Raw genomic sequence first — 57,679 nt, forward strand, 5'->3', positions numbered from 1 at the left:
GAATGCTTTCTAAGTATTAAAATAGAGAACACTTAGTATTTGCTATTTAATACCAAGTTATCTTTCAATAGCAATCATTTTTGCCAGCGGTTCAAAGCTGCTCTATATATGAGAAGAAACATGACAGGCATATGTGGAGAGTTGACACTACCTGATAGTGGCTTTTTTTTTTTTTTTTTAAAGTTTCAACACATCAATCTCCTCTAGCTGTAAAAAACTGTAAAACACAATTTATCTGCAGAATGCTGATACACTTATTAATCAACTCTTTCCCCCCCCTCATCCTTTTCCATTTCCCTATAAATACAAACTTTTATGCAGCTGGACTGTTGCCCACATACAGCATTTAGTAAACAAAACAAAAGCCAATACAAAGGTCAATAAAACTATTTAGAAAAGGAAACTAGGGAAAACCCTATTATTGATCACCATTTTGAGAGCTGAGCAGCATTGTTTTTGTACCATAGTAACTGAGTTTAAAAACAGATACAGTACGATCCCTTCAGCTGCGAATTTAGTTAACCGTCTTCTTTTTCTGAATTAATTTCTGTAAACTTCGTGGTTTTCTAACCCCTTGGCTAGTTTCAGTCAAATTTGACAAGGAAGACGACTGTACTAGAGACACTAAGCTTGTGTACTTATCTTAACATGAAAAGCTGCACTAGGTAAAAGAAATGAAGAGTATCTAAATGCCTTCCTCTACTGTGGGAAAAGTAGGGAGAAAACAATGTTCAAACAAACCGATTGGGACAAGGTCCAGGCCACGCAGCAGGTACACACCAGCCAGTCAAGTCAACACATGTGTATCTCCCAGCCCAGCCACAGCACATGACATCTCTTTCTGTCACGCAGGCCAAAAAAACCATACAAAATGGGGATGGTAGGAAGAGGAGGAGAGCAAACAATAGCATTATGATCTTGGGGAGAAGAAAGGAGTGGCAAAGATACCGTATTGCAGAGACTTAAGAAAAATATAGGATATGGAGTGTGAAGAATTGGGGAAGACAATAATACACACAACTGCAAAAGACAAGCTTACTGTAAACTAGGCTTCGTTTGTTTAACAGCTTACACAATTGTAGGAAATTCATCATGCCTCAGCAGACTGCCTGCATACCTGGGGAGAAAGGGAGTGAGATATATTGGCAGACATATATTCTGCCCTACAGAAGTTGTCACTGAAAAAACCGCCTGAAGAGGCTGTAAAGTACTGCAGTAAATTCCCTGCTTCAGGATTTTTGTGCCTACCAGAAGCAGCAACTCAACACAGAAAAAAAAAAAAAAAAAAAATCAATCTGCACGTCTCTGCTTCCCAAAGCATACTATAGACTCAAGAAAAATCAAAACCTGGGAGCTCCAGCAGCTCAGTACACACACCCATCGCATGTTGGAAGACCCAAGGGAAAGTCGCTGCCTACATTGCAACATCAACACATCAGCACACACGTCAGCTACCACCTTGTTCCAAGGCAGCAGATACTCTGGTTAGCTGTGACATCAGAGGTACATTCAACACAGTTCAGCAACTGCCCTGTTGTATTTAGCAGATGCACACAAGGTCTCTAGTGGGGTACGTTTCACATTTAATTTTACGAACACAGTAAGTAGAATGTCCTCTCAGTAGTTTATCCTACTTTTCCTGTTTTAGGGAGGGGGCTCAAAACAAAAACCAGATTAGTAATGTGACTTGTCATTCAGTTCCTTATCTTGCATGTAATTATTTCTTTGGCAACAGGAGTTACAGCATTTCCTTTATAAATCAGATAGGCTGGATGGACTATACATATTAACTTGCTGGCCGATATGCATTAGACTACTGACTGCCAAAGCAAGCTCTTTTATCCAGAGCTCTGGGAGGCAGATAGCCTCCAAGTTCGGTCAGCCTCCATGACAGTAAACATTAATAACAGCAGAAACAGATTCTAGCTGTGCAACACCTTCTTTGTAATGGATAGCTATGTAAATCAGGGTAATGGTGTAATAGCCCATCCCCAGCTCAACCCTTGGATGCCAAGCCTACCCACCCCCAACCCTACACAGATGTTCTAGATTAGAGGCTTGTTTTACTATAAATACTTACATAGCATTGGAAAGAGCAGTCTATGCATTCCTGAAATTGCTACATTCACAGCATGCTTATTTTTTATACAAACAATCCATTTTATCATTTTACTCCTGTTGCACAGTAAGAGTGGAAAATAGGATAAAGCATAATTTTCACAGCTTTAAGAAAAAAAATCATGCTACTGAGATATTAGATGGCTAATACAAACTTTGTTTATGGGAGTTCTAGAATATTTTCACCTATGCTGGGGTTGCTTGCTTTAAGGAAATATCACACTGCTGAATTTGTAAGCACAATAACTTACCCGATCATCATAATTTCAACATAGAGGAATTAGAAGCCTGTTTCAAAGTTTTATTAATTCAAGTCATAAAAAAGTTACAACTTCAAATATGTACAAACAGCCATAAAAACATCACATTGAGTTATAAGGAGACATTTTGTTACAACGTGGCTACAAAAATCATTATCTTCCATAAACCTCCCACAAGGCTAAAATAACCATTTAAACATGTATGCTCCAAAACCCTAGTAACAGCAGTTGACAACTCATTTAATTATCATAATAAAAACAAAATCAGGGAGCAGTATTTAAGTTTGACTTGAGTAAGATGGGGCATTTAAGATTTAACTCTCAAATAAAAGTAAAAATAGTAGCATGGTTACCAGTCTTGGCTGTTAGAGTTTTAGCAATCATCAAGTGAGCATATTTGCCTCCCTTTCAGGGGTAATCTTTAAAGAGTTAAGATCCATGCCTCCAATGTTTCTGTCGTCTCGTCTTTGAATCTTACTCTGTTGTCAGCCGATTTTATTATGCATTCAGCCCTCTATGCATTTCATTCATTTCCTTTACCTGGAGGGGAGGAGGTAGAGGGAGATCAACATTTGTGCTACTTCTCAATAGTTCACACAGAACAAGACTATCAGTATTTCCTGTGGATTGTATAGCCCTTGCTATAGATATGTAAAAATAGTACTTGCTGTCAGCACTGCCCCCCACCCCGGGAAATGCAGCAGTTCACCAGCTGCCTTTGAAACTAGTACAGAACAAACAGGGTGAACTATACAGAGATGAAAACTAGTTAACAGAATTTGAGTATTTTCATTTTCCTTAAAAGCTTGCTTTGGGTGCTTCAGATGTGTTTAAGAAGCTATAACAAGCTTACGTGGTTCTGGATTCTGGCCAACCTCCTCCCCACATATAAACCATAAACAGAAATTAGTTACCTCTGCTTTCACGTACTTCCCTTTCCTCCTCCTTGTGAGGACCTGCAGGAGAAGGACAGAATAATTGTGAAGTTTTATTTAAGTCTTGGCTTACATTGTAACTTTATCTGATTGTGACTTTAAAACTCTGAACTTTAAGCTGTCCTTTACCCATCCTTCACCTCGATGAGTTTTCCCTAACACTTTCATTTTCCACACAACAGCCTTCAGTTATGACCTGAAAGTCATAGTATGTACGTCCATCACCTCTTTCCCACCTCCCAAGTTTCAAAAAAGCAGCCAGTTTACAGAGGAAGATTGTTTCTATCAGAGTTGAATTATCCTGGTATGTCATTATTTCCCAAATTACGCTGTTACCCGTTCTGCTTGGCAGCTTTGTTAGAACTTACCAGAACAACAATTCCAGCAACTATTGCTACTATTACTACTACAATGACAGCGATGAGGCCAGGAGTCAGAGACTTCATGGAAAACTCCGGTGGTATTTCATCAACATAATAGACCGATGTCTTCTCAAAACTGAGCCTTTCATTACCAAAACTCACGTTTAGTATGTTATCATGAAAGATGGAGTCACCTTTTACCTAAGAACAGATAGGGGAAAAAAAAAAAAAAAAAAGACTTGCTAATTCCCATTGTAATGGGCATTCATCTAGGCACTGCAATAATTCATCTTGCTTTAGCCAGTATGCAGTAAGACTACTGAGCGTAATGCAATAGTCACATCTAGTCTTTGGCAGACTTCACCCATGGCACACTTACATCTTTTTCAAAGTAGTAGGCCACATCAGCTATATCCACATCTCCAGAAGATTTTTCAGAGGAGTTTTGCTTCAAGTCAATAGTAATGTAAGGTTTTTCATACTGCAAAAAAATATAGTACGGTATTAAGGAGGGGCTGGTTTAAATCCAACTATCAAATCCAACTTGTGAACTCACATCCTGAACCAAGTTTCTGGTACTTGGTCTCAAGCCAATTGTTTACAGTAGGATTCAAATTCCAGTTTTTTAGTAAAGCAAAGTAAGAATTCATCTACAGACTGAGGAGAACAATATGTAATTTCTCAGTATTTCAGTTCAGATACAGCTATTTTCTAGCTGCTCAGTAACTGCCACCACTTTAAGAGCTTCTAATAAGACTCATGCTGTATTGCATTAGTCAAAGAAGTTTTCAAAGTTATTCACAACAAAATAAAATTCTGATACTTTACTAAAACTTATGTGCCTCTTACCAGAATGCTACTTATATAGCGTCCATCCAGCATGTAACGACTGGTAATTGTTTCCTTGAAGAACCTGTAAGGATATTAAAGCCATAGCTGTTAAGAACAGTACTATTTTACACGTCGATTTTCAGAAGCAGAGAAGACTACTATAATTAGTTGGGCTTTTTCCTGCAGTCTCTGTAGTGGGCTGACCCCAGCTGGCAGCTAAACCTTCACTCAGTCTCTCACTTCCTGCTAGCAGGACTGGGAAGAGAAACAGGAAGGCAAATGCAAGGAAAAAAACCCTCATGGGTCAAGATAAAGACAGTTTAATAATGAGTGAAAGGGTTGGGCGGGGGAAATAAAAACCCCAAGTGACACAAAAAGCAATCCCTCACCACTAGCAGATCGACGCCCAGCCTATCCCCAAGCAATGGCTACTTGGGGAAAAACGTCCCCCAGATTTACTGCTCAGCATGACATTATACAATAACGTTCATCAATTTGGGTCAGCGGTCTCTGCTGTGTCCCCCCTTTTCCAGCTTCTTGCCTACCCCCAACCTACTCACTGGGGCAGCAGAGTGAGGGTCTGAGAAGGCCTCGACACTACATAAACACTGTTCAGCAACAGCTAAAACACTGGTGACTATCAACACTGTTTTGGTCACCAGTCTAAAACACAGCACCATACTGACTGCTACCAAGAAAATTAACACTATCCCAACCAAACACAGTGCACTCTCATTACTGAATTATACTAGAGCTCTGTTAATTCCCAACAGCAAAGATGCACTTACTGAAAAATAAACACATACGTTACTGCAGTGGTAGAGAGAAGAGTCTGAACAGTTTTGAGATTTCAGAAGAGAAGCTAGAGAGCAGCAGCTTTTGTTCGAGTGGGGGGGATCTAACAGCTACAAGAACATTTTTCTTGCTATATGACCTCTGACAAAGAGAAGTAGAATTTTGTTTTAGCCAAAAAATAGCTAAACTCTTGTTTTTCTCCTGCTGCTTCTATGCAGTCCCTCTGCCATCTTTGTCAGTTTACTTTTTGGGCAGTTTCACTTTCCATTTCCTTCAGTATATTGAGTTGATAAAAAAAAGCAGCAATCAAATTTTAAAATGGAAGTGAATTTCATTAGCAGTCAATTTATTTCCAATAAAAATTAAAACAGTTAAAACAGTTCTGTGAAGGATCTGTAGGTCACTTCTAAGACATCTTCTTACAAATTAATTCAGAGGTCTAACAATACTTTTTAACAATTGTTTAGAAATACACTAGATATCTGTCACGCATAGAGACATTGCCATAACATCTTACTATCATTGCTTACCTCTTTAAAGATTCAGTGTCCAGTGGAGCATTTCTCTCAGCATGTTTCATTTCAATGATGATCCACCTGAAATAATAGGCAAGTACAATGAATATTCTTAGAGCACATGCATATAACAACACATACTAGCAATCTAACCTCGGGGGAAAAAAAACAGAGCAGCAAGAGAAAAAAAAAAAGCCTCCTCCAAAGTCTACTGCTTTCTGAAGAAAAAAAAAAAGCGGCAGTTATCAAGTGTTTATTGCTTTGTCTTCATTCATCCCCAGCACACCACTCATACAGGTAAATCCTCTACAATGCAGAGCTCAATACAGGAATGTTTTAACATCACAGCACACCCTGTTGAAAGACTTACATTGTTCTGACTAACTGATCGCACTTCAAGTCTGCATCATGTTTGTCAGTTCTTCTAACACCAGCTGTATTCACACACCAACAGGTGGTTCCATTGCACTGCTTTGCCTTGAAAACGCCAGTATTTTCACACTCGGGATCATAAAGCCCATCAGTATCTTCAAACGCATCTTTTGGTTTCTCACGACGACCTGATTTTGAGCCTTTCATTTCCGCTTTCATCAACAGGCATTTTGAAGTCACTAAAAACAACCAGAAAGTCACGTTATGCAGCAACCATAGTGTTCAAAACAGAGCTCTTAAGTCTGTAAAAGCACACGTTTACATCAGAAGGAAACAAGATCTGAAACCATTACAAGGGGGAGAAGGTGTCTAACATGTAGGTAGTGCATAAAGCCAACACAACTACGGTACATCAGCTTCTCAAGGCAAACGCCTAAGAAGCCCAGCCACTTTCCTTTTCTTACAGCGAGAGGATCATTTACAGCTTAGCCGAGTCTGAACCATGAGTCAGGTGTCTTGAGACAAGAACTCTTTCACCTTTACATTGGCAGGAAAAATCATGATACATGCTTACAAGGAAGCTAAAAATTAATCTTTGAGAAATCCTTGCCATTGGAGAGCGAATATTAAGAAGGATGGAGGAGCCTCCATCAGTATAAGCGTATGCACATCCACACAAGTCACACAGGAGGAATCCTAAACACTTATCTTCCATCACCAGTTGACCTGGAAGACCGGGAAGCAGCTTTCCTTTCTTGCTACCATCATTTACCAGGAACTCAATGGTCATTTTCACGTATTCCCCCAAATTTAACCAGCATTTTTCCTCGCCACCCCGTACCAGAGAGCGCTCCCAGCCCCACGCCTGCCCCACTCACGCTTGCTGCAGTCCACGGAGACGCCGGAGCCCACTGAATCGCACCAGCAGACGCCGTTCTCCAGCCGGCAGTTGGTCACACGCTTGTTCTTCTCGCAGATGCAGGCTGGAAAGGAAGCGGAGCCGTGGAGCGGCAGCCCCCGGGGAAGCACCCCGGGGCACCGCCGCTCCGCGGGCGGGGAGGAGAGACAAAGCCGCCCCTCACCGGACGGAGCCGGCCGGGCGTCGGGCACCCGTACCCCACCCACCCTTCCCTTGAGAAGGGCAAGAACACCCTTCGCGACGCTCAGGCTCCCCCAGGGCTCTTCCCGCGGGCTACCGGGCCCCTACGGCTGGGGACAAAGGGACGCCGGGCTGCCCCCTCCTCACCTTCCCGCCCGCGGGGCGGCCCCTCCCATACCCGCCATGGACCCCGACGGAGAGGGGGCGCCATTTTGTGGCGTCGCGCGAAGTGGGTCGCCCAGCGGGGCGGCTCCGCGGGCGACGGAGGGCGAGAGGGGCAACAAGAAAGGGCGGCGGGGCGGGAACCCGGTTGGGAGAGGGGGTGCAGGGGGGAAAGAGGGGTGCGGACGCTCACGGTTATTCTGGGCGCAAGCGGCGGTGCAAAGCAGCAGTAGGAGCGCAGCTCCGCAGAGCAGCTTCATGGCTGGGGTCGGCAGAGGGGCCGGGGAAGAGTCCTCCGAGGGCGCGGGCGGAGGAGAGGGAGCGGTGCCTGCGCGACGGCCGAGCCGATGTGAGCCACCCGACAGGTTCCGCAGGTGGTGGTGGCTGCGCCGCGCCCTCCCGGCTCCGGTTACACCTGAGACGCGCAGGCGGCAGCTCCTCCTCCCGGGCCAGCCGGGCGCTGTTAAACCGACACCCCCCTCCCTTTCCTCTCACCGCACCTGGGTGAAACTGGATGGGGCGGGGCAGGTGGCCGCTCCCCGTCCCGGCCCAAATATAGCCTCTTCCGCAAGGGCTAGGGAAGGGGGGGCGGTGGTCGCCTGGGGAGGGGGTGCTGAGGTGCGGCCGCTCTCGCTAAAGGGGCTGTGAAACCGCCCCGCCCGCGGTGGAGGGGCAGTGGGACGGGGAGGTGGGGAATGGTCGCCCCTGCCGTCGAGGAGAAACTTAGTCATGGGGGGAAGCTCCCAGGCGTGTTTGTTTTGTGACACACAGGCTGGGGGAGCCAAGCCGCCTCCTCTCCCGGCTCAGGGCTTCCCGTTGCTGCCGGTGGCCTTCTGCGGGCCGGGGCCGTGGGAGGGCCTGCCCCGGCGGCCGCCGGCCCCGAGGCCTCTCACCCGGCCGTGTGGCCGCCGGGCCCTGGGCCTCCTTCCCCTCGGGAGAGGGGCGGGGGGTTGTTGTGTTTTATCTCCCCTCGGCTGGTCATCAATATTCCCACTTTATTGTTAGTTTTGTTCACGTCCCGTGGTGCCCTTTGTACTACTTCGTGAGGACTTAGCGTTTACAGTAAATCCTGATAATCCCTCAGTTAACTTAAGAAAAAAACAGAACACCTATCTGTATAGAATAAAGTATTTCTTAAAGATTTTTCTGCCTTTTTTTTTTTCTTTTCTAAAATACACACCAGGTTCATTCTCCCTCAGGACTGCCCTGAAGAGAGACGTCCTGTGCTGCAGTGCCCGCACTTCCTTGTGCAGAAAAAAAGCTGTTCTCTGTGCTTTGTCTCTGAGCAGCAGAGTTTTGTGGGGACCTACAAAAATGGTAGGTAGCGCCAGGGCCCTGCCAGGTTGCTGAGGAGGAAACAGGAAAACCCGCTGCAGGTTTTAAAATGGCTTTCCAAAGTGTAAAAGTGATGTCAAGGTGGAAGACAAAAGATAGGTATGGTACACTATTTTCCACAGCATTTTTTCAGTTTATTAGTTCAGTTAAAAAAATATGCATAGATCTCTCTGAAAGATAACGTAAGTGTCCTGGAAAAACAAGTTATTTTAGTAGAGGAGAAAACCAGAATGACATCTCTCTAAGTCTGTTCCTGCATTTATAAGAAACCAATAGTTTCCAAAGACTTGAAACTTCCTCTTACCAGTGTTTACGTTCGCTGAACAATAAAAATATGTTGCTGCTTTTGTATATGCAGACCTCAGTTAATGAAACTGCTTGAAACCTTTGCACGATCTGAAATGTAAGTGCAGGTTAGCTGTCTTTGTGGTTTTGTCTCTGCATGCAGCTGTGTTTGTATTATATCTTTGATTTTGTATTTATCATTGTCTACAGTGCACTGTTGAAATCGGGTGGGTGCTGTCTCAGATGGGGCCAAGTTAAATGGCTGGATTTTGGGTCATCTCCTGGTACAGCTTTTTGCAGACTTTTGCAGCATTTATCTTGATTCTTGTGGTTTTGTGCGGCTTCTTCATACTCTTCTGATACACCTGTTAAAGAGTCAAAATAAGAGCAAGATCTTAGCAATGTGAAAACTTGTGAAGGCTTTGAAGTCTCAGATACGGACTTCTCACTTTGCTGCTGTCAAATGATGGCATTCTTCAGAAAGATGAGCAGGATCAATAGAATCAGAAATGCCTGCCTTATTGTAAAGCTCATTTTCTATGTAAATGTACCGGTTTGTTCAAGATGAGAAGAGTTACCCTGTCGTTATCAAACTGCCCAGCTGAACTACGTAAGCCGTGATAATAAGGAACAGTAAATTTTATGATAGGCTTTTGCCCATTTTTTTTTTTTTAATAATATGTAAATGTAGAAGAACTACACAGGCTGGGTGCATGCTAATCCTCCTTGTTCTCCTGGCCCTGGTGCTGCATAGGTAAATGTCTGTAGCTAATTTTAAAAATCCAAGCGTTAGTCTGCAGTTTTGAAAGCTCACAGTGGCTACTACTGGAAGTAGCACTGCTTCTTCAGCCAACCTTTAAATATCAGATGGGTCTTTGCTGTCAGTAAACAAAAAATAGCCATAACCTTTAGAGTCTAAGAGTTGAACGGTCTTAGGGTATTTGTGTGGACTAAAGAAGCCTGCTACAGTGTGTTTGGGGATTTTATTACAACACATGTTTTCCCTGAACTGTTAGTTATCACCTGTGGAAAGCCATATCATATTGTGGTGCAAAGATAGGTGCATCGTGTTGCTTTTTGTAGTACAGCATTTAATTTGGCTCTAGTTTGCAGGAGTAAATAAAGAGCTCATTATCTATAATTTCCCCATGTTTCCAAATATGAAGAAATTACTGTTTAAACATTCCTCAGTATTTTAGAAGCAGAGGGAGTTAACTCTACACAATGTTGTTACCCAGCAAAGCAATGGAAATGAGGAACCGTTCACAATAGCATTAATCTTACCCTCTTTCCAGGTTATTTTGAGGGAAGCTTCTCTGTAGGATCAAAGCCAGTGGAGCAGGCACGTGGTTAAAAAGATAAAAGGGCCCAAATGTCAAAGTAGCTTCATTACAGAGATACCTTGGTGTCTAGGGGGTTGGAAGGCAGTGTCTTTTTTTTTACCTTTTGTGTCGATATATAACTCTGTGCTGGAATATGTGACCTTATTCAATGGCTATTCTGTATTAACTTTCCTCAGCGTACAGCTCTAAAGGTAAGGCCTGGCTTGTTGGTTATAAACAGGATAATTGTATCAACTGTTGGAGATATCTCCTCTTATCAAATAGCTGAATGCTGATTAGGCAGTGCAGTGTAGGCTAGTTGTGGTTTACACTTACTAAAGCATAATTACAGCTCAGTCAAATTATAATTTAAATGCTACGAGCACATTGCTGGCTCTATCATATAGCAAAAAGGAAAAAAAAATGTTTTGATCGCTAGGCCCCAGAGAATAAGTAAACTTACATTTGGAAAACTGTAAGTTTGGAAAAAGTGTATTTTTCAACTTTTTCTCTGTAATTTACACTTCTTCCAGGTCTGTTTGGAGTATAAAGTTCAGTTCACTAAAGTGTTCAAGAGCCGCTGACGCCAGTGGGAGATTTTCTGTTGACTTCAGTGAACTGTGGATCAGATCCGATGAGATAAATCCAGCTCTTTCTGAAGTGTGTAAGAATTAGCGCGATACTGGGATCTGGCCGAGGTCTTTAGGAGGTCATTTCCAGGTCTTCCCTAGAAATTGGCTTTGTGATACTCGTCAGGCACAGAAAAGGGACAAATCTGCTTTCAGGGAAAGTTGCAAGGATGTATGAGTCACTCCTGAAGTATCAGGAAACGATGCAAGGTGGGGCTGTGACATGCTCTGTGGTCAGCAGATCAGAGACATGAGTAGAGAGAGCGTGATCAGGGCCATGGGAGTATTTGGCAATCTAGCTCTAATTGAGATTCTTCGGAGGCTGCAAACCTGATCGGTTTTGGGTGTACCCTTCTGAAGATAACCAAAGTCTCATCCCTATAAAATAGGCCATGTATTATACCAAATTGCAGACCATAGTCTTACTAGTGTTTTCCCAAGAAAATTTATGACTTTTGAAAATCCATGATGACTTTTAACTGGTTAAGGCTGACAAAGTTAGAAACAACCAGAAACAGCCTTATGCTCAAAAGTGCCAGCAGTTTTTTTGGACGGTAGACATTGCTATATACATTATCTATATTATAGACTTGCTGAGGAGCTTTTTATTAGTACAGTCTTAGAATGTTTGTGTTCAACTTTTTTTACAGACTTTACCATCTGCATTGAATGAAGCCTTGAAAGGACTATAGGGAAGAGAACAATATCGAAAAATTATATAGAATATCTTGTTCATGCTGTGTTTCTGAAGATTCCATACCTTCACAAACACATGTATGCTGCCACTTAAAGAAGTGTAATAAGAAGTGGTCCTTCTGCATGTTTTATTTTTCCTGCAGGTTTGAAAAACACTACATAACAGGTATTGTTGTCTTGATTTGAATAATGAGAACATTTGGAGTCATGGAGAGCTTAAACGTTTCGGCTGTATGGAACTGGTCAAATATAGAGCCAACAAGAAAATAAACGAGCAATTGTGCCTTTCCGCTAGATTGAGTGTCTAACTACCTCTGAACAATGTAAAGAAGCTAGTTTACACATTTTGTTCTAGATCACGACTTTTTATTTTCTTGAATAATAACCGTTTATAAACATAAGTGTGCTTGCGTATTTTGCTGAAATTGTGGTGCACACTGGAGATGGACATTAGTTCAGAGGCAGTGGCAACACTCATAAAGCTGTCCTCAGCATCAGAAGCCCACAGCTTGGTTCTCTGTCAAGCTGGAGACCTTTGAAAGTAAGAGTATCTACTGAGAGGTAAAGGGCTGTTGGTTCAGAGGTTCATAAAACTAGACAGGGTGTAGCCACAAGAGAGAAGTGCTCATGCAATTAATGTATGTTCTATTTGCGTCTTTGAGGATTATAGAAACCAGCCTGTCTGATATGCTGTGGCATCCTCACCTACCTGCCAGGGCTTAGTCTTAACTCCCGGGGGTGGGGTCAGTAACAGGCTTGTCATCCTTGTCTTTGCTTACCTGAAAATACATCTCCATGGCTCTTAACACTGACAGCATTTTTTAAAAACATCTATTGTCAGCATTCAAAGCTGCTTAAAATGCGCAGCATTAGATGTAAAAAACTTAATTACTCTTTGTCCAGACTACTTAGTAGCAGAGAGGCAAGCATATTCATTTCATACTGTGCCCAATCCCTCAGAACACTCACTGGTTTAGTACGGTTTGGAAAGGGCTTGTGGGAAAACATGAGATTGCAAGCTGTAGTAAGAGAAGCTCCGTTTACACTAAAATTGTTTCAATTCTGGCATCTTAAGATGCTTTTTTTTGCCCTTTTAGCCATTCTCTGTGGAAGAAGATACAGATGGAACTTTGCCAAAACACCTGTTAAGAACTGTTTGAGAGAGTCCTAAATAGTTTTTAATATGTTTTATCGCATGACAACATCTCTGTGCTGTAGGCAGAACCAACGCAGATGGTTATACAGACCGATAGTTGTCCTGTCTCTGAGGATGGTGTTATCAGAAGGCACATTAAGTCTTTTTCTCACAACCTGGAGGTGTCTGCCACTAAATTTGCTTGTATCGGACTTGTCTATACATACAGGTTGCTACAAGGCAAGCTAGGGTGTGGATTTACAGTATGTCAGGTAAACCAGAGTAATACACTATAGATGGAGCTGTACCCAGCAGTAAGCAGAAGACATTTATTCCTCAACGTAAACAGGGTCACAGCATGCAGGCAGGTGGTTTCCACGGAGCAGCTAACATGCTGTAAATCCCCACCCGCTCTTGCCTCACTCTGACTCGCGTGTGTAGCCATACCCCAAGCAAAGGTGAATAAATACACCCATGAGCTGAGCCACAGACACCATTTAGCATAACACAACAGACAGCAGAGAGTGGGGTTGAGAGCGCTAGGTGTTCCATAGCTCACAGGATGCTTTTGCTTTTGTTGTTTTTTTTTTAAATTATTTTTATTTTTTTCCTTGGTGAAATAAACTGGTTTTGCGTTGTAACCACTTTCCTAGTTCATGAGTTTCCCTTATTTTTTTCAGTTAGCAATAGTTGTTACCAAAGTTCATTTGTTTCTCTTTGCACTTTAATTTACAGCCCTTGTACTAGTCATTTTATTGCTTCAACCTCTGAGTGAGAGAACTTTTACAACTGGTGATTACTGAACTCAGAGAAACAAGAAAGCTTTTTGACCTGCAGTGGAGTAATTATAGAGCCCATTGCTTCTTGGGAGGGGCATTCAATGTTTAACAAACTGTGGCAACTCTGATTTAACTGTGTGGAGCCTGGACCATTGGATGAGAGTGAAAGAAAAATATTCTAGACTCTTTCCAGCTCACATTTTAACTTGCCTGTTTTAAGTCTCATCAAAGGGCTGTCCTTGAAATTCTGCCTTCCCACTACTGAACTTGATGCTGTTCCTTTCGTAGCAGGATGAGAGGATTGGATCAACCTATTTGCATATGAAAATAATTTTCCCTTACTGCAGAAATTATAGCTACATTACTCTTGATTAATCCTTTCATGGGGCGAGTCTTCTGAAGGCTGTGCCGTGAAAATAGGCTCTTGACAATAGAGAAATTGTCCTGTCTTAATTACTACTATTGTTTCATATTATAGGCGCTGTGGTCATGGACAAAGATTCAGTTGTGTTCAACAGTGTAAAAGCAGAGCATAAATAGATACCCTGTGTTTGAAAGAGTTTGGGATCTGAATTATGTGACCAGTAAACTGGGAGGTAAATCTAAACTTTGGGATTGAAAACAAGATGAGAAAGATTTGATGCAATTTACACATTTTCCTGAGTTACAGAATCACAAGCCATCTACCCAAGAGTTTGAGGGCTGTCTCCTATTTTCATCCACTCAAACGACTATTATTTTAAAAAATCCTGAACTTGCCTTCAGGAAAAAAAAAATTAGAACATTATTTTGAAAGCAGCAAAGTTTTTCTACTTTTGATCTTCCTGGATAAAAAGAAAGATATATTTCCTGCATAATAAGTTGCTTAGATCTTTCATGGTTTTGTGTACTGATGTGTGCGTATATATTACATCAGTGAGACTATGTGCATGTGGTATTCACTCGATGGGAATGGAATATTTTCAGCTAATGTGATTTTATGAAAACGGTTTTTTTAAGTAAAATTCTTGAAGTTTTATTTGTTCAGCTACATTGCCCTCAAGAAGATTTTTGAAGCCTGGAGTTTGCTAGCTGCTTCTGAGAGGAAAGAGGAGTAAAATACAAGCTGAACAGCTCGTTTCACATATTTTTCAGTACGAATGCGGGCACTCCATCCCCTCCGTGCAGGCGTGGTGCACCGGCAGCGCCCTGGGCAGGGCCGCCACACACCTGTGCCTTGTGCCTGCGCCTGGGGAAGCTGGTGCTCTTGGCAGCTGGGACAAATGGCTCACGGTGGTATAGAGGAGTCCTGCTTGTTAGTGCTCTTCCCACAACGCAGCATGAAGCAACAACTGGGTAATGACTAACCACGGTTATTAAGTACTCACCAACACAAAACACAATCTCCGGTGTCTTAAGAAAGTTAGAATATGGTGGGTGACGTCAGAAGGCCGAAAAAAACACTTAAAGCAATATTTTACACAGTAAAATATGCATGCAGAGTTTTGAGCTGCTGTTGTTGAGAGATACATCATTCTTCACTTGCCATTGTGGGACATGATGTTGATGACCTAATGCAGTCTATCTCATCTATTTACTTTGACAAAGTAATTGGAACTCTTCAGATAAGACTACTTCGTTTCACTTAGAACCAGCACAGAAGTGCCAATCCTTACATCTTAAAGGCTTCCACTGTCTGCTTTCAATTGGTTAAGTTCATACAGGATATATCAGTCTATTTACAGTAGAAATGAACAGCAAGTTCGAACTGATGTCCCCAGTACTTTATGTAGATTTTCTGCTGCAGAGTACTTGGCTGTCTGGAAGTACGCAGAAGCAGCATGTTCAAACATGCACTGTGTTTGCTGGCAGCCTTCGCATTCTTTTACCATTTGCTGTATTAGTCTAGTCAGTACGCTTTTTGTTCACTACGTAATTTCCCAATGATTTTTTTCTTCTAGTTCCTGAATTTCTCAGCACCTGAGAGTAACTACAGCTGTTCTTGGACTTATGTATTGGAAAACCCTGCTGTATGCTTAGTTCTTTTCAAGTAAACAAAGCTGAAAACAATTTTTCTGCCCATTCATCCATCAATGACGTACACTGAAGTGGCACTGGACCGTTTGTAGTTTTAATCATACTGTAACTCTTGTCAAAAGCAAGGATTTAGCTGTAAGGCGCCTTTCCAGTACCCTTACTTGCCATCTCAAGCAGCAAATAGGTAAGGCATATTCATTCTAGTATGCTCAGTCCTAGCCCTGGCACATGATGCTGTAACAATTCGTTTCACACAACTCATCTAAATCTTCACTCTCTCTTCCCACGTAAAAAACAGGTTTCTGGTGATAGATGTGGGTTCAGGTGGTTTATCTGTTCCTTTTTAATTTACTAAAACTTGTGTGACTTGCTACACTCTTTATTCTGAAAGTGGTTACTGCATGTCCAGAGTTTGCTTTTTAGATGAATGCGTTGGTTTCGTTATGGCCTTTAGGAATGGAGCGCTCAGCCTCCGTGCATTTCATCTAGAGCATATTTGATTGAGAGGCTGGGATCCCCCCGACAAGGTCAGCAGTCGTCTCTGCAGGGAGGAGAGACTTTTTTTTTTCTATTTCACACTCTGCAACAAGTAGGAAAAGTCTGTAACTGAGAAATACGTCTTTTGTTTTAAACAATGATCTGTATTTATAAGAACCAATGGTTCTTCATGCCTTTGTTTGAAAAGAAACACTAGGTGTTCTTCCTATAGTACTTTATCTTTCTTAAACGACAACAAAATTTCACTGGGAAGGATATCAGAGGCCAAAGGCATTTGTTTTCCTACCTCACAAATATGAAAAGATTTTTTTTTAAAGTGTATATACCCTAAATATGATTTATTAAAATATTAGCCCTGTGTTTTTATTCAGTGACGCTTCTTAATCTGTCTGTAAACAACTCGACCACTAAAATTTTTAAGTTATCTTTTTGTTTAAAGGAAGCAAACTGCTCTGCACCTGCCTTTTTGGACCTAGCTACTGGGTACCTGTGTAACTATGTATCTCATAGAATGGAGTTCCAGTGCATTTATGAAATATTTTTTTCTTTTTTTTCTTTTTTTTTCCCAAACTAAGATTTTGTAAGAATCCCAGGTCTTTCAAACCCAGGTCTTATCCAATATATAGATTTTTTTTTATATGTATTTATTTGTGTATAAATATATAGATATATATGAAAATCAGTTCACACTGTGATAACATATAAAGATGAAGAGTAGCTAAATTGATTTAAAAGTAGCTAGTCCGCCTATCGGAAGGACTAGGAATTAAGTACGGCATGAAATGCACTGTATTAAACCAATGCTGCATTGTCTCAGTTTAAATTGATGGTGGTGAAACAGTGCCCCCTGATGTCCAGCGAGCTACTTGGAAATCAGAAAGCTACGTTTTTCTAGATACTCTTGGATGAATGGTTCAACAACCTCCTAAAAACTACAGTTAATAATAAGCAAAGTTGAGAACCAGTTTAGTCTACTATATCATGCAGAGGATTTAGAGTCAGGTAAAGTTGTGTTTCCTTATTGTCACTGTGTTCAGGCATCAACCTTTCCGTGTTAATGTTTTTCCATGATGTTTCCAAGTTGAATCCTTGAGTCATCCCTATCTCAACAGTCCTACCTCAGCCTGCAGAGTCCTGCAAGGAAAGAAAAGTAAAGTTGCACATTTCTCTCAGCTTTTTCTCACAATTTCAGTTTTTTCAGAGTCTGAGACAAGGTTGTGCAGCTGGTCGGGTTCAGAACAAATCCTGGGAGGTGGGGGACAGTACAGTAGGGGTTAGAGAGCCACAATACCTGTTGAATAATTTGATTGTAACAGATTTTTGAGATTGAAAAGAAAAAATCTTTTAATATTTTGTTGCAGAATGACCAGCTCAAAAGAAGTCTTTTAGAAAGGGGAGAGCTGCAGGAAAAAACCCACAAAGCATACAAACCCTGGAAAGCTCTGCATGTAGGATAAAGATCTACATTGCAAGCCACTTTTTATTGGTAAGCCAAGGAATATAATGCGAAGGTGAAGGTGTAAAGAATAAGAATGCATGCACTTCACAATTATCATTGCAGTTGGGAAAAAAAAACAAACCAGAAGCTTTTTTCCTAGTTTGAATGATTTAGATGGTTATATGGAAGTTTCTGTAACTTATAATTTCTTTGTTTTCCACAGTTATCACATGAATGGCAATTAATTGAAGAGTGCTTTGAGTTGCTTAGATCAAAAGTATTATGAAAAATTAAGGAACAATTTAATGCAGGGCAACTCAACCTGAATACATGGATACAAAAAGAAAACCTCAAAGAAACAGACTTTTGCCCAGCTGATGTATTTGGTATGATCTCTGTCCTGCTGCCAAGTTTCCTGATTTCAGCCTATTCCATAGAGATGTTAGTTTGTACATTTTCCGCTTGATGTTTTTTCTCTCTCTAGAGTACACAGTCAGAAACCTGGTATGACCTTTCCCTGAATATCGTAGAATCATAGAATTGGTTCAGGTTGGAAGGGACCTTAAAGATCATCTAGTTCCAACACTTTGCTGTGTTCTTATCAACCAACATCCCCAAGTCCTTTTCCTCAGGGCTGCTCTCAATCCATTCTCTGCCCAGCCTGTATTTGTGCTTGGGATTGCCCCGATCCACGTGCAGGACCCTGCACTTGGCCTGATATTGAACTTCATGAGGTTGGCATGGTCCCGCCTCTCAAGCCTGTGCAGCCCCTCTGGATGGCATCCCTTCCCTCCAGCGTGTCGACCACACCGCACAGCTTGGTGTCATCGGCAAACCTGCTGAGGGTGCACTCAATCGCACTGTCCATGTAATTGATGAAGATATTAAGATATTATATTAGTGGCCCCAGTACTGACCCCTGAATAACGTCACTTGTCACTGATGTCCACTTGGACATCGAGCCATTGACTGCAAGTCTTTGAGTATGACCTATATGCTCACTAACTCAGAGCACCTGCATGAAGATATCTAACAAATTATTAATAAAATATGAGGAAGGAGTAAAAAGGTCTCTCTTCTCATTACCATAACAAATGAGACCAGTTACACTTTATTTGGCCTGTACAGGGGGGACATGGGGACGGATACAATGAAATTGGATGCATTTCTTGCCATCTTCCTAGAATAAATCTTTGGCTCTTATAACAAAAGACAACACTAGGATTTCATACTGAATCTTACTAGAGAAGGGAGTTTTTCATTCTTATTATTACATTTCAATAGACTGCCTTAGACTAATTGCATTAATTGCTTCTGTGGAGAAGTAAGAGCAGGGTATATTGCACCTGTACTTTTTGTGATCTTTAAAGTGAGGTATGCCTTCTCCCTCATGCCCTGTGTCTCCTGGGGAGATGTTTTAAGGAGGCTTTTACAAACTGTTGGGCAGCTGTGAGATTAAAGTCAAGTTCGAGCGTAGTTTACGGCTGAGGGAAGAGCAGAGCCCACCAAGGCGGTGCTGCTGAAGGGGCAGGCCGCGCCGCCCGCAGCAGCTCCCGCCCGCCTAGCAACAGCCGGGCCCTTCTCTGATTGGCTGGCGGGTCCCGGGCGGGCTCCGCGCAGCCCAGCGCCCCCTGGCGGCAGGAGGAGGGGAGGGGGGGTAAGAGGGCCCCGCCGCCCGATTGGCTGAGGCGGCTGCCCGGCGCGCCCCGATTGAGTGCGAGAGGCGGCGGCGCGGGGCTGTGGCGCGAGGGAAAGGCCGCTGAGGGGAGAGGGGCCGTCCGGGGCGAGGGGCTGTGCCGGGCCACCGCCGGCTCCGGGCCGACCTGCTGGGAACCGAAAACAGTAATTACATCCACGCACGAGGGCCTTTTTTGTCGTTTATATGACAGCTAACGGCCGCAGAGCCAGGTAGGCTGGTGTGAGCCAGCCTCAGACAGCTCTGTCCTCTGTGGAGGGACCTGCTGAAGAAGTAAATGCATTTGCTTCTGTCTAAAAATACCTTTTCTCACACTCCATTTGGTACCGTCTTGATTTTTACAGTAACAAACACCTCAGGTTTGTTTCCTTGGTTATGCCCTCAGGGTACGTCCTACTTGAGGGATAAGTTTTTATTCCCAATGGCTATAACCAAGTGTTAAAAAAAATGAGAGCTCAAGACTTGAATTTTAATGGTATATGGCTTAATTATGGTTCTGATGCATTAATCCTATCAAAGTCTTTTTAAAGAATCACAAATTGGAGGGGAGGAATGGAGATTTTTTTGGTAGATGTAAGTAAGCGTGTAGGGCTATGAGGATCTGACAAACAGCAACTTTTTCTGGAAAGGATGTTTCTCCATTTTTCAAAATTTTTAATGGAAAAAAAAGACTGAAGGTTTCTTCCACTGAGAAAGAGCTTTATCAAATTAGAGCTTAAATTAAGGAAATCTACATAGTTGGTTTAGGGCACAAGACTTGGATAATTAGTACTGGTACAATTAATTTTTGTGTTGCCTGACATACAAGCTCTATTGAAATGCTTCATTTGAACAAAAGAAATCTAGCGGACTGCTGCTCAGAGTGACTATTTTTGTAGTTAACGTCTTCTTCTTTTTCAACAGGAACCTTCACTTACCAAAATGAGACACAATCTGGTGTGTCAGACACCTCCCACTGTCACTGTTCATGTGAAATCGAGTGCATCCAGATCACATCAGCAAAAAAACCTTATTAGACTAAAGCGGCCTACTTTTAAAGACCATGAAGAAAACTGGGAAAAAAAGGTTCCTAGTCATAAATATAAATGTCCAAAGGGACCATGTCTAGTTATTCAGCGTCAGGAAATGACAGCTTTCTTTAAATTATTTGGTGGGTTAATAATGACAGATATCAATGTATTGACTGAACAGTAGAAAACTATTAAGCACTTGCTTAATAATGTTTTCTAAATTCAATAATTTGGGGAGTGCTTTTTATACTAATGGCCATGTTTTGTCTAAATGCATTTTGTTATTATATTTTACTGTACAAATATTTAATGCTTAAGTTAAAAATACAAGAAGGGCTACCAAACTGATGAAAAGTAGCTTTTCAAATTAAAAATGAAACCCAGGTGGTATGATACTTCCTTTTATGATCATTTCTCTTTCCTTTCTATTTTCTCTTTTGCTTCAACAAATAACATGTGAAACAATGTATGTCTTGATTTACACAAGGCTTAAAAAAGGCTGGACACCCAGTCTTACAAACGTTATTTATTGTGGGAATAATCATTTGGGGGGGGGGAAGTGGAATGTTAACTAAATCTGAGGAGTTGTAGCATCTCTTTTGCGTTTGTGGCTCTTTCATATAGAGTTTTGTATTTATTTAATTTAGTGAAGAGATTAACAGTGGAAGATTGCATGTGGGTTCTATTTGAACCTTGAATACAGGAGGGAATCAGAGAGAGTTTGTGGTAATCCTGCTATAGTACACAGTACACATTATAGTGTTCACAGACAGTGATGCACTGACCACAAATAATCAAGCCAGTATTGCCTTATATAGGCTGTCAGGTAATCAAGGTGCAGAGATCTCAACAGTCTATAGTTCATCAGAAATAATGGTATGCTATTAGATGGAACCACTCAATGCAGAAAGAAGTTACATAAATAGAAAAAATACTGGTGATTTTTCACCTTCACTTGCTATTACTGAGAATGAATGAAATGCAGTCACTAGATTTTCCACCTTGCCTTTCTGGTAGTTTGTCGTCTTTTGTAGCTTAAGTTTTTTCATACCTAGTCTCTTTCTCCCCTCAGTTTCTCTGTTCTCTACTGCTGTGTCTAGCTTCTTTCATTTGGTTTAATAAAAGGACCATCTGTTATTTATTTACTTACAAATACTGTCTAACAAAAACAATTTTGGAGTTTGAAATGCTACAGCTTTCTTTTGTTGCAGATGATGATCTTATCCAAGACTTCCTTTGGATGGACTGTTGCTGTAAAATTGCAGACAAGGTAAGTGTATTTCCTTCTTTATTAATAGAACAGATACTGGGTGAAAAATCTGCCCTTAGTGACTTGATACTGTAATGCAAATACAGACCGTAATTTTTTTCTAATGTGTTCATGTGGAAGCTTCAAGAAACTCAATTTATACTTTCCTCATTGATAAAAATTATCAAAATATCTTGGTGCAAATAAATGTGTGAAGCATTTTAGGAAATTATATACTGGAATAATATATTGATACTTCATTTTACATTTTAAAACAGTATCTCTTGGCAATGACTTTCGTTTATTTCAAGAGGGCTAACTTCACAATCAATGAGCATACGAGAATCAATTTCTTTGTCGCTCTGTAAGTACTTTTAAATTATATGGGTTTATTAGCATAAACTTTGCATTATTTTATTCCTTTGTTTATGCCACTGATAGTTATGATATATGATGAGACTTCTTTATGAATTTGTAGTTTTTTGGTTCCTATATGAAGTATAGAAACATAATCTACATACTATATATAAATAGTGCAATTCAACATTCTTCCTCTGATGACCGCATGTGTAGAAGGTTGAGCAGCAGCAAGGGGACATTTGCGTTGGTGTAGTGATACACAGCACGGCATTCTGCCTACCAAACTGTAAATCTGTGAACTTTTTTAAGCATGACAAGAAACATATGCAGGACAATACATGGCTCTTGTTATAAGACCCTATTTTATATCTCTGCCAGCCTTTAAGTCATTTGTACCGAGATGTTTCATCATGATATGCACCTCGGGAGTAACTTTTTATTAAAGTCTCTGTCAACATGATTTGAGTCAACTGTAAAAATGTTGCTAGAGAATTTCTAAGAACTGTTTTGAACAATTCTAAAATGTCTATACTTGGAAACAGAGGTGCAGTCAGGAATCTGTCTTTCCCAAGTCTATATAATCTCTCCATATTGGGCTATACCTAAGAGAGATTCAGCATTTTTTTTCATAGTGTTATGGTGCTCAGGTCATCTTTTCCCCAACAGCACTTCTCAGCTGCTCTGATTTGCACCCTAGAGCAGGGAGAAAGATGGCTGTTTATTCTTTGTAAACGATATTCTGGGTAGCATCCGCTCAGCATGGAGGAGGAGGCTGTCTGACTCCACACTGATGGGAGAAAAGCCAGGCCAGAAGAGCGAGAGGATTAGAAAGGGACAAAGGGTCTGGTGAGACTGGGACTAGAGAGAATATTGGGGTTAGGAGCAAGTCAGAAAATTGTGGAGGAGACTAAAAGTCATCATTTTTTCAGGTATGATTTACAGGAGTTTAGTATTAGGTTGGATCTAGAGGAAATAAATATTTTCCTGTTGTCCGAGAAGATGACCCAGAACCAAAAGTAGCACATAGTGAAGGAAGGGAGAAATATGGACGTGAAAAAAATCATTTAAGGTTTTCATTTATACATGAAAGTAAACCTATATTCAGTTGTTTGCTGCTAATTTAATGTGAGCAACATAATTTTCCAAGAGTAATTTAAACCCATGCAGTAGAAAATGTAAAGTGTTCATGAGATTCATAGGATTGTGTAAGATAGTTTCAAGCTTTATTTGAAGAATCAGACAGAAATTGTTCATTTTAGTGCAAGGATATCTTGCCAATTTGGAGAAAGCTGTCAGGATATGTTAGTTCTTGCATACCTACTAATTTAGGAGACTCTAGAAGTTTTTATTTACCCAAAGGATACATATAGAACTTTCTGATCAAGAAAATACCGTACTCCAGAGAGAAGGCTGTATATTGTTAGCCATTTTTCTCACAATACTAGGAAAAAGAACTACTTCAATATTATGTCTTTTAATGTTAGAAATCATACTAATATAGTGATTTAAGACTGAACAACATTTACAGACACAAGCATATATATATTTGAAGGTATCTGGCAAATACAGTTGAAGAAGACGATGAAGAATCAAAGTATGACATTTTCCCATGGGCTTTGGGAAAAGCCTGGAGAAAGCTCTTCCCTGATTTCTTAAAGTTAAAAGATCAACTTTGGAGTAGAATTGACTACAGGGCTATTGTAAGCAGACGCTGCTGTGAAGAGGTAGGGAGGGTTTTAATATCATAGATGCTGAAACTACAACAATTAATACCAGCTAATGATCTAGCTCTATGCAAATGATGTCTTCCCTAAAGTGCGTAGACAAACCATGGGAAAGAAAAGATGCAGCTAAAATGTCACGGTCCATTTATCCACCATGAATTTTTTTTTTCATCTGCATTTAAAATACATTATTTGAAATTATGTTTTTAAGGTAAACTAGAATATTTTACATTGCACTACTGTTAAAAGTGAAGTTTTTATTGACTAGAATCTTTCTGCTTTATGCAAATATTTTTATTTAAAATTTACCATTGGTTGTTTCGCTTCATTCACTTCAGAAATAATCGTGTGTGTGTGTGTGTTAGCTTTACAAATTATAAGTTTGTACACAAGTAAAACCTTCAAATAAAAATCCCAGCACCTCAGGTGAAATTTTAATCACTTCAAAATTACTAATATAACTTCAATTGACTTTTTAACATAAGGGTTTTTCACTGCATTTAAAAAAACTCAGGACACACTTTTAACGTTCTCTACTATTAATGCTGTGTTACAACTTACATTTTTCAAACGTATCAGGAAGGAAAAAAGACATTCCTCACCTTTCATGTGGAATGTATCTGTCTGAAAAAGTCCTGTCATGTTCTAAGAACATAATGTTTACCACAGCTGGTAGAAAAGAAGATCTCATTTACTCTAGAACCCCATCACTGGGGATGGGATTAGATGCTTATGGGAAAAGTACCAGAAACAAGGGAAGCGTGGAATGGTTTTCCCAGCATACCCTCCCAGCTTCCAACAGTCAAAACAGTTCAGTGATGTTGTGAACCAGAAGATCCAACTAATTTATGTTTAGGAGTTAGTAAAAGACACCATCTTCAGTCCAACAAAGGACGAGCTGGTATTTCTGATGATTCACATGGCTGTACAAGGCTGTAAACTGTTGTGTTTCAACATCTGATTCAGAACTGTTTCCCTTATTTGGGCCTAAGGTAGAAAACTTCCTAGTGAGACAGAAGCAGATAGATAATAGAAGATACCCATTTCAGCTAGGTAGTGTTAATTCTCTGCCATCCATTAATTGGATCCCTTGTTTTCAGCTGTAAGTTTTCCCATAGTTTTTACGGTTTCTGATGTAACGTCTGTTCCAATAGGTGATGGCCATTGCTCCAACACATTATGTATGGCAGCGAGAACGTTCTGTGCACCACAGCGGGGCTGTGAGAAACTACAACGATGCTGAAGTACAGCTGCCCCGAGGACCTAGTGCTACTCCTACAGACTGCTTGCTTTGTGGTAAGAAAGGAAGATTTGTACGACTAGGATTATCATCATCTTCCTCCTCATCTACTGGCACTTTGGAGATGATGGAATTACGTTCATCCCAGAATTTGAAGGACACCTTTCCAACTGAAAAAATGCTTGTTGACTCTCCTTTTTATTATGCCCAAGGTATGGTTTAATATTGCAAGTAATTTTCAATTAGTTTAGGTAACTGAGGCCATATTTGCCCTTCAGACTACTGTGTCCTTCTTGGTATGGCAAGACACACTCTCTGTGTGAGCCACATCCCTATTACAAATGCAGTTACCTTGGCAGAACTGTCCTTTTACTGCCATAGCTTCATTTTCGTTTTCACATCTTGTCTCTTGACTTCCTGGAAGTACCAACTGCTTTACATTCTGAGTCTCTTCAAATTACCTTCATCTACTATGGGAGATTTTGGGATGTGTTCATCTATTTAGGCATTTATTACCATACTTGCATTATAAATTAAATTGAGAATCCTATTTTAAACACTTAGGATTGGCTAGAAGAAACAGTAAAATTACTGGTGTGTGTCACGTGAGTTAAAACAGTGTACGTTACATGAGTTAAAGTGCTTTTGTTGAGAGTGCTGTTTTTAGAAAGGGCAGGCTGCTCAGTTGCTGTCATCATATGGATGACATACGTCACAATTCACATTTTCCTTTAAGTCCATCTCAATTGTTGATGGAGTTTATACAAGATTTCTTTTCAAGATTGGGGTACAAATAGAAAACAATACAAGAATTCATTGTGAAAATCATTTTATGTAGTTGAATCTTTGCATGTTAATCTACTCAAAACAGTCCCCTGAGCCTTTGTATGAGAAGTCTCCATTCCATACAGCAGTTAGGGGGCAAATGTTCATTGTTTAATTTATTATTAAGAGTGGAACACACTTGAGATGTGAACTTTCTGGGAGAGCTGTATAAGGCCTTAGTCTCCAAAGATACCTTTATGCAAATAGCCACCCCAGCGTTCTTAGTATATTTATTTAATACAGGGTTACAGTTGTTTATAGCTCTATTTTTCATTTGTGTATGCTCTCACTAATATCCACATTTTCACTATTATAGTAGGAGCGTGCTTTTCACAGCTTCAGTACAACTATGATTCTCAAGGGATCCCTCAACTTGGAAAAATTTGGCATTTGAATCTTCCTTGAGATACAGAACAAGTCAGGTGTCTACAACATGTCATTTCATAAATATAATGTGTTAAACCACCACATGTATATATGGAGGCTTACACGAGGCCCTAAAAGACTTCATTTTAAATCTTTTTTTACCTGAGAGATCTCGCTTTTCATATCTGACCGAGGTCAGAAAAAATCGTGTTTATTTTGACTGTTTGAGAATGATTTTTATATCTATCTATCTATAGGAAAGTTCACAAATAACTGGGCAACTTTAAGCATGGGTGCTGGAAATGAACCAAAGCTATACCTGTCAACAACTGGCCTTTTTCTTGAAATAAGCACAGCTTTATCAAGAGAACAAATTCAGTGGATTTCAGTTTCTCTTAAAGCTGTGCTTGAAGAACATTGTTCTTAAAGAAACTGATAGCCACCAGTTGGTAGCTGGTGACGTCAGGAGCTGCTTCACTTGCATTTCAAAGGGCAGACTTTGATCCATTATTTTCTTATTACATTTTTCTTTCTCCTTATTTCTGGTAGACTGTCAGAGCCTGTCCAGCAAAAGGAGACGAGGCAGCGCCTTGAACCAAGACAAATCCATGGATTGGTTTACAAGCAATGAAGAATGAAATATACCCGATGAGGCAGAAACACCCTGTGCTCTGCAGAACAACCTCTGTTGCATTGCAACACCATATCTGATGATTCTCTTAAAACTTTTCCCTTTAAGTAGTAGGTGGGATTTCAAACTTTACAGGCAGTAGAAATCAAAGCAGTCATTAGTTAAAAGTTACACAACTTGCAAAATGTAGCAGCTACTTTGTAACATTTTATTTTATTCTGATACAATACTCAAATTAGCAGCTAACACATCTCAGCAGCATCAAGAAAGCAGCGGTCGAAACTTTCTCAGCTTGGTAAGGAATGCTAATTAAAAAACAAAACAAGTTACTACTACAGTATTTGAACATACAGTGATTATTTTATTATTATAAGTTTTGTGATTTCATGATATAGTAACATGTCAAATGCTAGTACAAGAAATAGTATTTTTGAAAATAAAAAATATCACTAAACATTTAAGATAAAAAAACATTTTCCAAGTGTCTCACCTGAATGAGCTTCCTGCCAATAAGATGGTCTAGCAACGTAAGGCACCGAGCAGTACGTTTCAGCATTGTCAGAAAGTGATTCTGTAAGAAGTAAATTTTTTTAATTCTTTCCAACGAGTTTAAAACATACACGCAGACTAGAGTTGCCAATGTGCATGGATTATTTTTCCTTGACGCAGTTTGATTTTCTTTTTCCTTCTGTTAAAGTTCTTTGTGTCACCTATCAGTAGATTTAGACCTCTTTGCTCTACTATGGATTTTGCAAATCTATATTAGTATAAGGCATCTTTTTTGGATTTGCCAGAACAGCAGGATTATGAAACAGAGCACATTGGTAACGTTTCTTCTTGTGGAATCCTTAAGCCCATCAGGGTCCTCTAAAGCAGCAACAGCATGAGTACAGAGGACTGCATTTTATTAAAAAGTAAAAATTTAAAAACAGTAGTAGAAGGGCAGTCATGCTTTACTTGCAGACTGCAATTTATTTTCTACTTAGTCTAGATTTTTAATAAGATATTTAAATAACCGTTAATGTATCCTATTTCAAACCTGACAAGCTCTAGGCTGTCCAGAAGCTTGTCTATTCTTCACAACAATCTTGGTTGACCTAAGAAAAAAAATACTGCCTCTTCCTTCAAACTTTGCCTTCGTTATATCCTTGGAGTATCAAATTGCAGTAACAGGGTATCTCATCAGCAATAATGTTCTTACCATTGTATTCACTTTCTTTAAGAACTACTTGATCCTGAACGTGGATTTCTTCACATTCCTTTTGAGGTTGTTCTTCAATATTTTCTTGAGTTTCCATCATTTGGCTTGATTTGCCATTCTTGAGTTTAGCAGGGAGTACCAACCAATTTCTGTGAGTTACCTCAATGATCCTTTCACACAAAAAAGGGAGCTTGCAGGTCCGTATTCTGTCTAAAAGGTCAATAACCTGCGTGATGCTTTTGAAGAAATGCAAAGGATAAAGTAGTATTTTGAAAACTCAAATCGTATACTTAGTCTCAATTCTACTGCCTTTGTCACACTCTTTACCTTTGAGGTTACAGAAGTCCTTCAGGGTAAAGGAGCGAGCAACCTTACTACTGAATTGGAAAACAATGCAGTCATTTTGAGGATGTCATTAAGTGCAAACTTCCACTGACCATAACGAGACCATTCCCAAAGTAAAGGCCAAAGGATTCGGCCAAGTGTAATGTATATTGAGTGCAAATCCCTAAAAAAAATTACACTGCGGGGGACAGGGAATTCTGTTAAACATTTAAAATATATATCCAGCATTAATAAAAAGATGTTTGATTTTGTAGCAATGTTAGGTGATGCCTGAATAAATGCATAAGTGCTATAAGTAAATACTTACTTTGCTAAGTACACAGCGCACACACCACCCTCTTTCAGACTTGGGTGTACAACAGGCAGAGCAGACTGGGGGTTAAGCATATCCAGAACTATCTGCAGGAGAAAGATACAAAGATACATATGTTTTACTGGTAAATATTAGTATATCTATCATTTTTTTTCCATAACGACAATGCTTGAAAAAACAGCATTTTCAGGAAAATGAATGCATACAACAGCAGCATGTAATCACAAACCAGTTTTATTATTGCCTCTCAAAACCGTAGAGAAACCTGAGGTCCACACATTTACAAAACAAAGTCTTTGTTGCTTCCAAATGAACTTCTATTAAAACAGCAAGTAATATTTCATCAACACAGCAGTCCTGTGTTAACGTTAAACCTCCTACTAATTAAATTCCATAATACTGACATTAATAAAAACTTTTAGAAGACTACATTTACTAGCACCTTTGGACATCCAGTTTACAAATGTAAAAAAAAATATAAATGTTCAAGTGCATCTTTATAACGAAAAGATCACACTACAGTCTTGGTATCTAACTTGCTGTTTGTTTTAAGATTTGGAAAACTTCTGTCCTTGGCAATTTATCCATCTTCTGCTAGAAAACTAGTCAAACTGTAAAACAATGGCATATGCAATATAAGACCCTTCCTGTAGATTGTTACTTTTAAAGTTTTAAAAAATTATATTTTTATGCTATATATTTTATTTCTTTGCTCAAACAGTTTAGCACAATTGCTGTTTGTTTAAAGCATTAATGTAAGTACTTTGTCTGCTTTACAAGGAAGAGTGGTTAACATCTAGCTGTTTTACCCAGCACATCTCCCTTAACAAAATCTGGACAAGAGAGCGAGCAAGAGCGTTCCTTACTGTAAGTTGGACCTTAGTTACATTGTGCTTTCTATATAGCTGATAGCAAAGTGTTTACATATTTTCAATAAACTTATGCATCTTTCTTAAAATTAATGTTTGAAATACATGCCGTAGATACAAAAATACCCGTTTCTCCAAAATACAACAAAGTAAGTTTGTCTTTGCTTACAAGACAGCCGTGATTAATTGTAGTATTTCTGTACTGTAGCCATATCACTCTTTCATTTGGGAACCTGCAACTGAAACCTTGAAAATATTTGTAATCTGACAAAGAAAAAAATAAATCACAATGTTTCTTTCATTGATGAAGATCCGATTCTTTTTTCTCCTGTTAAACTAGGCTAGGGAATCCTGTTGCGAATGTGTTTTAATGGATCTAGAAAAGGTAAATGTCAAATGGGCAGGATTTTTTGGACTTACTGCATCAAGTGCTATAGATTTCATATCCGCAGCAGCTGTTGAAATGTCTTTAAGAATGAAATCCACGTTATCCGGCCACTCTTCCGTGTGTCCTATTTCCCATGCAGCACGCCAGTGCCTGTAATTCTTCTTAGCTAAATTATGATGATCATCTCTGATTTCATAACTTATAACACGTCCTTTAGGCCCAACTGAAAACAAACAAGAGGCACTAGACTTACTACTTTCATCCACAGGTGAAATAAAGCAACATTATAGTAGTTCGAACTGTTCCTAAGATGTCCTCCCAAAGTAAGTCCTGCCACAAAAGTCAACTTGAGCATCTGTGGCCCTGTCAATCTATGATTCTTCTGCTATAGCTACCACAGGTTCCAGCCAAGAAAGCTGCAAGACTGGTCACTACTCACAGATGCTGACAGACAGTGACTGCTTCTGTTGTTAATAAGATTTGAGACTAATGGTTTTAATTTTTTTTTTTTTTTTTTTTTTTTTTTTACAATCCTCGTTTTTACAAAGGTTTGCTGTTTTCCATGCATAGTTCTTTCTCCACCTGTCCCTTCGTAAGGATCACTGCTCACTGATCTCAGACCCTTAGACAAGTTTGCAAGTGTACTCTTTGATTTACACAGGCTTGTGTTGTTTTCCTGTTACTGTTTGTAATAAATTATTTTATTATTGTTTTAAGTATAAATTTACTATCCTGAAATTTTCCATGAGTCCAATACACAATGTTTTTCATAAAGGAAGTGTTACCAGGCTATCTAGGTACAGACAGCAGCGTGTGCATTGCTGTGTTATTCTACCCTTGTATTACTCCTAATTTCTCAAGCCTATCACAGCATTAGCTTCTCCTTCTCCTTGGTGCTTTTTAATGGGCACAGACACCTTTCAGCCATCAGCAGCTCAGTGGGTGACGTTCTGTGACTTCTTAAGCCATTTTTTTAGGTTGGAGTCACCAAGGTCCTTCCATCACCTATGGGTTCCCACTACGAATCCATTCAGAAAACTGAACAAAAGGAGGAATGGATGGGTTGAGTTTCTCGGCAGTCTCTCCCTGATCTCCCCAGGAGTAACTTGTACCCATTACCCGTCTGAGTGACTCCTTGTAAAAAGGGAGTCTCCATCTTCTGGGTAGCCACCCTTTAAATCCTGGAACATGGTGATAAGGTCTCCCCTAGGCCTTCTTTTCTCAAGGATGAATAAGTCCAGTTCTCTCAGCCTTTTCTCATATGGCAGGCTGCACTGCTTCTGTTTTCTAAAACCAGGTGCTCACCTGCTCTCGACAGGAACAAGGTCATAGCGCCAGACCCGCTGCCAGCTTCCAAAACAGTGTCTCCCGGGTGGATATCCACCATCATTAACATAGCACTTACATCCTGCAGGTGAGAAAAACACTGCACATCACTATTCTTGGAAACTAAGGGTGACATTCGGCCAGTGACCTCTCAAGTCACCAGCCGTCCCAGTGAGCAGCCGGTACCTTGGGGTAGGCGATGGTGGGCCCCCGCGGCATCAGCAGCACGTATTCCTCCAGCGAGGGCCGCCTCAGCAGCAACCGCGCCCCGGCCGACGTGCGCAGCACCTGCCCGGGCAGCTGCCCAATGATGTCGTGGTGAGGCAGGATGCCACCGGGGCTGGCTAACACCGAACCCGCCGCCAGCCGACACAACAGCTTCAGCGTTGTGTTGTGCTTTCTCCGCACCTCCGCCAGCGCCAGCTCCCCGGCACGGAAAGCGCCGGGACGCGTTCCTGCCGCTTCAGGAGGCACCTGAGGGGCGGTCGCCACCTCCTCCTCCTCCTTCTCCTCCCCAGGGGGAGCATGAGGGGCGGCCGCGCACCGCCCCACCGCCTCAGCTTCCTCCGGTGGCAGCAGCCGCCTCACCCGCTCCAGCGGCGACAGCGACGTCTCCCACGCCCGCCTCCGAGGCCTCCCACCCACGGTCGCCCCATGAGCGGAGGAGGCGGCGCGCCGCAGCCCACTCCAGACCCTCATGAGAGGAATAAGCGGGAAGAGACGTTTAACGGTCGCCCCCGCGCGCGCCGATGACACCGACCCGGCGTCATCGGGGAGCGCGGCGCAGGCGCGCGGTGGCGAGCACGCGGCCTGTGCATGCGCCGGCGCGGAGGGGCCGGGCGAGGTGAAGCGCCATGGCGGCGGCAGCGTGTGGCGGGGAGGCGGCGGCGACGGCGGCCCTTTGCGCCTTCTCCCCCTGCGACCGCCGTTTTTTCGCCATCTCCGGCCCGGATGGGCGGCTGCGGGTGTGGGAGACGGCGAGCAGCCGGTTGCAGCAGGAGTACGTGCCCTCCGCCCACCTCAGCGCTGCCTGTACTTGCCTGGCCTGGGCCCCGCCGGGGGGCCGCCCGCCCCCCAGCAAGGTACGGGGTGTGTGGGGGGGTCTGTGGGGGAAAAGGGGGGTGAGGGGACACACACGCACCAGGGAAGAAAAAGGAGGGGATGGCGGTACCTCGGGCTGTCTCGACGCGTGGCCGCGGCCCGCTCGGCTTCACCCCGCCCTCCCGGCGCCATGTGGCGGAGGGTCGGCGTGGACGGGCGGGCCGGGGAGAGGAGACCCGGTGTCCCGGCGTTGGGGAACAGGAGTGAGGGTCCTGTAGGGGAGGACCAGAGCTTCGCGGAGTTCGGTACGGGATACCACCCCCCCCCAATCCCCGCAGTTCGTGGGGCATGTCCACGCGTGGCGTCCCCCCGGGTGGGGGGGTACGGGGGGGGGCGGGATCCGCTCCCCTCAGAGGAGCATCGCAGGATTGTTGGTTACAGGGCAAATTTCACGTGTCAGTGGGGGAAGCGGCACTGGATGCTTTATTGTTATTTTTTTTAAAAACAAAAAAAGAGGGGACTATCAGCAGAAGCACTGACTGTGTAAAATCATTTGTTTTTCGTATAACCTGCATGGAAGAAGCCTTCCTTGAAGGAGCGAGGTATGTTACTTCATGGCGCATCTCGCCTTCATTGAAAAGGTGATGCTACAGAGCAGGTCGGCTGCTGTGTGTCCACTTAGCTTACGTACAATTCACATTCCAGTAAAGGTAGTATCTTTCCGTACTCCCTTACCATTGTAAGTATTTCCATGCAAGCTGCTACGCTGTCCATCATGTGTCTTCTCGAGCTCAGGAATCCTGCGAGAAGGTTTTCAGTAGCTTTATTCAGAGCAGACATCAGGAGGCTTGGATGTTCTCCACCTTGAATTTGTTTTATTTAAATTCACCTCAGATGAATACTCGACGTGAAAATATCTGGAGTATATACAGTAAGGTACCTTTGCATCCTCTTTATGTTGAAGTAGTCCTTCAACATGTCCTTAGCTAGAACATACCATTTCCTGAGACAGAAAATTATCCCCTGGATAAAGTATGTGAAATCCACCCCCTTTATCATAAGAAGTAGGGAGGGCTTTTTAAAACATCTTCTGGTATATCAATAATTTAGTATATTTGAAATACTGTAAGAGATATTTCAAAACGCTTAACACAGATTACCAATCCAAAGGAAGACAGCATTGTCTCATTTTTCTCAGTTGAGCACCTTAGTCCCTGGACTTTGAAAACTCCCAGAACATTTGAAGACCGTGGCAGAAAGGGTTAGTTTTAGATTGGCCTTAACCTGTTCGTTTGTCATGTAACTTTGAAGAACAAAGAATACACGCATTAGTTGCAGGCCTCTGTAGGTGGTTCTTCACTCTTAAATAAACTGAAGCTGGCATGTGAAAATGGTGTTAATCTATCGTGTGTGAAATAAAACTTGACCTAACATAGTGCACTGCTGTGGTGCTGTTAAGTCAAGCACTGGAGGTTTCTGAGTGGCTTCTAAAACTAAGCCTTTTCTAGAGACCAACCCCTAAAAGCCACAGATGCTCCAATTTAACCTGGTTTAGGGCTGTATGGAAAACAATCAGGCAGCATTTGGCTACCTGTCAGTGCTTTTTAATTATTCCAGTAGTTTGAATGCTGTCCACTGCTTGAAAGTTGGTACGTTTTCAAGTGGACCTGGAAAACATGCCATTTCTTGGAATAATTTTGCCATAAACTTTTATAATTCATTGGTTTGTCTTTAGACTGAACTGAAGAACCAAAGCTGTGATGATTCTGCCAAATATATTTTATTGAATGTGGCTTTTCTGACATTATTTAATCTTTTTTTTTAATTTTTTTATTCCTGGAGAGTTGACATCTCTCTGGATAGTACCAGTGTCTGGTGTTCAGGAGTAAAACTGTGCCAGTAGATATCTTTAAATGGTGTTTGGCCAAGTTACGCCTAAACTAAGTATGGTTTGGACTGCTGCCATATTAATGAAGGCCATGTGTTACAGGGGAATATTAGAAATTAAGTTTGATCTGCAGGCCCTGGAATTGCTGATGCAGTGGTGGCTTATTGGGATGTTCCCTGCACATGTGCTTTGGTAGTGTCAGTGTTTCCTGCTGGTGGTGTTCACCGTCTCCTGCTCCATGAAGTGGTGCCTTGCGCAAGAGTATATGGACTACCGACTGTCAAAATACCTTCTTCCACTTTCTCCCTAATAAGTTGCAACTGCTCCACCATCTTCAACTCTCAAGACTCTTAGGCTTCCCTTCATTTCGGTGTTTGAAGTGCTTTACTTCACACGTGAGCAGCAGAGATTGGATTTCTCTTTAAAAAAACCCAAAAGTCTCATTGTCTGACCTCAAGTAAGAACATTATGGAAAAATATGTGCACACTCCACTTACAAGTAACTTTTAACCACCTCTACTAAATAAAACGCTGTGGTTTTTCAGGCAAAACTGAAGGATTTCTAAATAAACTTGAGTTTCCATAAATCTGGAAAAAAACCCCTCAAAACAAACCAATTAAAAGGAAACTGATACTTGGTATAGTTCAGCTGCTCTGTCCTATCCTATCCATGAAAACAGGGTGCTCTTACATCTGTAAGACCCTGATCCACAAGTGAATTCCACATGGATCTCTACTGCAGTTGGTAGTCTGTCTATGTACTGATCTAATGCAGGGTAGAGAAGATCAATTGATTTTTTTTTTTATTTTTAACACGTTTTTTAGTTCTCATAGTGTTTTTTTTTCTAAATAATCTCCACCGTTAATAGGTGTCTGAATTTTCCACTGGCATTTCTTTCATGCAAAAATTTCTAACAAAATGCCCCACTAGTAATGCTGATTAAGAGTGGTCAGTAAAGAAATACCTGTGAAAAAATAATTGGAAAAACATTCACTGCCTCTGCCTTTCTTGACATTGAAGTAACTGTGGACTTTAGTGGGAATTTTTTTGTATTTTTGCGTTGTTCCAAGGGAAATTTGCCATAACAAACTGAAATGGAGGGTGAACAAATTTTAGTTAAGATTTATGCAAGGGAAGAGAATAAAATCTGTTCTTAATTGTGGTTTTGCTTCACAGTGGGGGTGTGTGGAGTAACTAGTAAAGCTACATAAAGAGCGAAAAGTACCAGAAAACACATAAACTGTACTTGTGTCTCCACTGGCTATGTGGCCCTTGTCTTTGCATGTCAGACAGCAGTTTCAGGATGGCTTAGGTGGCATTGCCGCCAAAAATTTAACTATTTGAGTCTTTTATATTTTCTGAAAACCAGGTTGATTTACTTGGTTGTGCTTTGCAACTGTGGTGGTTTCTCAGCACCTATGTTTTCGTAAAACACTTCTTTACCAGGAAAGCTGGAGCCTAAACAAATGCTTGCAAAAAAACAATGTAGTCTCTTTTCTCAAGAGTCTGCTTTTTTTTTTTGTAAAAGTATCTATATAGCATTTTGGTATTTATTGGCCTAATCCGAAATACTTTTCCTTTCAGAAGGTGTTGTCTGTGTTAAATACAGAGGAAAAGAAAGTCCTACTTCAAAGAACCAAAGTATTTATCCTGCATTGTTAAAATTTTAAATCGTAGTTGTGGTAAAGACCTTCAACTCCTGATTGTTGTATCTCTGGACCCGCGTAAAAATTATTTACATTTGCCGTGTGATGCCTGTTGTATTGCAGATTAGCTACAACACATGGAGCTTTCACAGAGCTGATTGGTCATAGTTTATCAGTCTCCTTTGGCTTCTTCTGGCTGCTCATCAGTGCAAATATATTTGTTGTGTAGAGGAAGCATTAGCTTGTGTATAATTTTTTGTTTTAAAATTGTGGAGCTGTGACATAACAAATGCAAGGAGACTTACCAAAATCCAATTTAAGAACTAATCAGCAGTGTTAGGGATGATTTTTTTTCTTCTGAAGTCCTTGAACAGTTTTTTTTTTTTTCTTTTGTGTGTTTGTGATAAGTTTTATGTGGGATTAACCTAGTGAGAATAAATGTAGTGACTGCTTCTGCCCTCTTTATTTTCATTTTATGTGCTCAAGAGCCAGTTTTATTCCTTCTCTCCTTCCCGGTTATGTGCTCCATTCACCTGTTTTTGGTTAAGAGAGATTAAGTGAAATTCCTCCTTGAAGCGGTTGCTTGATAGCACTTGCGAAGCAAGAGAATGAAGGCTTAAGAATTGCCTGATCATAGTGGGACCTCTGGTACTGACAACAGGACCTGGGTAGAGCACTTGGCTTCAAGTCCGGGTTGCTTCTCTCTGCAGAGCGGAGTAGCACTTTCTTTTTAAGAGGTATTATGAATACTTAATATTTGCAAGACTCTTCTGAATAGCTTTTGAGAAAAAATAAACTGATCGTTCTTGATGAAGCGTTTCCACTTTGTGGATGACGTTTTCTGATTGTGTAGATCTTTGCCTCTGGGACACGAACTCTGTTGAAAACTGAAATGTGGGTTTTTTTTTCTCTCATGTATGTGGTTGTTGGGCTAGCAAAATGGCCTCCACCAAATGTTTCCAGCTGACTCATAGCAACTTTGTTACCTTGTACATGGAGGTACAAGATGATTCCTTAGGTTGCAGTGCCCTTCAGCGTCTTCATTTTGTGTCTTGGCAGAGTTTGTACTGGCTGATTTGATCTCAAACTTACAGGATTAGCTGGTCAGCCTAATTTATTTCATGTTTTCTCTTTTTTCATTTTCCAGGATGGTCCACAGAGGAAAAAACGGAAGTCTGAAGTTGCAGAAGTGGACAAGCAGTTAGATATCATGGCTATTGGTACAGCAGTTGGTAGTGTTTTGTTGTACAGCACAGTCAAAGGGGAATTACAGAGCAAGCTAGTAAGTAATACAGTCTTCATCACATGCTACCAAATACTGATGGTTTCAGTCAGTTTATGCTGTTCTTTCTGCTGTTCAAAAATGGAATAAGCTAACCCAATTATCCAGATTTTTTTTGTTTCTTAAAAAAATGCAAACTTTTCTTTTTTCTTGCGTATGTGGATAGAGATGCAGCAATTCAGGTGCTTGAGAATTTTCAAATTGTGCTTTTTCTATTGTTGGCAGTATGTACACATTGAGAAATCTTGGTTTCAAAGTTAATTCAAGATATTAACATTGTGCATGGGTTTGTTGTTTTGCATTAAAAATAACAGTAATGATGAAATGCCTGACTGGAGAGTTAAGTCCTCCATGGGATTGTCATACCCTCAATTCCTGCGCAGTATTGTGGGAGAGGAGAGCAGGATTGAAGTACTCGTCGATTCTTGGGAAGGTGTCGTGTTGATGTGCTTTTCTGTAAACATACCTCCGTCGTGGAAGCTTTTTGAGCTCTCTCAGCACATTACCTTTTTCAAATGAGATATGCTGGTTTTCATTTTGCCTTTCTCATTGATAACTTCCCTGTTATTCCCGAGTACCTTGATTTTAGTCTTGGGTTATATAACAAACAAAAATCAATCTGTATGAATGACTCTGTGCTATACTTTCAGATGCTTGGGCATGCTTTTGTTTCTAAACTGTTAGTTGTATGTAGGGTGATAAATGTACATGAATTTAGAGAAAGCAATGACTGCTTAAAATCATGATATGTGCAAGTGACACTAGCTAATGAATATCAACTCTGTTTTATGGAAAAGCTGTACTTATACCTGAAAACTGTGAACGATGTAAAGGAATTTGAGGTTAAAATTTACAGTTCCAGTCAGTTTGTAAGCACTGGCAGCTCTCCTATAGGAGCAGGATAGCAGATATTATTTGGCGAGTGCTTTGTTTTTTACAGATAGGTTGAATTAAAAGATTATTCCTGCTAGAGTAAGAGCTGTCACTTTCAGTTGTCCTTATGAAATAGAATGTCTTACTGTGATGTATTTTGTCTTGCTTAAAGCTGATTTGCAGTGACACTTCTGGGAGTAGACTGATCTGGCTGGTGCTGATTCAAATAGTGAAATTTTGTAAACTCCAGGAAATGTTTTTATAAACTATTAAAGGGTATGTTGGAGCTACAGAGATTTTGGTTGTTGAGAGGTGGATGATACCCCTTTGTAGGGTCGTCTGATCTGATTGATAGCTTGCTCTCAAATGCTGAGTACAAAGGGAAGGCCACTCATCTCTGAATGTACTGAAGTGTGCAGGCGCTTAGATGACTGTCAGCAAGGCACCTGTGCTAGCCTTTAGTTTGAGCAAATTTCATACTGTTAGGCAGCCTTGTTTGGCTGCGTCTATAAAAATAGTGGACAGGACAATTTTTTTGTCAACTCTGAACTGCTAGCGCAAGAATTAATTCAATTATTTATGTGTACGTATCAAAAGATGAAATATCTTTGACTTATATAAATGTATATATCTCTAAAACCACATGCACTCTTCAAGTTGCCAATGACTTGAATTTAGCTCTTGAAAGAGCAGCTAGTTCACATTGTTGGTGTGGAAAAGACAGTCTTCATTTATTAATGACTTGACCCTCTCACCTTTTGTAGGATGGTGGTCATGACAATAAAGTAAACTGTGTGAGATGGCATCAAGACAACTGCTGCTTGTATAGCTGTTCAGACGACAAACACATTGTGGAATGGAACACGCAGACCTGCAAAGTAAAGTGGTAAGTGATGCCGGTTTTTGGTCAAATTATTTTGCACTTGCTTTTGTGCTTCCATGTAATGGAAAGACTAGATTAAACGAGTAACTCCGCTGAGAGGGATTTGGGTCCCTCCATGCTAACTTCTAGTGGGACATGAGCTTCCAGTCACTTTTGTGATGCTGAAAAATCCAAATTCTAGAAAATATCCTTGGAAGCTTGGGGACGCAGATACTGGAACACCTCATCCCAATTAAATCAGTTACATGCACCTGGCTTTGCTCAAAGGGCCTTGCTGTGATGATAACCCACTTGGTTTCGCTTACTACTGATGTGCAGTGGAGACAGTTCCACTTGGCTGTCTGAGCGGGCTGCTACTGTTTAAAGTACTGTTGAGCAAAATAGAGCTTAGTGCAGAGTAACAAGATGTCTGGTGTAGGCATTTACTTTCTTTTGTAGTAAAGTCAAACTGTTTTTAAAGTTTAAAGAAGAAACCAAGATTTCTGTTAACAATCCTCGTTATCTTACTTCAATAAAAGCCTAGTATGTGATGGCACTTTGACCATTCTCTTATGCAGTTGTTTCTTTTTCATAACATTTCCCACTGTTGTGTTACTGTTACTGCAGCTCTTGCTAGACATGGTGTGGGCACTGCAGACAGCCCATCATCAATAGCCTAAAATTTCGCTAAAAAAAAGAGATACATCCTTAGGTTGTATTAAGTTGAGACCCTGTCGTAAAGTAGCAGAAGATGGCTGTAAAATCTCCCTGTAGCCTTCTTGTTTTAGGATTGAACACACCGAGTTCCCTTACCATTCCTTTTACATTACATGCTTTAGTCCCTAAGCCACCTTTGTGGCCTGTCGCTGGATTTACTCCACTATGTCAGTGGCTTTCTTGTACTGTCCCAAACCGGACATAGTGCTCAGATGTGTGTTGCACAGAGGAGAGGAATCACTTTCCTTGACCTGCTGACTACGCTTAGTGAATGCAAATCAGTATGCACTTGACTTCATTGTCACAAGGGCTCCCTGCTTACTCATGTTTAACTTGACTGTGAGGACTGCAAGCGTCTTTTCTGCAAAGCTACTTTTTAGCCATTTGCCCCCAGCCTGCACTGGGATTTTTCCATCCCACATGCAGGACGTTACATTTTCCTTTGAGATTCTGACAGCTTCTTTCTCAAGCCTGCTGAAATGCCCCTGAGTAGCAGCACTGACCTCCAGTATGTCAACTGCTCTCCCTAATTCACTATTGAATGTGAACTTGTGTGTGCATTCTGTCCTGTTTTGAGGTCATTAATGAAGACCTGGGCAGTCACTGAGGATATTAAGCAGTATTGGGATGTCCTTAGGGAGGGACATCAGTAACTGGCCACCATCTGGACTTCATACCAGTGATCACAACTGTTTGAACTCAATGATCCAGCCAGATTTTATCCCTCAGAGTCCATCCATTTCGTTTATAGATCTCCAGTTTGGCTGCAAGGACACTGCATGAGACATTGTCATAAGCGTTGCTAAAGTCAAGTTAAATGGCATATGTGGCTCTCCTCTCATCCACCAGGACCATTGTCTTGTTAAGAAGGCAGTCAGGTTGGTTAGGCATAATTTGCCATTTGTAAATCTATGCTGGATGTTCCCAGTCACTTTTTTGACCTTTGTGTGCCTGGAAATGGCTTCCAGGTGGATTTGTTATATAACATTCCCTGTTTTTTTCCTGGATTTTTCTTCTTGTGGATATATTTTGTTGCTCTTTTTTCTTTTTTTTTTTTTTTTTTTTTTTTCCCCAAGTCATCAGAAATTTCTCCTGAGTTCCATGGCCACTCAAAATGATGGTGTCGTCTTGTAATAACACTGGCTTTAGCAGTTCTGGGTGCATCCCATTCAGTCTTAAGGAGCTGCACGTGTTGGATTTTCTGTTGTGATCGCTAATTTGATCTCCCTTTATTATTGTGGGGAATGCTTTGCTCCCTCTGACTCTGGCATTAGGTTTGGGAACATGGGAGGCCCGAGAGACTTTGCTCTTCAGTGCTTTGGCCTTTTCTGTGTACTGAATGTGTCCCTGCACCATTCAGTGGCAGGCCCACGCTTTCCCCAGTGTCATCTTACTGCTGCTCATGTTCTGTATGTAGATGTCCTTTCGTTGGCCTTCATATTCCCTGCTGGTTGGAACACCAGTTAAGCTTTGGGTAATTCTGTCCCTGCATGCCTGGACAGTATTTTTATATTCCTCTGTGTAACCAGTCTCCACTTTCATGTTCTCTGTACTTTTTTATGTTTTTGTTGAGTTAGGAGTTACCCACTTGGCCAAGCCAGCCTTCTGCAATAACTGGTGATTTTCTGCTCTTCAGAATGGACCATTCCATTACCCCTGAATAAGTTTAACTCTGCTCTTTTGAAGTCCTGGGTTGCAGTTCTGCTGTTTACATTGCTCGTTCTTCTTAGGGTCTTAAATTCCATTGTTTTGTGGTTGCTGTAGCTGGAGGTTGTCATCAACCATCACATCCCAGACCAGTTCTTTTTTTTTTTTTTTGAGTACCTGATCCAGTAAAGTACCTTTCATAGTATGGTTCTAAATCACTTGGGTCAAGAAAAGGTCTTCAGCTCTTGCCAGCAATCTCTGGGACTGCCTGTGCCCTCCTGTGCTGCCCTTCTAGCAGTTGCTGGGGTGGTTAAAGCCCCTTAGAAGAACCAGGGCATGGGATTATGGAGATTTATCTGTTTCTTTTTTAATCGGACAATGTATAGCAGATGCCCACCACATCAGCCTTGTTGGTCTCTTCTCATACACCACTAAGTTCTCCACTGGCCCTTTGCCTGTTTCAGAGGAAAGTTCCAAGCATTCTGCTACCCTTTTGTGTGGAGAAACATCTCTCCTTTTTGCCTTCCTGTCATGTCCTTGCTGAAGTGCCTTCCTAAAGGTCCATTTATTGCAGCACTCCTTTCTTGCAAGCTCTGCCACTGTTTTTCTGTGATCCCAGTGAGATCAAAGCTCTGAGGTTGCCTATGGACATCTAATTCACCCTGTTTGCATCCCACAGTGTATGTGTTCATGTGCAAGTACTTGAAATGGGTCCCAGTCATGCTGCTTTCTCAGGAAATGTGAGAATTTTTCCTGTCGTACTTCATCTTGGGTGTTTCCCTCTGCCCCTGTTCCATACTGCTGCTCTTTGGGGAGCTGTGTTTATAAAAGGTGATTAGAGGCATTGTATTCTTTGATTTTAAAGATGGCAACAAAAAGTAATTCCTGGAGTGTGTACATTGAAAGTACACCAGCAATATAATATCATGCTTTTTACCTGAAATTTCTTTGGTCATATTATGAGTCATACCTAAGGTAAGTGAAATGGGAAAGAACAGAAGAAAACACTTCTCTAAAATTTTCCCTAAATTGATGAGATTAAGGAAGAACAAATTATCAAAAATTACTGCTCATGTACATGTGAGATTTCCTGCATTCTTTCACATTAGTCAGGACCTAAAAATGAATCTTCACATATCCCACAGAGAATTCGGGACAGTTGCTTCTGGGGTAGAGAAGTAGCGTTCAACTTCTTTTGATTTGCAGGCTTCTAGGCATTTTCTTCTAGAGGTGTGGACCACTAGATACAGAATTGACTGCTAGATAGGGAATTGAAACTACGTGGCTTTAGGCTTGACTTTCTTAATTACTGTAGAAGTAGTCCATAGAAACACTTCAGGAGGTCTGCGGAGCACACGTTGAAACCTCTGGCAGAGGGACAAGCTGTGGAGGAAGAGAGATTTTTGGAAGAGACAAGACAAAGTGTTGGAGAGAGGTGGTCTAAAATATTCTAGGTGACATCTAGTTTCTCTAGTTGTAGCTTTTTCATGTCTTAAATACTCTGAATACTCAGACGCATTATGTACGTCTCCTTATGCAGCTTCTGGTTTCATGATGTCCTCTCTTTCTTGTAAAATTATATAAAGAGTATCCAAAGTAAAAACTAATGGATTTTTGCTGTGTTTTATACTTGTCAGTCTGGTTTAGATTGGTCTATTTAGGACATTTAAAATACCTTCTTGGGTTTACATTATTAAATGGTTTGAAATTCTTAGTTCTGACCTTTTCTTTGGAAGAGAGTACAAAATCTTGTCATACTCTCCTTAAGGTATAACGTTGTTTCTCAAGTTTGTAGGCAGTAAAACGTTTGGTTTCTATGAAATCTAATCAAAAGTGATAGAGTAAATGAGCTCTGTTCTGGAAGACAGGAGAGGAGCTGGCTGCTTGGGCGTGTGAAAGTTATTTGGAAGTATTTCCAGAGCAGCTGTTCACAGACAAAATGCGATGGGTTGCAGGGTACTTCCGAACTGTAAAGGGTTTCTGTTAATGCTTTCCTTGCAATTTTGTCCTGTGAGAAACAGGCTCCTTCAAAGCAGATGCAAGCTTTCCAAGCTTTCCATGACAGCATCTCTCTCTTTTTTTTTTTTTTTTTTTTTCTTTTTTTAAATAGTGCTTTTGAACCATATTATTGTTGGTGTCATTGACAGACTTGGGAGGAGGGCGAGGAACTGAATGGGCCTTGAAACTCCTAATTTTAATGTTGAGAAGGCCTTCCTGAATGGGTTGGTGTAAGCTTTTTGAATTATGGTGCAAAGAGAAGTCTTGAAATGGTATGGCTCCTCTTACCCTATTTTGAGTAGCAGAAAAATTTGAGAGAGGAATTCAGAACAGAATAGGCAAATATTAAAAAAAAAAATAAAGTCAACAGTTCAGTATTAAATAGCTTCGCATTTTTGAGCTGCTGTATTTTTGTGTAAGCTAATTTGAAGGAGAGGAGCAGAAATAGAATAGCTTTGGCCTCATCTTTGACTATTTAAATTATTATTTTTTTAAAATAATGTTTCTTTTAAATTTTCCAGCATGGTTGATGTGCATTTTGAGATTATGCTAATGAATACTGTTTTTCCTATTTCTCAATCTTTCTCCCTTTGGACAAAAACCCTCCATCCAAATTCTAGCAAGTGGAAAGGTGACAATAGCAGTGTTACCTCTCTATGCATAAGTCCAGATGGGAAAATGCTGCTGTCAGCCGGTAGAACTATAAAACTGTGGGACCTGGAGACCAAAGAAGTCTACAGAGTAAGTAACTTTGTTAAACTAGATGCGAAAAAAATTGTTCTTGATTGGTGACATTACATATCTAGTGTCTCCTGATAGGACATCTGAAAATTTCACTGAGTGTGAGGAGACAATTGGCAGTTTTGGGATTGCTGGAAGCTGTTGCTGTGATGATACTCTCAACTGTGGTTTCAACTTGCTGAGAGTTGAATGAGGACATTAAATTCCTTGGCTGTGTCTGAGCATGCTACCAGCACCCTTTCTCAAGCCTGTAGCAGAAAGATGGATGCTTTTCTTTTTCAGTTGGTCCCTTTCTGATACCCTCCTAGCAGCAGAGCTCAGTTCACCGTAGTGCTAGTTGCTGCTTGCATGGGTTTGCACGTGAGCTCCCTGACTTAACATGAGTCCATCCTTGAAGCCTTTAGGTTTCTTTGCTAAGCTTCATGTAACTGGTGGCATTATCAGTTTTGTGGTTGGAACAGTTGGAAGCCATAGGAGCAGACCCCTTGTTGTTTCCTGAGCAGAGCTCAGACATGAGCAAATTACTATGTTTTAGCTGTTCCGTGAATGCAGACATGTTCTCTTGTCTTCTAGCTGATAGGATGCAGCTAGTCTCTGAGAGTAACAGCAGTGCAGGTGGATGTGATTTCTTTTGCATGAACTTAGTCCTAGGGAATTTGCCTTTGATTCCCCGTTTAACTTTTAAAATTCTGATAAATATATGGAGGGTCAGAATAAGTTTCCTTGAAATACAGAAATGCAAGGAAGCTGATCACTAGTAAAAAAATAGTGAAATGTCCTTAGTAACACTTGAATCTTTCCTAACCTTTGCTAACTAATGTTTTAATTTTTGCCATATGACCGCTTATGGCAATCACTGATTTTTTTTTTTTTCCCTCTTAGCATTTCACAGGCCATGCTACATCAGTGTCATCATTAATGTTTACCACAGTGAAACCTATGAATGAAAATAAGCCCTTTGATGGAATTACAGGGCTTTATTTCTTGTCTGGAGCTATACATGACCGATTACTGAGTGTATGGTATGTAAGCTTTTCATAATTTGTAACTTTGATTATGATCTCTATTGAGGATAGATTCAACACGTTCTGTGATTAAACAGAAGGTTAAGCAGAAGGGGCACTCTGGAGAAATGCAGTGATGATCTCTTAAATAGTGGTTTCAACTCACTGATTGTTGAATGAAGATGTGAATTTCCTTGGCTGTGTCTGAGCATCCTTCCAGTTGCCATTTGAATTGCTAGTGTATGCCAAGAACATAGGCTTCCTTGTTCTTTGTACTTACTGTAAGGTTTATGCTGCTCTCTTGTTAAATTTCACTTGGGAGTTACTTTGCACTTGGAATTTAGAACACTTTCTAGGTGAAAGCTGAAATTACAGCATGAGTATTTTTGGGTGGAGCAGGTACCACCACAGTCACTGGTGATTTATAGGCTTTATAATGTTTTTCAGATGCAGAGGGTGCTGTTGGTGCTATGGTAAATAACGTGTGCTGTTTGTCTCTTCCAGGCAGATCAGGTCAGATAGGAAAGAAAAGAATGCTGTGATGTCTTTCACAGTAACAGATGAACCAACTTTTATTGACCTGACTGTATCAGAAGTCAAAGAAGAGGTAGGAGCAATAGTTTGTAACCAGACATGTTCAACAATTGTCAGTTGTCACATCAAGTTCCTTGTAAGGGTGTAAAGAAAGAAGCTTGGTTTGTATTTCAGTTCTGTTATGCAGAGGTCAGATCTGACTGCCAGTTCATGGGTGTAAGGATATTACAGGTGCATTTATAAAGCTGATAGTTTGAAATACTAATTTTCAAAGCTACTAAGTGCAAATTCAGTGTTTTCATCAGAAATTTTGCTTGTGATGGTGGAAATGTCAGTTGTTTCCTATTTAGAACAAGTTTAGTAATCAAAATTGTTGTTAGAACTGTCAGTAAAAAAAACACAAAAAAAAAATCTTATTTTTTTCTGATGTCAAGTAGCTCTGGCAGTGTAACTGTATTGTGAATTAGCCAGCCTTTAATGAGTTACAGTAGCAGGTGCGTTCTCCCAAGTCTCTTAATTTCAGCAAGTACAAGTCTTTCAAAGTAGTTGTCTTTTGAAAAACGTCTGCATGTGCAACATGCTCACAAATTGTTTCAGTAATTATTTAAAACATCTTTCTCCTGCTGCCTTTAGATTCCTTTTCTAAAAACTATTTCACGCTGTATTTTCTAATGTCTCCTGTTGTGCCCTCTTATTGCATGTGTTTGAGTTTAGAGTATTCTGTAATGTACACTTGTCATTTAATTGCTCAGGGTATTCATCTCAGTTTCTTTCCTCTAAGCATATTTACAAGGTTGGCGCTTTTGTAGACCCGTGCCTCTAGGCAGGTTGGGTGCCATATTTTTGGAACTTTGCTGCTTATGATGACATATGTCTGCAACTGTGCAAACTGTTCAAATTTGTGTATATCAGTAACAATACAGTAAAGTACAGTCTTTTTGTCTCCTAATAATTGTACTAAATGTTCCTGAGATGTTAGTGTCTTTGATATTCCTTACTGATTTAGTTATCTCTCTAATGTGTTTAGTTACTGAAAAAAGTCAAGTCGTAGCCATGCAACTGTCTCTTGATGTCCTGTATTTATGGGAGGTTTGTCCTTTGATCTAATTAAAATCTTCTACTGTGCCTTCTTTCAGCCTGTGAAGTTAGCAGTTGTGTGCAGAGATGGGCAGTTGCATTTATTTGAACATATCTTAAATGGGTAAGTTAGTATTCATCCTGCGGGTCTCTTTGGGAAAGGTCTGGGATTGCTGTAAGGCAGAGTTCAGGCTTGTCATGCTGCTGCCTTTAAGCTCTTGCATCTGTTCACAAACCAGGTTCCAGTTGGTTCTTTGTCTTGGGTTACTAGACGCATTTTTGGAGAACGTATTGGGGGCTGTGCAGCACTTTGGTATTAAGTATTGCTTTGGCCAAGATTTTGTGTGTCTGTACCTCATCTTTACTGTAGTAAAAGGTGTAAACTGGCTGAGTTTGCTGACGACCTGCTAATGAAAGGTGCTTAGTTGTGCAAGATATGAAGTGTTTAAGCTAGAACTCTTGGAATTTTTTCATTCCTTTTTTTTTTTTCCAGTTATTGCAAAAAACCCTTAACGTCAAACTGTACTATCCAGATAGCAACGCCTGGAAATGATGGGGACTCCACACCAAAACCAGTCCCTATTCTAGCAGCTGCGTTTTGCTCAGACAAACAGTCTCTGCTGCTTGTGTATGGAAACCTCTTGCAGCCCATCATAGAGAAAGTGGTATGTAAAACTTAGTGGAGAGGTTTTACATTTTGTAATATGGATTGCATACTGCTCTTAGTTGGAGGGATAGTTGGAGGACAAAGCTTATTCCTTCCTCCTTTTCTGAGAGCTGTGACTGTTCCACCTGAGCAGTTTGAAATGCGATTTGTATTCTTCCATTCTTTCAATTAAAAATACAGCTTGACATTGCTGGCTGTTTTTTGCCATTTCAGCTATTACTGAGTTAGGCCATTGAAACTGGTTTTAATATTGTTTTGGTTTACCTTTGTGAGCTGCTTTGGAGAGCATAGAGATCTGGTAACAAAAGGCAGATATGCAAAGCAGCTGCTCTAGAGTGAAAAAAAGTTCATTATACCTCTGGTATTTGTTCTCATCTTTCAGTAGCATAACAAATCACAGGGGTCAATCTCAAACATATTAACTGGTTTTGTTCCTGTCCTTCTAGTCTTTGAACACCCCTGAATCCCATGTATGCTTGATAAGGGACGTCCAGAAAGCGTTGTCACTTAGAACAGATGTTGCTGTAACCAAGGTGAGCTTTGCGTGAAATGCGATTTTTATTGCTTCTCCTGTTTTACTTTGGAAATGGTAGAATTCACTGCTCTCTTCTAAGATGCGGTTGGGTTTGTGGATGGACCTGCTCAGGGCTGCAGTGGTAGCTACAGATGTCCATAGCACTCAGGCGTGTGTGGGTATAGTGTGCTTCGTGGCTGCTGTGTGTCCTAGTATGCTCTCACACACAGTTACCCTCCTGTAGCTCATAGAATGTCCTGTTCTCAGCAGGTCTGCTTGATAGACGGGACTGGCTGATGTTTTCTTTTCTGATTGAGATCAGTCCTTCCCCTAGCCTCTGTCAGTTTGGACAGCCTCTTTGACCCTGGTGGTTTGGGGTGAGGTTGGGATGGCTTTGCGTTACAGTCTAAAATGTAATGGAGCCTTAAAGGGCATGTCCGTTTGGCTCTTTCTGAAGGTGGCCCTGACATGTTCCTACTCACAGGGATATGGCACCTGGGAATGAGAGCTTGACGCTTAGGTGGCAGCAGTGTCCACTGAGGCCACTTGCCACTGTTTTCTCTCACGCAGGATCCCCTCGGGGTTTAGAGACAGGCTGTGAAGTTCTTAATCAGTGTGCATATTCAAGGCCTTGAAGAATGGAAACGCTTGAAGTATCAGTGAAGTGAGCAGACAAGTTTTCTTTCTGCTGTTTTTCTAACCTTCAAGTTACCTACTGGATCTGGCGCTCCATCAGCCAGGCGGGGTTTTGTGCTGATTCCTCAGTCCTGGAGCTGGTCTGTGGCAGAGCTGAAATGCAGTGAGAGGTGTAGGAACTCCCTGGCATGCAGTGATGATACCCATCTTGGTTTCGCTTTTTGCTGAATTCCAGTGAAGACGAATTTCTCTTGGCTGTCTGAGCATGCCTTGTGGGGAGAAGGTCAGTGCTTAGTGTGGTGAGCAAAGGGGCTAGTATTTTAACACCACTGTTCTTCTATGGTAAAATTCTTGAGCCACAAAATCAATTTTTTTTTTTAGTTTTAAACACAGAATGTGGAAGTTGCTTTCCTCGCTGTGGTAAATTATATTTGTATCACTTCAGTGGGCACCCAGCAGGGCTCCCACAAGTAATTTGGGCAGGTACTTCAGAAAAAGGCCCACATAAAAGCGCTGTGGTTAAAGAAGTGTTCTGGAAGTAGCAGGTAGCATTCTTGATAACCTGGAAGTAGCATACTCCCTTACATCCTCTGTGGGTCAGGGGAGCCCTTGGTTATTAAATATATTACCTTTAAAATTCAATCTCCTTTGTGTTTATTGAAGATGGATACCAGAGTTTGGTATAACCTAATGTTGCTGTGTTTGTCACTGTGATCATAGTCAAATTCAGACTACTGAGTTCTGCATCTGAGCAATCCCTAGAAGAAAATCTGTGATGCTGAAGTGAATAGTAACTACCTTTTACTGTTACATTGTGCTGCTGTTCGTGATCAGTTCTTACCTTCCAGTGGAAGCTGAATTAATCTGCGTGTGGTTTATGGGCCTGACTATTAGTACACATGGTATCTATTGCTAGCACACATCCAAATATTTGTTGTTGGATACAAACACTTAGTTTGATGAGTGTTATGGAACAAACTTGTAAGAAAAATGATTCACAGGTGATTCCAAAGACATTGTTACTTTAGTTAATTACAAAAACTAGCTGACTGTTGTTTGAGGTTATTTGCTTTTAAAAACATAGGATTTTCCTAATGTTTTTATCAAGAAAATGGGTTGTGGCAGACTGGTTTTACTGTGTACGTGAATGTCTTGGAATAAAATCAGTATTTTAAGTTGTAAGAAAGCTCAAGATAAAAGCAATTAATGCAAATGTGGTTATCTTTGTCTACTAGGTAAAGACGCCTGTAGTGAACTCGGACACCAAAGTTCTAGTACCTGGCGTTCCAGGACATAGTACAGCTGTCAAAACTCCATCCTCAGGAAAGGAAAAAAAGAAAAACAAGAGGAAACCAGGAGAGACAGAGGTAAAGTGCTTCCTCTGTTAAACACAGCAATAATGGAGAAACTAGAATAATAAATCATCATTGTAACTTCTTTAGATGAACTTGAACTTGCTTTGCTTGGTGTGGAAGCAAGGTTAATGATACCATCTTTTTGTATGAAAGAGAACTCCCTCTGCTCAAAACCTTTTCCGCATTCAAGCCCTGTGTGCCTTGCCCATAGTTTTGCCATGTGCCTGCAGAACTTTGTCACAAGCTTGTGTCTGTCCCTCTGTGCTAAGGTATATTACTGCTTTTCAGTCAAAACTTCATCTTCTCTCCTTTTCTCAGGCTATTCTGTCAGTACATTTTAAAGAATATGCAAAACTTCCGTTATTTTCCAGCAGAATCAGAGGGAGTGCTGTAGGTTAGGTACTTTGCTTTCAGCTGATGTTTCTGAGAAACTGCACTGAAACAGCACCGTCCTTGTTTACCATCTGCAGGAAAGCATTGAAGAGCGCCTAGAGGCATTGGATATTGATGTGAGCAAAGTAAAAACTCCAGGTGGCCTTCCACAAACTGATAGCTTCGCGGTACTTTTGGTTCAAGGCTTGGAAAGCAACGATGCAGAAATCTTAAATGTAAGTGTTACAAGATCATTGTGTGCTGTTTAATCTGCTCCCTGAGACTTGTGGGGAGCCTTCCTGAAAGCCGGGGAGGCTGAACAGTCAAGAACCTGCTGTTCCTCCCAGCTGCTTTTTGCTGATTTGCTCCTCAAGGCAGTGGTATTACAAATGATAGTAGTGGTATTACTTTTTTGTTATCTGCCTTGCTTTTGGAGTCGTGAACTTTGAGGCGCTTCTGTTTATGATAAATTTGTTATGTCACAGTTCAGATGTTTTACAAGCGATGTTACTAATGCAGCCATCTTCCCTTTAGCTTGAGCTGGAGCATTACCTATGCTTAGTCTCCTGAGTGTGTGGTTTCCAAGTAGATACTGTTTGAAAAATGCGTTGATGACAACAGTTCCACTCGAAAAGCATACTGTTGCACTAGGAGGAAATAATAGTTCTGGGGCAGGAAGACGAAATCTTTGGAATTTGATGCTGAATAGAAATTACCTGTCACAGATACTGGTGAAAGGCATTTATTTACCGAAGACAAGCACAGAAAATAGCAAGGGAAATTTTAATGTGCCTGTGAGGATTTGTTTGTAGCATGGGGTGTGTGGGCTAGAGGCAATGCTAGATTGTTATGGATGGGTTAATCAATAGTCTTATCTTGTTAATTGTAGCTGACTTGAAAGATGGAACACCTTTTCATAGTAAATCTTCTCTTACTTGTTATCCTCAGCATACAAAGATAGTGGAGTAGAAAAAGATTTAAAGCAAGGAATTTTTGGCTGTGCTCATTGCTTATACACGTGTTAAAACTGTATGATTCTCTGATCATGTTTTTTCCATTTTAACAGAGAGTGCTTAACACAAGAAAGGAAAATGTAATAAAGAACACAGTAGCCAGAATGCCTATACATGCTGTCATTCCACTGCTGCATGAGGTAGGAGGGACTGCATTTCTCGTACTGTCATACAAGCCATGTTTGATTTGCCTTCTAGCTGGGGAAAATCCAGGATTTGTCTCTATTTTTACCAAAGAAATTCGTTTGGTAGTTTTACAGGACAGAAATTGTTCTTAATTTACGCTCTTATCTTCTCTGGCTGAAGCGTAACCAAAGGACAAACTGCCACTGTCAAAGCCAGGAAGAGCATTAGATTATGTAATATTATCTTAAATGATTATGTGGGAAAAAGAAAAGGAAGCGGTTAAGCTAAAGCTTGTTTAATCTGTGCCAAACAGTTACCACTACAGCTTCTTTTAAACTATTAAAATGGATGATAATTTGAAACATGAAAATAGCAATGTTAGCCAGAGCAAGTTTTATGTGCGTAAATATGCTAGATACTCACGCGAAAGAAAGAAAAATAGAATACGTACTTACAGCAGTAAGTTTAGATAGCACTTGGAAATTGAGGGGCAATTTCTTTCCTCTTTTGAAGATAGCTCAGAAGCCCCGTTGCTATATTTAAGCTTGGTGACATCACTTAGTAGTAATTTTAAAAGGGATTTTGCTTCTGAACTGCTTGAATAAGCAGCAATATTAAATAAAAATCTCTATTTGGACAGAAATATTTTAGTGATTAGCCTTATCTAGACATTACTTGGTTCAAACTGAACATCAATTAGTTGCTCTTGTTATGTGAATGACATTCTGTAACATAAGTTAGTGGTTAGATTTCTCATGTATTTTAATGTGCCACAAGTAAGACTTCATTTTTACTTGTGGTACTAATCTTAACTGAATTATGCAGATGGCCAGATTTTGAATGGTTAGACTTCCTTTAAGCACGTGTTGTGACACCTTCTTAGACTTATGTTAATGAGATGCAGCTTTTCTTCTCTAGAACCTTTGTCAGAGAATCTAAGTGCAAGTGTTTGACTATATAATGTCAGTGGATGGAGACATCTTCATGTAACTGTCCTCTCCACAGCTTGAGATTTGTTTTGTGAAGTAGTCTTTGCCTGATGCTCCCTTCACTTGTTTCCCTGACCTGTCTACCTTGTAACAGCTTGCTCTACTAAGCATATACACAGAGACATACAAACAAAGGGATCTCCTTCTCCTTATTCCTGCCAGCTTTAAGTTTCTCTGGATACACTGCCTGTTAAGAGTTCCAGTTTTATTATAATAATGAACTTGCAGAAGCTGAGTTTATCAGCCTGCATGTAGGATGGTAAAGCCAGCAATGTAATATTCTGGATCCTGGCAATCGTTAATCCTAGCAAACTTCAAACGCCTGGAGATCTTTCTGCGCCAATATTGGGACTATCACATGGGTGCAGTGTTGGATTTTAAAAGTCATTATGTGTTTGTTACTTACTGCTGACTATTTTTGTCCTTTTAGCTTACGAAGAGATTGCAGGGCAACCCATACAGGTAAGAGACAACTCAACTACAGTTTAATTCACCTGAAACTTTTCTAGTGTGTGCGTTGTGGTCCCTCACTCCATTTATGTGATTAATTTCCGTAATAACTGTTAACTACAATGCAGTATCTTGAGGTAAAAATTCTCACCTCATTGTGGGTGCAAAGAGGAGCTTTTATTAAGATAGTGCTTTGCCAGGATGGCTGAAGTGAAATTAAAATGGGAAAGGGTACCTGAAATGAGCATATAACCCTGAGAAAAGTATCTGAAGTCCCAGAATATTGACCCTGCGGACCTGATCATTATGTAAAATAAAATAACTATCAGATGTATAGCTTTTTTGGTTTAATTATCAAATATATTTAGACATCTCCTGGTATTGTGTCTAACTAATAACAAAACCATCTCTTCCTGCCCCTGTACGCTTCCCTTATCTCCCCCCCTAGTCTTTTTATATTGCTATAAGGATAGCTTTGCTGAGACTAGCTGTCCTTAATTGTGTTGGTTTTTTTTTTTTAAATAAAAATTCCCTCATTGTAAGTGGAGAAAGAAGTAGCATGCTTTGATCTCTTTATGCATTGAAACCTCTCATAAAAGATGTCAGAAACAGACTCTGAACACGTCTAGTTTAATCCCTCATTTAAATGTCTGTTCTTTTCCTAACAACTAAATTACATAGCTATCTCATCTGGATAGCCAAATTGTTATATTTCCATCTGCATTTATCTTTTTATATAATGAAAGAGGAGCACTTTCTATACAACCGTTTAGAATCCAGAATGTGAAATGGGTGTTTCTCAGCCAGTATCTCTGATATAACTTATTTTTCTTTTTCAGTGCCTCACTAATGGTTCGATGGCTGAAGTCTGTTTTTACTCTACACGCATCCTACCTTTCCACAGTAAGTATTTTACATTAATGCTAATGCACATAACTAAAACTAGATTTAAATGTTTACACATAAGTATGTTCCTCCTTCAGGAATCAGTCTCCTGCTCTCCACATGTGACAGTGCCCAAATCAATGTACAGAGGGCTATACTTCTGCCACTTTTGCTGAATTGCTGCACATTGGTTATAAATTGTTTGTCTTAGCCACTCATGACATAATTATAGTCATCCCGAAGTCAAAGCAAGATAAGTTATGTCATCCCTGTGAGAGTTACGGAACAAAGCTACCGTCAAAGAGTAATCTTGCCTGTGTTGCTAAATCTTACAGAATTATATTTGCCTTGCTGTTGTAGTGCTTATCTTGAGCCTATCTTGGGCATGGCTAGATTTATGAGGTAAAGGTGGGCCAAAGTTGGCAGGGTAGTAAGTAATGTCATAGCTTATGGATTGAAGTCCAGCCTTATCTTAAAAGTGATGGATAAATCACTCTTGCGCAGGTAAGAAAAGGGCATTTTGGCACTGTTAGTCCTTTCTTCCATTTATTGTAGGAATTCTGTGTGTCAAAACTTGCACATGTTGCTGATGCTGCATCTGTACACTGGTGTATATTCAGTTCCCATTTAAACAGCTTTCGGAATAGTGCTTCAACACCTACATATGTCAGTGGCTATGGAAAGGAAAAGTAGTATGAGAATTGCCGTGTTTTGAAAGTAGATGTGTTTCTAAACATGGCCTAAATGTTAGTTGATCCGACTGCAGGTGGTTTCTGTGAACCCTCATCTCTCCCTTCTGTTTAGAATAATGTGAGCAAGGACTATTTGCCTCAAACATACAAAGGTCATGTAAAAACTTAAAAAGAAGACATTTGTGACGTGTTGGTCAACAGTTTTGGTTTTCTTTATCCCTCTCTTCTCCCAAGTTGCCAGACCTTATTCCTCAGCTGGGAATGCTATACCAGCTAATGGAGAGCAGAGTAAAAACTTTGCAAAAGCTTTCCCGTCTTCATGGAAGACTCTTCATTCTTGTCACCCAGGTGAGTTCCAACTAAATCACATGGGATGTGTGGAAGAAATATTGTTTGCAGACTTAAACTCCTGTTGTGATTACATCTGATGGGGCCTGTCATCGGGAACTTAATACAGCTGCTGTGCAGCTAGACTGATAACACTCAAAGCAGTACCCTTAATTGACTATCTAGTCAGTCCGTGCTCGCTGGAAGCATTACACGTTTTTTCCTGCCAAATGTGTCTACTAACCCATAGAGTTTTAAAGGGGAATAAATAGGAGGTACTGGGCCACTTCTGAGCAGACACCTCTAAAATTTTACTTTGTCCTTCATACTTGTTCAGCTCTTAAGCTACTACTATAAATGAATTAATGCATGTTGAACTTGATGTAGACTTCGTTTACATTGTTTTGTTGACTTTTAAGGTTGTGATATATGATTGCATCTAAAGCTAATCTGCAAATTCCATTCAGGTTGCAGCGTCGGAAACAGTTCAGGATGTAACTGAGGTTAATCAGACTGCAAAGCTTGTATATGAGGATGGTAAGTGGTGTATGCTAGGTGTAGCTCCGCTCCTGAATTCACGTAACACACAGTATTTGATGGCCGTTCATCATATTCCTGTGCTCATCTGTTAGTGTACAATCTGCAAGAGGGTTTTTTTGGGAAGTCCATGGCAGGGAAGTCAGTGGTTAATGATGTGGCCGTTTTGTAGTTGGTCGATCCTTCCTTCCTTCCTTCCTTCCCCTCCTGTTATTTTTTTCATTCCCTCCCATTCTTGCTTCACAAAATAAAGAATCGGTTAATTGGAAGTTCAATATGCTGCTTAACTGGCAACCTCAAATTTCTAGTGTTAGCTGCCCTTCTGCTAAGGTAGATCCAGTCAAGGCACTTTTACGTTTGGGTCAGCAGGACGTCAAGGTAGTGGATGTCACTGTGTGTCCATGTACACTTCAATTTTGCCTTTTTTTCTACTGCAGCTTCATACTGTATAATCGTAACGGAAGTGACTTGTTTCTAATTCATGTTGATCAACCAAATATTCAGGTCGAATTAGTTTTGGAATTGAAATAGCATAGTTTGGAGACTTAGCAGCATGTGGTGTTGGGCTTTGTTTGCACAATGACATTTTAAAGTCTGCTCTCGAGATTGAGGGATTGTTTTCTCTCTGCAGAATCGTCGGAGGAGGAAGGCTCAGATGATGAGATGATTGCAGATAAAGACTCTGATGTAAGTGGAGTTGTATGGGATCTTCTCCCATTTGCATGTAATAGAAATGGTGTCACTGTCAAAGGTTCAAACGTTCCTGTTTGTTTTTTCCCCAGGAAAACTGGGATGAAGATGAAGAAAAAGAGGAGCAATCTGATGAACAAGACATGACTGTTGAAAAAGAAATCAATGGGGATTCTGATTTGGAACCAGAAAACGAAAGCGAAGAAGAATAACAGCACGAAAGAATACTTTTAACAGTTTAAACCCGTGGGCCACCAAACTGTCTAATTCTGGATCACCTTGTGGAAAGATGCCATATTTGCATATAGGGAGTGCAGGCTCATGCACGGCCTGTGTGCAGAGGCACATGTGGGGCACTGTGCGTTTCTGAATCCAGAATGTTTAACCATGCCAGCCTTCTCTCGCCCTATTTCCCTGCGCTTACTTATAGAAACATTTCTTCCACCTCATGGTCAGATTATGCCTGTCATGTGGACATGCATTTGTATCTCAAGTGAAATAAATCTGCCACCGCTGTTTGTGTGGTAAACTTGGTTCAGCTTTACATTGAATTTGTTTCAAATGTTCAAGGATCAAAGACAACCGGTCTCTACCTTCTTTCCATGCTTCAGTTAGCAATAGCAAGTGGACATCCTGCTGCATTTTTAAAAAAAAAAAAAAAAAAGAAAAAAGGAAAAAAAAAAGATATTTTTGTAATATTTAAAATCTCTACTGAATTTCTTTTCTTCCCACCCCCCTTATTGGTTTAGCCATGCCTTGGCAGCATCTAAATGCCAGCGTGACTTAAAAATGGCTTTTTCTTTTTTTTTTTTAACAAATTTGAACTCAAGACTTTTCTATGTATAAATCAATGACTTTTCTTGTGCTTCAAAAGAACATTAGAATTATCACTGGCTCCTAATTTTGTTTTAATGGAGGCTGTATATAAGTTTAATGCTAACCCAGAGGACAGACTTCGTGGAATTGGGTGGCGAGAGGGGAGTAACGCAGGGGAAAAGAGAAGGTGAATGCTTGTGAATACGTAGCGCACAGCTATACCTTTATTACAGATTTTTAATCTCTCAGTGGCAGAACAAGGACAGCTATTTGCTCAGCTAATGGGAGCTGAAGTGGTGCAAACACATTTTTAAGAGCAAAACCAGGTAAAGGTTTGAGCCATTCACCACTATAATGTACAATAATATATTTGTCTATAAATGGAGCTGTTGCAACTAAATACCACCCTCTTTGTAAAGTGAATAAATATACATCTCCTTTACCAAGTACCTGTCCTGTGGTGTTTGTTGAGAGAGACCTCAGGTAGCTAAGGGTGGTGGTGAAGGATGAAATCCTCTTTGTAGAAAGCAGATTTCTAGTGGAGGAGGAAGCCAAGCTAAAGGGTTACAGTGTTGTGCAAAGCATCAATTGTTACTGATTTCTTAGCTCCCTACCTTTCAGTCTTGCCTGTTGGTTTGTCCCCTGCTTGGGGATGGCGCTGGGGATGCATCGTTGTCTGGAGGTGTGAGGGACTGCGTTACTGACAAAGCTAGAAGAGATGTGCTCTGTCTTCGGAGAGCTGGAGGTTGGAGGGCAGCAGTTGGAGGCTTTGAAGGTTTTTGACTGACAGTAAATTAGTGTCTTAATAATTTGTAAACCTGGTCTTTTATTTAATTTCTGAGATGCTGTGAAAATAAATGCCAACACTTGTGTGCTGTCTGTACTCACACAAGCCACCAAATTAGGCGGAGCTGGTGTATGAGGTTTTTAACCATTACTGATGTTACTATAATGCAGGCAGACTTCAAATCAGGCGAAAAGAGGGATGTGAATGAAGGTCTGTTGCGTCTCAGGTGAGTGCCGGTCCGCTGAGCTTCTGAGGTGTGCAGTAACAGGAGGAGCAGCTGCGTTTTGGTTGTGCAAGGTCTTGGCGTGCATTTGTGTCCCAGCCTTTGCAGAAGTCGAAGCAGCAGCCCTGGCTTGGGGTCAGAGCAGGCTGAGTATCTTCTTGGCA

The 57,679-nt window shown here is 40.7% G+C and overlaps 4 protein-coding genes and 4 non-coding genes across 9 annotated transcripts; 6 read left to right on the top strand and 2 right to left on the bottom strand.

Moving 5' to 3' along the window:
• Positions 1–2,405: 2,405 nt before the first annotated feature.
• EPCAM (epithelial cell adhesion molecule) lies at positions 2,406–7,930 on the bottom strand. Its single transcript, XM_063328125.1, has 9 exons — positions 7,643–7,930; positions 7,067–7,171; positions 6,187–6,427; positions 5,832–5,897; positions 4,525–4,588; positions 4,055–4,156; positions 3,682–3,876; positions 3,293–3,334; positions 2,406–2,918 (listed from the first exon to the last, which is right to left on the bottom strand). The coding sequence occupies exons 1-9, from the start codon at positions 7,707–7,709 to the stop codon at positions 2,877–2,879; spliced, it is 924 nt and encodes a 307-aa protein (XP_063184195.1). The 5' UTR covers positions 7,710–7,930; the 3' UTR covers positions 2,406–2,876.
• Positions 7,931–17,510: 9,580 nt separating this feature from the next.
• SPDYA (speedy/RINGO cell cycle regulator family member A) lies at positions 17,511–26,738 on the top strand. Its single transcript, XM_063328128.1, has 7 exons — positions 17,511–17,630; positions 20,182–20,428; positions 21,500–21,558; positions 21,816–21,901; positions 23,450–23,621; positions 24,776–25,073; positions 26,602–26,738. Exons 2-7 carry the CDS (start codon positions 20,200–20,202, stop codon positions 26,688–26,690), a joined length of 933 nt encoding a protein of 310 aa, XP_063184198.1. The 5' UTR covers positions 17,511–17,630; positions 20,182–20,199; the 3' UTR covers positions 26,691–26,738.
• On the bottom strand, positions 25,903–31,884 carry TRMT61B (tRNA methyltransferase 61B). The gene is made up of 7 exons (XM_063328126.1): positions 31,312–31,884; positions 31,105–31,207; positions 29,832–30,022; positions 28,537–28,628; positions 27,885–28,120; positions 27,174–27,254; positions 25,903–26,988 (listed from the first exon to the last, which is right to left on the bottom strand). The coding sequence occupies exons 1-7, from the start codon at positions 31,822–31,824 to the stop codon at positions 26,945–26,947; spliced, it is 1,260 nt and encodes a 419-aa protein (XP_063184196.1). The 5' UTR covers positions 31,825–31,884; the 3' UTR covers positions 25,903–26,944.
• A 71-nt stretch (positions 31,885–31,955) lies between these two features.
• On the top strand, positions 31,956–56,233 carry WDR43 (WD repeat domain 43). Of its 2 annotated transcripts, none has more exons than XM_063328129.1 (18): positions 31,956–32,207; positions 36,849–36,983; positions 38,621–38,742; positions 43,701–43,821; positions 44,704–44,843; positions 45,330–45,432; positions 46,496–46,560; positions 46,930–47,101; positions 47,550–47,636; positions 49,489–49,620; positions 50,079–50,216; positions 51,047–51,133; positions 52,539–52,570; positions 53,398–53,461; positions 54,370–54,483; positions 54,930–54,999; positions 55,631–55,686; positions 55,782–56,233. In XM_063328129.1, the coding sequence occupies exons 1-18, from the start codon at positions 31,980–31,982 to the stop codon at positions 55,899–55,901; spliced, it is 1,986 nt and encodes a 661-aa protein (XP_063184199.1). In that variant the 5' UTR covers positions 31,956–31,979; the 3' UTR covers positions 55,902–56,233. The 2 variants fall into 2 exon arrangements, with proteins under 2 accessions (XP_063184199.1, XP_063184200.1); XM_063328130.1 differs by lacking the exon at positions 31,956–32,207 and adding an exon at positions 36,152–36,438.
• LOC134514026 (small nucleolar RNA SNORD53/SNORD92) lies at positions 39,011–39,088 on the top strand. The gene has a single exon (XR_010070613.1). It is a non-coding gene; the product is annotated as a small nucleolar RNA SNORD53/SNORD92 (small nucleolar RNA).
• Positions 43,963–44,046, top strand: LOC134514027 (small nucleolar RNA SNORD53/SNORD92). Its single transcript, XR_010070614.1, has one exon. It is a non-coding gene; the product is annotated as a small nucleolar RNA SNORD53/SNORD92 (small nucleolar RNA).
• LOC134514028 (small nucleolar RNA SNORD53/SNORD92) lies at positions 44,954–45,037 on the top strand. Its single transcript, XR_010070615.1, has one exon. It is a non-coding gene; the product is annotated as a small nucleolar RNA SNORD53/SNORD92 (small nucleolar RNA).
• LOC134514025 (small nucleolar RNA SNORD53/SNORD92) lies at positions 48,442–48,520 on the top strand. Its single transcript, XR_010070612.1, has one exon. It is a non-coding gene; the product is annotated as a small nucleolar RNA SNORD53/SNORD92 (small nucleolar RNA).
• Positions 56,234–57,679: the final 1,446 nt, after the last annotated feature.

The sequence above is a fragment of the Chroicocephalus ridibundus genome, chromosome 3, assembly GCF_963924245.1.
Source record: "Chroicocephalus ridibundus chromosome 3, bChrRid1.1, whole genome shotgun sequence".
Taxonomy (NCBI): domain Eukaryota; kingdom Metazoa; phylum Chordata; class Aves; order Charadriiformes; family Laridae; genus Chroicocephalus; species Chroicocephalus ridibundus.

Coding starts and splice junctions, on each gene's coding strand:
- EPCAM (XM_063328125.1), bottom strand. CDS start 7,709: ATGAAGCTGCTCTGCGGAGCTGCGCTCCTACTGCTGCTTTGCACCGCC. Junction 3,877..4,054: donor CCTACTACTTTGAAAAAGAT/GTAAGTGTGCCA, acceptor ATCTGTTCTTAG/GTAAAAGGTGACTCCATCTT. Junction 3,335..3,681: donor TTGCTGGAATTGTTGTTCTG/GTAAGTTCTAAC, acceptor CTTCTCCTGCAG/GTCCTCACAAGGAGGAGGAA.
- TRMT61B (XM_063328126.1), bottom strand. CDS start 31,824: ATGAGGGTCTGGAGTGGGCTGCGGCGCGCCGCCTCCTCCGCTCATGGG. Junction 31,208..31,311: donor CCACCATCGCCTACCCCAAG/GTACCGGCTGCT, acceptor TCTCACCTGCAG/GATGTAAGTGCTATGTTAAT. Junction 28,629..29,831: donor AATCTATAGCACTTGATGCA/GTAAGTCCAAAA, acceptor TTTCTCCTGCAG/ATAGTTCTGGATATGCTTAA.
- WDR43 (XM_063328129.1), top strand. CDS start 31,980: ATGGCGGCGGCAGCGTGTGGCGGGGAGGCGGCGGCGACGGCGGCCCTT. Junction 50,217..51,046: donor ACGATGCAGAAATCTTAAAT/GTAAGTGTTACA, acceptor CCATTTTAACAG/AGAGTGCTTAACACAAGAAA. Junction 55,687..55,781: donor TTGCAGATAAAGACTCTGAT/GTAAGTGGAGTT, acceptor TTTTTTCCCCAG/GAAAACTGGGATGAAGATGA.
- SPDYA (XM_063328128.1), top strand. CDS start 20,200: ATGAGACACAATCTGGTGTGTCAGACACCTCCCACTGTCACTGTTCAT. Junction 23,622..24,775: donor GCAGACGCTGCTGTGAAGAG/GTAGGGAGGGTT, acceptor CTGTTCCAATAG/GTGATGGCCATTGCTCCAAC. Junction 25,074..26,601: donor TCCTTTTTATTATGCCCAAG/GTATGGTTTAAT, acceptor TATTTCTGGTAG/ACTGTCAGAGCCTGTCCAGC.